This window comes from Camellia sinensis, chromosome 14 (genome assembly GCF_055761805.1).
Source record: "Camellia sinensis isolate YWXY chromosome 14, ASM5576180v1, whole genome shotgun sequence".
Taxonomy (NCBI): Eukaryota; Viridiplantae; Streptophyta; class Magnoliopsida; order Ericales; family Theaceae; genus Camellia; species Camellia sinensis.
In genome coordinates, this window is record NC_138974.1 from 72,332,565 (window position 1) to 72,404,653 (window position 72,089).

At 36.6% G+C, this 72,089-nt stretch overlaps 3 protein-coding genes and 1 pseudogene across 4 annotated transcripts; 1 reads left to right on the forward strand and 3 right to left on the reverse strand.

Moving 5' to 3' along the window:
* Window positions 1-17,158: 17,158 nt before the first annotated feature.
* On the reverse strand, window positions 17,159-20,034 carry LOC145807077 (uncharacterized). Its single transcript, XM_082904998.1, has 2 exons — window positions 18,966-20,034; window positions 17,159-18,318 (listed from the first exon to the last, which is right to left on the reverse strand). The coding sequence occupies exons 1-2, from the start codon at window positions 20,032-20,034 to the stop codon at window positions 17,159-17,161; spliced, it is 2,229 nt and encodes a 742-aa protein (XP_082761124.1).
* Window positions 20,035-20,207: 173 nt separating this feature from the next.
* Window positions 20,208-22,320, reverse strand: LOC145807078 (uncharacterized). The gene is made up of 2 exons (XM_082904999.1): window positions 21,867-22,320; window positions 20,208-21,007 (listed from the first exon to the last, which is right to left on the reverse strand). The coding sequence occupies exons 1-2, from the start codon at window positions 22,318-22,320 to the stop codon at window positions 20,208-20,210; spliced, it is 1,254 nt and encodes a 417-aa protein (XP_082761125.1).
* A 2,397-nt stretch (window positions 22,321-24,717) lies between these two features.
* LOC114321066 (ras-related protein RABF1-like) lies at window positions 24,718-29,226 on the forward strand (annotated as a pseudogene). The gene is made up of 5 exons (XR_014350509.1): window positions 24,718-24,993; window positions 25,127-25,232; window positions 26,333-26,422; window positions 26,541-26,627; window positions 29,028-29,226. The product of XR_014350509.1 is annotated as a ras-related protein RABF1-like (transcript).
* Window positions 29,227-59,281: 30,055 nt separating this feature from the next.
* LOC114279263 (chitinase 2) lies at window positions 59,282-60,611 on the reverse strand. Its single transcript, XM_028221491.2, has one exon. The coding sequence runs from the start codon at window positions 60,323-60,325 to the stop codon at window positions 59,429-59,431; it is 897 nt and encodes a 298-aa protein (XP_028077292.2). The 5' UTR covers window positions 60,326-60,611; the 3' UTR covers window positions 59,282-59,428.
* Window positions 60,612-72,089: the final 11,478 nt, after the last annotated feature.

Consider the following 72,089-nt stretch of genomic DNA (forward strand, 5'->3'; position numbering starts at 1 on the left):
TCTTTATCCAGATAGAGGTCCTCTCCCATTCTAGGATTCTTGTCCCTTATCTGTTCATCTCGGATTCCAGTATCTCCGCAAATAACCTCGGCCTAGCTGAGATTACCTCGGCGTTAAGTCAAGGACACGTGGCACTTTGGCTGGCACTTCAGCGCCACCTTGGCCACGTGTTGCCACTCAAAAAATATTCCCCTATAACTACCCCCTAGGTTCTATTACCTCGGTATCTTGAGGTGATGGAACCTATATCTTCAAACCATATATCATGTCGGCTAAGCTGGCTCTATCATTTATTACTGAGGTTATCACTCATCGGGTTCCATATGATAAACACTTCAGAGTGTTTGCATCAATGCTTTAGAACCAAGAAACAAGTTCTTTTCAAACCTCTCTAGCCGAAATCACCTCCAAAGCCGAGGTCTTTTCCTTATTAAATCAAGAACTCCAAGAGTTTTTTCACGCGTATGAGTTGTCACGCACAACAACCCAACCGTTTTTGCCACGCGTCTCTTCTCCATTGAATCGTACCTAACACGCACCATCAAGTCGCGTCACACTTGCGTGCGCTGCCTGACAGACACGTCGTCCAAGGCACATTCATTGTGGTTTGCCACCCTTTCGTATTTTTGGCAAAATTCCGCTCTCTCTCTCTTTCTTTTCACTTTTGCAAAAACGATTTCTCTAAAAAACCCTCAACTTTCTCTCTCCCTAAACCACCATTGTTGCCTTCTTCAAGTTTTCTGCAACCACTTTTGTTCACTTTTTCCAATGAAACTTTCTACGTTCTACCACTCGTACCACCTGCGTTTAACTCCGGCGTACCTCACACCAGCCTCACATTCTATAGTAAGCCACTGCTTCCCCTCTAATCAATCTGCAGTTTTTTTCAAACTTTTGCTATGTTTGTACACGGCCATTGCAAATCTGTTCATGCTCTTTAAACAGTCATTTGTGTGTTGAATTCCCCCATTCGTCATCTGTTTCATGATTCTGATTTTGTACAATCTGTTGCTTGTATTCCCACACACATACACACATGTTTGTCCATACACTTTGACGTTCTTGATAGCTCGTTGTTGTTTCTTGTTTTTATGCACATTTATATTTTATGCAATGTTCTTGAACCCTTTCTGGTTTTCTTGAGTCTAAATCTCTATTCTTCTCTATTTTCTTGTTGTGTTCTCCACATTCTTGCCTTTAATCCTCATGTTTTAGTAACTCTAGGAAAAATTGAAACAAATTCCCTTTAGATCGTCTAAAACTCTTGCCCCAGCATTCATTTAGGTTTTGCCGAGGTCCTTTTAAACCTTAACAAACAACTTCCTTTTGCAATCCAACACTTTCCCCTTAAGCTGATGTCATGGGTATGTGGAGGTGGAAGGTAGACACCCCAATTAAGTTAGAATATTTCAGGCAGGAGTTCGCCATCCCTGCCGATGTTCACCTCAGGTTGACTGGGGATGAGGACTCTATCATGCCCAAGGACGACTCCATGCCCTTTCCAGTCGTAGCCTTCGTAGAGTGTGGACTTAGGCTCCCTCTCGATATCCTCTTCTGAGAAGTTCTTCACTATTATAAGCTCAATCTAATGCAATTAGCCATTAACTCATACAGAGTCATTAACGGTATCATTGCCTTAGCACGCCGAGAAAATGCTAGGATAACTCTAGCCAACATCCAGTACTACTACACCACGTGTGGTCTTAAGTCAGAAAAATGCTACATTTACTACCTTAAGCCAAGGTCGACGGAATACAAACTCATCGCTGACCTCCCTGATTCCAACAAGGGCGCCGGGGACGATTACTTCATCGTCTCGGGCAACTGGGAATTCCTTCCAGATGATGGCCTTCACCTCTACCCTTTAAGCAGTACATTGTTCAGAGAGAGAGATGGTAAGAGCCAAGTGTTTACTTTTACTTGTTTCTCAAGTCTTTTTTACTTTGACATTTTTGTATGCTCTAACGTCTGTATGTTTTATTTTGCAGTTCTTCCTCAACCTCCAAAGGACTTCCGCAAAAACTTTTATCCTAGTAAGGATTTTAAGAAGCTGTTGAGTCTGCCAGTTGACCAGTGAACAGCCCCTTTGCTGCTCAACTTTATCCCGACGTATAAATCTGTACTTCTCGACATCCCAAGAAAGAGAAAAAACAAGTCTCCTCCATCAGCAACAACTCCTCAAGCCGAATCATCAAGGCCTGACCAAAGATCAACATCTGGTCCTATGGAACAACCATCAACCTCTGCTCCACAACTAATCCCACCTTCTCAATGCCAACACCGACGTCGAGCTCCATTATTCGCACCAGTAGGCAGGACTCGAAGCCAAAGATGTCGAAGTGCCGAGGCGTCCTCATACGATCCAGCCAACCCACCAACAGCTCTACCAGCAATTCGCCTTGGTACTAAAGTTACCATTGTCATCTCCTTCGACGAAATGGGTTGCAAGAAGGCAGTTGCTGATGATCTTCTGGCCGGCATCGCGAACGTTGTTGCCGTCCAATCTCCATCTTCCTAATCTCAACGCAAACCAAAACCAAAGAGGCTGAAGAAAGCTCAACCTAAGGCAACTGTGACTCAAATTGACACTGAGGACACCTTGCCAATTTCAAAACTGGCCAAGGGCGAGAAGGCCTCTTCCGCCGCTGAGAAGAGGTCCGTCGAGGCCGAACCATCTGAATCCACCAAGTCAAAGAGGCCGAGACAGACTTTGCAGCCACTTCGGGTTCTCTCAAATTCGATGCCGCCTGGGCCCCCTTAATTACAATTGAGGACAAGCTAGTCAGAGTTGGTGATAGCGCCGATGACATCGAAGTCAACGCTGCCCTCTCTACTGCCTTGCTCCTTCCCAAAGACCTCGACCGCAATGCCGAGGTCAGCGAATATGAAAATTTCGCTCTGATGTTGTAGCACTTCGTAAAAGTAAGCCCCTAACACTTAATACACTCCATACTCTATTTTTCCATACTTAGAGTTTTATTAACTTTTGTTTTGTCCATTTCTTCTAGGCAATCCAACATGCCCACTCCTTCGCGATACAGGCTTTCGACATCAAGAAGGAATTGGTCAACAAGACCAAGGACGCTGCCAATTTGTTGAAGACTGTCAACAGAGTCGAAGCCAAAATGAAGACGCTTATAGATCAGGCCAAGGCAACCAAACAAGCCCAGGACGAGGCTAAGGAGAAGGCATGCATTGTTGAGGCCATTGCTAAGGTCCTAGAAGCCGAGAAGAAAGAGGCCGAAGCAAAGACCGCCAAGGTCCAAGCCGAACTCATTGCTGGCTTGGCCACAGAGGATGCCGAGATCAAAGCGGCGGACGAGAAAGTGTACGCCGAGGGGGCATCCGATGTCTGCGAGGACTACAAGAAGAAAGTGAAGTAGGCATGCAACTAGGGTTTCACCATTGGTTGGATGGTTGCTTTAAAGGAGTTGGCTGTCCCCGAGGACTCGCCTCTCCCAGAAAATAGTCGCACGTCCTACCATTCCCTCCTTCTCCAAGCCAATCCGAGGACGAAGCTGAGTCCAAGGATCAGGCTGAGGCCTAGAAAATCGAAGAAGCTGCTGAGGCCAAGTCCCCAACTCTGAATGAGCAAGTCTTGGACTTGACTCAGAATGAGGAGGATGAAGTCTCTAAAGGTGCCTCCTCCCAGAAGACAGCCTCCGAGGTGCCAATCACCGAGAAGAGCATCGATCAGACTCTACAAGAGATCAATGCCAAGCTCGAGGCTGAGAAGGTTGCCAAGAAGGGCTCACAGTTGTCTTCGGAGGCTGGGACACAACCAACTGTTGGCACCTAGTAGTCCATTTTGATGCTTTTCTTTATTTCTTGTACCTTGTACTTTTTTCTTACTTTTGAAACAATGTTAGCTTTAATTTAGCCGACGTGCCACCTTTGTTATCCGAACAAGTAATCCCTTTGTAGGTCGAAGTGCCCTTTTTTCCTTTTGAATATAAGTCTTTTTTTTTGACCAAGTGTCTGAATGCTTGTCTTTCCTTTAATATTTTGTATGCTTCCATATTTAGAATTTTTTGCATGTCGTTAAAGTACACCTTAACTGTGCAATCTTTTCGGGGTAAAATACCTCGGATATATCCACTGACTTGTTCACCTTGGCCTTGGCCTAACACTTGAAAACATTTTGTAGAAATATTTTCACAAGTGTTTATCTTGGTACTTTACTTTTAGTTAACAAGACTTTTGTCTTCCATGGTAATCTCGGCAAGTTCGTAGATATTTCTTTCAACATAACCTCGGCTTAATTTCAACTTGTAAATTTTCTTTAAAATTTCAACAAGTGTTAAACCAACTTTCTTTTAACATAACCTTGATTTAACTTCGACATGTAAATTTTCTTTAAAATTTCAACAAGTGTTAAACTGAATTCGTTTCAACATGACCTCAGTTTAACTTCAACTAGTAAATTTTTCTTAAAATTTCAACAAGTGTTAAACCAACTTTAGCATGTAAATTCCAACTTCCAAGCATTATTCTCCAACTCTCTGCCCCCTAATGTGAGCTTAATTTTCACTTATGTTCACATTAAGTATGTACCTACGATCTTGTCGCCGAGATCAAATTCAAACAAAGAATGGCCGAGGTTATCAACCTCAGTCTCTGTTAATCTAACTGATATGTATTTAGTGTCATTCAAAGTTTTCATTTTGTCAACACAACAAATCTTAGTTCAACTTGATTATATACAAGTATAATTCAACTCTGCCATATAATAAGTCTAAGTTATTCATCATGTTTCAATCAAAAACATCGCCAACTTAGTTCAACTCTATTATATGCAAGTATAATTCAACTCTGCCATATAATAAGTCTAAGTTATTCGTCATGTTTCAATCAGAAACATCGCCAACTTAGTTCAACTCTATTATATGCAAGTATAATTCAACTTTGCCATATAATAAGTCTAAGTTATTCATCATGTTTCAATTAGAAACATCACCAAGGGACTGGTCAATTGTTTTACACAAGTTTGAAATCAAGAATGGAGCTAAAATTTTATTAATTACTTCGACTAATAACAAAAGATTTTAAAGAAAGAAACAAAATGAAATCTTAATGATAGAAGAACTTCAGGTTGCAAGTATTCCAAGGTCTTGGCAACTCTTTGCCATCACTGTCTTCAAGCCGATATGCCTTATTGCCCAAGATCGAGATGATTCTATAAGGTCTTTCCCAGTTTGGGCCAAGCTTGCCCTCTCTGGGATCTTTTTTGTTGCCGATGACCTTTCTAAGGACGAGGTCCCCAACTTGAAACTCTCGTGGGTTGACTTTTTTGTTATAAGCCTTGGCAAGCTACTGCTAGTATGCCCCCAGTTGAATTGCTGCCTTCCCCTTTCTTTCTTCTAATAGATCCAAATCTCGGGCTAAAAACGCATCGTTAGTCCTATTCTTCACTTTTTGGGTTCTGACGCCTGGGATGTCGACCTCTAATGGGATTACTGCCTCTGTGCCATAAGCCATAGCAAATGGGGATTCTCCAGTTGATCTTCTCGACGTAGTCCGATATGCCCAAAGTACACTGGGCAACTCGTCCACCCACTTTCCCTTTGCTGCTTCCAGCCTCTTCTTAATCCCATCCAATATAGTTTTGTTGGATGCTTCTATCTGTCCATTGCTTTAAGGGAAGCTTAGAGTGGAATAATAGTTCTTGATCTTGTACTTTGCACATAAGTTCTTGATTAGCTTATTGTCAAATTGCGTACCATTGTCTGCTATTATTGCCCTTGAGATCCCAAACTTGGTGATGATGTTCTTCTATATGAAGTTCTTCACATCAACATCTCAAATTTTTGCAAGGGGTTTAGCTTCCACCCACTTGGTAAAGTAATCTGTTGCCACTAGCAGGTACTTCCTTTATCCAGTTGCCTGAGGCAGCTGTCCAACAAGATCCATGCCCCATTGGGCAAATGGCCAGGGGCTGGATACTGGGTTTAAATCTGCTGCTGGTTGGTGTATCAAAGGTGCAAACCTCTGACACTTCTCACACTTTTTGACATAAGCTTCAACATCTTTCTGCATGTAAGGCCATCAGTACCCTTGATTAATGACCCTATGAGCAAGTGACCTGCCCCCTGTGTGGCTTCCACATACTCCTTCATGTATCTCATACAAGAAGTCTTCAACTTGTGAAGGATGTACACACCTCAAAAGGGATCCAGTAAAAGATCTTCTGTAGAGATGCCCTTCTGCTGTCAGACTGAATCTTGTCGACTTCAGTCTGATCTTGTGTGCTTCTTTATGATCATCTGATAGTTTTTCCTTTTTAAGGAATACTATTATTGTATCCATCCAGCTTGGTCTCATTTCGACACACATTGCTTCATGATCTATGATCAGTGGTTCTGTACTTGGACCTGACAAGTAGTCAACCATTATTGTCCTTGCCTCTCCTGGTTTCATTGCATTAGCCAGGTTGGCCAAGGCATCAACATGGCTGTTGTCATCTCGGCTGACTTGTTGTAGTCGGCAATTTTGGAATAATGCCATTAGTTTGCCCACCTCCTTTACATAGGCCACCATCCTTTTATCTTGGGCTGCTTATTCGCCTGTTGCCTGGTTGATGATAAGTTGGGAGTCACAAAAGACCATTACCTCGTCGGCTTCCATTGCTGCTACCAATTTTAACCTTGCGATCAGGGCTTCATACTCTGCCTCGTTGTTTGAGGCTTTAAATCCCAAATGAATGGATTGTTCAAGCATCTGTCCTTCCGGCGATACTAGCACTACTTCTGCCCCCACTCCTTGTCGGTTTGAACTTCCGTCAATGAACAGGCAGAAAGAATCGCCGACGTAAACACTGCAGGGCCTAAGTTTCTCTTCTTTCCTCTGTTTGGCTATCCCCAACTGGGTTTCTCCTTGTTCACCTGGACATTGTATACCTCGGCTTAACGGAGCCTGATGTATGATGGTGCCTAGTGTGAACTAGGCCACGAAGTCGGCCAAAACTTGGCCTTTGATTGCTATTCTGGGTCTGAATTCCAAGTCATATTGGCCCAGCACCACTGCCCATCTGGCTATCCTGCTTGTTAGATCTTCTTGTTGCCACAGGGACTTCAAAGGATGCACAGCTAACACCACAATTTTGTGGGCTTGAAAGTAATGATTCAACTTCTTGGAGGCCATCACCAAAGCTAGTGTTAGCTTTTCCAAAGGTAGATATCTGGTCTCTGTATCTGTTAGGATTTTACTCACGTAGTAAACTGCCATCTGTTCCCCCTTATCTTCCCTGATTATCACTGCACTTACTGCAGGTTCTAAGACCGCCAAGTATAAGAACAGCTCCTATCCAAGTACTGGATTTGAGAGAACTGGAGCTGTGGTCAAGTATTTCTTTAAGTCGGCCAAGGCGACTTCGCACTCCTCTGTCCATAAGAATTCTGTGGCTTTCTTCACTAAACTGAAGAAAGGTTTGCATTTATCAGAACTTCTGCTTATGAATCTGTTTAGGACTGCAGCCCTTCCAGTTAGCATCTGCACTTGTTTTGTCGACGTTGGGCTCTCTAACTCTAGAATGGCCTTGATTTGATCCGGCCTTGCTTCAATGCCCTTTCTGGTGACCAAGTATCCCAGGAATTTTCCTAACCCAACTCCGAATGCACACTTCGATGCATTAAGTCGGAGCCGAAATGTCCTTAGGATATCAAAGACTGTCTTTAGGTCGGTTAAATGATCTTCAGGTTCCTTGGTCTCCACAACCATGTCATCAATGTAAACCTCCACTGTTTTGCCTATTAGATATCCAAACATTTTAGTCACCAATCTTTGGTAAGTTGCTCCTGCATTTTTTAATCCAAAAGGCATCACTTTGTAGTAGTACAACCCTTTTGGGTGATAAATGCAGTCTTCTTTTCATCTGAGGGGTACATAGCTATTTGATGGTACCCCCTGTAAGTGTCTAAGAAGCTCATCCTTCCATGCCTTGAAGTGGCATCCACCAGTTGGTCAATCTTAGGTAGTGGGAAACTGTCTTTGGGACAAGCTTTATTCAGGCCAGTGAAGTCCACGCAGACCCTCCACTTCTCATTCTTTTTCTTCACAACCATCGTGTTTGATAACCATGTCGGGTAATTTACTTCTCGAATGGCTCTGGCCTCCAGAAGTTTATCCACTTCCTCTTCTACTGTCTCAACATGCATCAAGGTCGGCCTTCTTGCTCCCTGGATGACAGGTTTGGCCAACCTGTCCACATTCAGTATATGACAAGTGACCTTGGGGTCAATGCTAGGCATTTCATACGGTGTCCAAGCAAACACCTCAAGGTTTGCCCTCAAGAATGCTTCTAATTCCCTTTCCTCTTCCTCGGCTAAGCCTGAGCCGAGAAGGAAAAAGTGCTCTTCGTCTCCTTGTTGGACTAAGATCTTCTTCAGGGTTTTCTCACTTTTCTCGGCTGGTTCTTTCCTGACATCCTCAAGGGCCTCCATGTCCTCATCTTCAATCTCTGCTTCTTTTGCTTCTCGTATGTTGCAGGTGGATTTCATTACTGCCATGGAGCAATTCTTTGCCTGCACTTGATCCCTTCTAACCTCCTCAATTCCATGCTCTGTTGAGAATTGCAACAGTTGGTGCAATGTTGAGGGAACAGCCTCTATTGCATGTAGCCATGGTCTTCTCAGGATAGCATTGTAAGGGGAAGGGGTGTCAATTATTGTGAACTCAATTCTTACCTTTTTGGTGCCAGCTTGCACCTCCAAGCTTACTGCTCCTAAGGGCCATGTCAGCGTTCCATTGAACCCGACCATTGGACTATTCCAAATCATATTGGTGAAAGCCAAGCTCCTTATAACACCTGATATACATGATGTCACAAGAGCTGCTCTGGTCGATCAAAATTCTCTTTACTTGGCACTCTCCAATCTGGAGGGATATTACCAAGGCATCGTTGTGTGGATGCTGCACCATCTCCAAGTCATCTTCAGTAAAGGACCCACTGGTCCTTGGCACTTGTCTGCCCTAGGTCTCTTCTGTCGAACTTGATACACATGTTGGAGGTGTTTTACCTTCGGAGTTTCCCCCTGTATCTCGTTCTCATTCACCTTCGAGTGAATCACATTGATCACTCGAGGTCCGCCTGCTTACGGTTGCGGTGCTGGTGGAGGTGGTGCTGCCGATGCCTGAGGTAGTCTCGCTTGCTCTTTCCTTGTCCTGGTTTCATTTACCAGGTCTCTTAAATGACCCTTTCTTACCAGGTCTTCCAGATGTGCCTTTAGGGCTCTGCACCATTGAGTTAGATGCCCATCCTCATTATGGTAGGCACAATGCTTCCCTAGACTTTTTCCCATAAATTCACCAGGAAGCTTCTCTGGTGCTCTATAATAGGGCTGATTCCGGATTCTTTCCAAGACTTTGTAGATCGGAATTCAGAATACGGTTGTGACTGCTTGTATAGCCCTCAGTCATGTCTTTTGCTTATTGTACCCACCATTACCTCGGCCTCACTTCGGTGAGCCATTTCTCTTTTCTTGTTTCGACGCCTTTGTCCCCGGCGTGTCCTCTTCGGCCCTGGCATACTTTTCTATCCTGACCATAAGTTCCTCCATACTTTTTGCCAATGTCTTTGCCAGTGATTTTCGAAGCAGGCAATCATCTTTCAGGCCGTTCTTAAAAGACGCGACCACCACCTCTTGGTTGCACCCTGGTATTCAGTTGAACACCTTATAATACTTTTTGGCATAGGCCCTAAGTCTTTCATCCTCACCAATTCTCAGAGCCATCAGGGAGTCCACCCTTAATGGCTGTAGTTTGTTTGTCACAAACCTGGCCACGAACATCTCGGCTAGGTTTTCCCAGCTTTTCACAGTTCCTTTTGGCAACTTATGAAACCAATCTGATGCAATTTTTTCAAAGGACGAGGGGAACACCTTGCAAAGCAACGGCTCGTTCCCGGTGTATAATGTCATTGAGTTCAGGTACAAGCCGACGTGAAAGTTAGGGTCCGACTTATCGTCGTATATCTGGAATCTCGGTATATTAAACCTCTGCGGGGTTTCAAACTTGTCTAATTCGGTGAGGTTACCTCAGCATCTTGTCGCTTCATCTGGAGGTAATCCTTTAGATCTTCCTTGGTCCGTCCAGGAGCTCAGCTATCCACAGATTTCAGCCTTTTCGGTGAGCTACTCCCAGTGTCGTTATAAGTCCTCTTGGACCTCTCCCTATTAGTTGCATCGAAACAAAGTTCCTTCATTTGAACATGTCGATGTTCTTTTTGATCAGCTTCCTTGGTGCGATGCGTCCTCCGAGAATCTCCCTTCATTGACTCTTCTCGCCCGACCTCCCTAAAAGGCTGGTAAGAGTGTTCCTTGGTCCCGATGTGCTGGGGGACTGTAGGGACTATTTTTTGCTCTCCCTTCTGGGCATTGTTCTTGGCCGCTGGAATCGGCGTGTCTTGTAACAAGAACAATGGCTGCATGACGTTGTTCTGCATCATGAAATTGACGACCGTCTGCAGGTCCGCCAATTTGTTCGCCAGTCCCTTCATCTCGCCGTCCCTCCGTAGGCATCTATCCTTCCATACTTGGAGGTCGTCCTCGTTATAATATCCGCCCCTGTCTGACTTCTTTGGTACGCCGCCCTCCTTGCCGACGCCTTTCTCTCTGGGATTCTGATCCTAAGTTTCTTCGTTGCAGTTATCTCCTCCGCGTTAGGGTCAATGTGCTTACCACTCCCAGTAGGGATGTCGTCCCTAACCTTTTCTTTCTGTCCGTCGTTGGCCATCTCTTCTCATTTCTTTTCCACAGACGGCGCTAAATTGTGTGTGCTATTTTCTGACCACACTGCCAAACAGGTACTCAGCTAGAGAGCACTGACAAAATAGATTGCGCCCGAATGACCTGTAATCGAAAGATGAGACGCCGGCGGTGGTTTTTCCATCCGGGGCACTTCGACAATCAAGTTGGTTATCTCTCAAAGATAGCAAAAGTGCTTAACTCACTATTCAAAATACCAAAAGCGTACCTTAGACCCACGAGGGTGCCTTACTTTTATAGCTAACACTGACCTGATCCCTGTAGAAGCCTAGTTTTAATGGACTTTAGCTCAATACTTATCCTGGACTTTCAAATGGATAGAGATAAACTCCCTAAGAGTTTTATCTTTGTCCAGACCGAGGTCCTCTCCCATTCTAGAACTCTTGTCCCTTATCTGCTCATCTCGGATTCCGGTATCTCCGTAGATAACCTCGGCCTAGCCAAGATTACCTCGGCGTCAAGTCAAGGACATGTGGCACCTTGGCTGGCACTTCAGTGCCACATTGGCCACGTGCTGCCACTCAAAAAATATGCCTCCACAAATACTTCTATGAATTTAAACTTCCGTTGCGTTTCATTAGAACATTTGAGAAGAGATTAAAAAAGAAAAAAGAAAAAAAATATAAAATATAAATAAAATATACTTACATTTTATCTAATTTTATAAACTATTTTTTTTCCTTTCTAAATCCCTTCTCAAATCCCCTAACCAAACGCAGGCTTAAGGTTGTTTTGGAAAGTGTAAAAAAAATTAATTTTCTTACTTATTAAGAAAAGATATTGAAAAAGTGGAGATGTAATGTGACTCAAATAAGTCAATAAGCCAATAAGTTGGCTTTTTTGGCACTTTCCAAAAGTGACCGTATTTATCTTGAATTTATCCCGAATATCCCGAGTGAGTATGTGTGATTGTGATTAAATTTGTGTAATGTATGGCATTTGTATAGAATAAATTTAAATCAGAAAATGATAATTTTAAATAATTTTCAGATAATTAAGTATGAGTTTCTACTATTACTGCTTTCATAAATACCAATGGAGAAATCAGTGTGTTTGGTTTGAGTTTTTTGGATTAAGTTTTTTTGAAAATTGAGTTTTTTGATTTTCGTATTCTTTTGTTTTTAGTGAATATTTTTTAAATTTTAAACATTTTTTTTTACTTTTTAAGATGTACCTTAGTTAGATGTATCAAAAAAGTAAAAATTTTGTGAAAAAATATTTTAAAAAATTAATAAATACATAAAAATATAAAAAATATACTGAATTCTTATATTTTTTTTTATATTTTTGGTATTTAGTGAATTTTTAAAAGATTTTTTTAATATTTTTTTTACTTTTTAGGTATATTTATGTTAGGTGTGTCTAAAAAGTAAAAAAATTACTGAAAATATTAAAAAAATTCAATAAAAATAAAAAAATAAAATTTTTTGAAAAGTATTTCTTAAAAAATAAAAACAAACAAGCTGATTGCCTTTTAGAAAATAATTTGGTAGTTTAGAAACTTCTAAGTTTCTCCCTGAGAACCCTCTCAACATCACCAACATGTGAGCAAGAAAATGACAAAAAAAAAAAGTAAAATGTTTCGTAGCTCGAAACATTTGTCCCAAATGGCTTGATTTCGAAGCAGAGGGGAAGAGAGAAGCAGAGGGAGAGGGAGAGAAAAAGAGAAGCAGAGAGAGAGGGAGAGAAAGAGAGAAGCAGAGGGGAAGAGAGAGAGAGAGAGAAGATGATCGTCGCCCAGCCACCGATCGTCGCCCCGCCCAGCCGCCGATCGTCGCCCAGCCCAGCCCCGCCGCAGCCTCTGACCGCCGTCGCCCCGCCTCCACCTCCTCCTCTCCCGAATATTATGCCCCCTCCAGTTCTCCTCCTCCTCCTCCTCCTCCTCCCTCCCTTCTTCCTCCTCCTCCTCCTCCTTTCTTCCTTCTTCTTCCTGGTCTTCGTTCTTCTTCTGCAAAAAAAAAAAAAAAAAAATCAAGCCATTCAGGCTTCCTATTTTCAAGCTACGTAGCGCGATCAAAAAAAAAAAAAATACTAGGTAAATTCTAACCTAGGGGATTAGGGGGAGAAAGGAAGTAAGACTTGAAATCTAGACCGCTAGAAGCCCACAACTTGGGCTGCCCCTATGTTTCAAGAAAAAGCTATTATGTGCTATTCTATCGCATTACTACTTCTTGTTAAAGTCCACTCTAATTGTTGTTGTCAAGATTGATTATTAGGCCAAGTTTGAGAACTCTAAAAAAAAAAAAAAAATAAATAAAATAAAAATTGAAAAAGTTATTTAAAAAATTAAAAAGTTATCATTATTTATCAAAAGTTAAAAATTATGATTGTATAATTTTTAATTCTAATTTTCCTCTACACACTAATTTATATAATTTTTTAATATACATTTTTTTTATAAAAAGTAAAAAAGTTAACTCAAACATTTATATTTTTTCTCTCAATTTTTTAGTTTAAAAAGACAAAAAGTGTACTTATTTAGAACATCCTAAACAACCCCTTAATTTTGAAATATTATGTGGTCTATAAATGATGTAAAGAAAAATTTTAACATTAGATAATATTATCCTACAGTTATAATGTAATTGGGAGATGAAAATGACTTATTTAGCCTCCGTTTGGGAAGTGGGTTGGCTTTTTGGCTTTTTGATTTTTTTGGCTATTTTAGCCTGGGCTAAAAAGCTTGGTTTGGGAAGGGCTTTTTGGCTTTTTGACTTTTTTGACTTTTTTTGTGAGAGAAGAATGTAATGATTATAGGTTGGATGTGATGTTTTGTTTGTTATGGCTAGAATAGCCTATTTTGTTTTTTGTGACTAAAATAGCCAAAAAAGTCTGAAAAAACCCTTGCCAAACGGAGGCTAATATGTTTATAATTTTTCGCTTGTCAAATAATATAGTATAGTATTTCAAGACTGTTTAATTTTTAATTTTCCGTTGTTGATATGATGCTGCTGCAAACTTTGATGTGTGGCTCCTATCATTGCTATCAAGATGTCTTACAGTAACTTCACTAAAACAGAATCTAATATATATATATATATATATAGAAAGATGTTTTAGAGTTCTAATTTTTAAGTTTTAAAGTCAGTTCTAATAAGTTGATAGTTGATCTCACCTACTGTGATGTAGTTTTGGTCTTAATTTGTTTTTTTTATATTTTTTTTCTTCTTGTCATGTCATTAAAACATCAAAATTAATGTTGTAAATCATTATTGATATATATATTTCCATTAACTAAGATGAAAGGCATTATAGCTAGCTAGCTAGCTAGCTAGCTAGTAGTCCTGGGGCTTTGTAGAATAATGCGCATGTGAGGATATTAAATAGTTTGTTAAATTTTTTATATGGATATGAGATTTATATACATATAAGTTTGTATGAATCTCATATTCATATAAAATTTAATAAATTATTTAAAGTTTATCACTGCAAGAAATTGTATTTTTGGTGATTATTTTTGGCGATGATGTTAATTTTTCATAGGCAAAAATATATTTTTGGCAACACAGTGATCATTTTCGTCGGTAAAAATAGACTTTAAGACGCAATTTACTATTGTCGCTAAAAAAGCATAATATTCACTAGGCGCTAAAATTATTAGTTGGGGCCAAAATTTTAAAAATTTTAGCGACAATAGTTATTTTTTGGCAACACGATAAGCATTGCTATTGGTCAATTTACTTTTGGTGATGAAAAGTTGGCATGGGCAAATAGTTAAATATTTAGCAATGACAAAATTATTTGTCGGCCAAAGTTTTGTTAGTGAAACATGATGGTTTGGTGATTTGCATTTTTATTAGAACTTTTCAAAGAGGTTTGGATTCTTTTAAGTTGGCCATCCAACTTGAAAGAGGCTTGCTGACTGCATTTTCAGGCTAAATTTGGTAATTCAAACTATTTACATTTTAAAACTTATATATGAGTATAATTTTATGTAAAAAATTAAAATGATCAGACATTAATAGCTATATGTTTGAATTACATTTATTTTTAAAAAAATAAATAATAAGTATAATTTCAATAACAACCATTTATTTTTTGTAATGTAAATATGTTCCAAATGTATAGTCACAAATATTTGACCATTTTCATTTTTTTCATGAATATCCTAATCAATAAAAATTAAAAAGTAAATGGTTTGGATCGCCGAGATAGGTTTTAAAATGAGCCCATTAAACTCAAATACTCTCTCAAATTGAGATGACCAAATTAATAGAATCTAAACTCTGTCCAAAATTGAGGTGACACATGTTCGGTTTGATTTTTTAAAACTTGTTTGAGATTTTTTTTTAAAAGAAGTGAAAAAATTAAAAAAATCAAAATTGATTATCAATCTTACATAATTTTAAAAAAGATATGAGTAATTTTTAAACTTTTAAAAATGAAATAAGATAAAAATTAGAAAACAAAAATCAGTCTCACTTTTTTACAATCCCTCCCAAATTCCCCTCTTTTTTTTTTTTTTGTTGGTAAGTAAAGACGCCTCATCTCTCTCCACGATTTTCACTCTCTTACAAATGGAAGTTCTCTCTCTCACGGTTTCTGCCGTTTGCCGTTGTTGTCATTGTGCTACACTTGCTGCTTTATTCTGCTTCGGTTGGTTGTCCTTCTTTGCTCTGTATCCCACCCAAGGAATTTTGATTTGGCTTTGTTTATATTAGTACATTGTTTCTCTACTCAGTTTTGGGTTGGAATTCTAGTATTGACCTAGATTTGTCTCGTTCTAGATTTGATAAGAATTTGTATGTAACTGACCTAGTGCAATCTTATCCTCAAGCATGAGATCACCCATGAAGATGGATTAATGGCTCTGTTTAGGAAATAGATTAACTTGTTGTATATCATAAATTTTTTTTTTAAAAAAATGTAGTAAATTGAAAAAGATGATGACAATGATTTCTAGATGCCCAAAATTGCTATTCTATATTTGAAGAATATAGGGCCGTGGGCGCTGTAAATTGATTTTTTTTTTTTATTTTTTTTTTTAAAAAAGGCTCCAAAATATTTTTAGCTATTATACCAGTCCAAAAAAAAATCAACCTAAATTTAAAAGAACTGGACAAAATTCGATGAAGATTCAAAACTAATAAATGATTGAGGTGTGAAAATTATATAGGGAGATGCACCTCTGAATCTCTGCATAAGATCGGGGTCTTGAATAATAACATCTCTTCTGTGTGAGACTAAAGCAGCAGAGGTGTGAAAATTAGAGCTGTATAGTTTCTGCAGGTGTATGCCACTGTTTCTTTCTGCTGTACTAATGAAGCTTCCTTTCATGGTTGAATAATGATTCTTATTTACCTCAGTGATCTCATTAAAGTAAGAGTAGCTTTTGGTAGAAATCATTTGATCCAGAACGCCCATTTCCTATCATTGTTCTTGTTTTCAATAAGTAGCAGGTGAGTAGTGGTTTGTGAGAACATGGTAGGGAATAGCAGTTGGGCCCTCTTTGTGTTACTATTATGTTGCTTGTTTTTTTTCTTTTCAATCTTTGTTCCTTTAGTTGGTTGCTCACCACCTTGGGGTACTAACATATGATAGGATGAATTTTTTGGTGTTAATTCAGTTGGGATGATCATACTCATTGTGATTTTTTTTGCACTCACCTCTCTTTATTGATGTAATTTGTTCTTGTATCTTGTACTGTGCTGTTTCATCAATAAAGCTTCTATTTTACTGATAAAAAAAAAAAATAAATAAATAAATAAATGATTGATGTAGTGAATTATTTAAACTAATAGATGATTTTTTTTACTTCAAAAAATCGAAAAGCCTATTTATTTGATGAGTTATTTGATATTAATGGATAGTTGTTTCTCAAATTTATGAATTGTATACAGACTACGATTAATTACATCAGTCACAATTATTTCTGAAGAAAAAAAAAATCAAATTTAAAATTAAATAAATCTTGCCAGTTATAAATATTTTATTAAAAAAATTGAATTTAATATTTTATTATTTTAAATAAATCTTACCATTGTTTTATTATTTTATTCAGCGACTAGCCAGTTCTAAATATTTTGATCAACCTTTATTTATTTATTTTGTTTTTATGATTTTGCATGGATTATGAATCTCCTCAATTTCCCCAATTTTATTAGATTTGAATGTGTTCTGGTGTGGGTAGGAAAAGGATACAAGATTTGTATGTTTAATTTGCATGTTTAAGTTTAGAATTTATCATATATTTTTATTTAATTTTATCCTTTATAAATTTATATATTGTATAATGAATTTTAATTTTTCTAAATTTCTTGAATAAAATTAATTTATATAGTGATCTAGTGCTCTTTTTTTTTTTCTTTTTTTTTTTTTTTTCTTCGATTCAAAGGAAATTAGAGAACAAAGAGTAAAGGCATGAAGCCTTGATTACACAGATGATGTTCGTGGGTCATTCAAAAAACAAAAGGTTCTAGGTGAGTCACCCCTAAATTAGCCAAACCATTAGCAGCTTTGTTTCCATCTCTGAGGATGTGTTGGATGATGCATTTGCACCTCTGCAGCAGGAACTTAGAATCCTCAAGGAGGGCCCTATGCTGGAAAGTTGGGCTAGAGTCTTCATGGAGGAGTTTGACCATTTGTACAGAATCAGTCTCAATAACAATGTCTCTCATTCCTTTCTCAAGGATGATAGTGAGGCCCCTATACACTCCCCAAAGTTCTGCTTCCAAACTAGTGGCTTCCTCCAGTCTTCTATGATAGCCATGAACCCAAGCTCCTCTCTCATCCCTGAATAGACCTCCATAACCAGCTGGTCCAGGGTTGCCCTTGGAGCATCCATCAGAGTTGAGTTTAATTGTACCCGCAAAAGGCAAATTCCAATTAGTTTTATGGTGTAAAAACTGGCCTGTAAGGTGATCAGAGTAGAAAGCTTCATAAGTTTCAATGGCCTGTTGCTGAATGTATCGGGTAGCTTCATACATAGTGCAATCTTCATGCCTGAAAATGAAATTGTTTCTATCTTTCCAGATTTTCCACATAGTGTATAAAAATACCATACCCCAAGGGATTTGGTAAATTATTCTCTCCTTGCATTTCAGGTTAGTTTGGAGCCACAGATTCCATGGTTGATGTTCACTGGTCTGAAGCCATCTATGGTCTCTAATGGCTAGCCAAACCTCATTAGCTTTAGGGCAATCCTTGAAAATATGGCATAGGTCTTCTTGAGTTGAATTGCACCTGGGACAACTTTCATCCATTGTTAGGCCTCTAGATTTTCTATGATGGTTGGACAGCAGTCTTTCATGAAAGAGCAGCCAGCAAAAGCCCTTTAGTTTTTGTGGGAGTTTTTGTTTCCAGATCCACTGCCAGTTAACATGCTCACTGTCATGTTCCATGTGTGTTAAGAGATCATAGGCTGCACTCACAGTAAAGTTACCAGTAGGAGCTCCTTTCCAATGAGGGTTATCTGGAACTTCAATAAATTGGGGCAGATGGATTTGGGATATGTCAAGCAGGATGGATTGTGGGATGAGCTCAGGAACTGTATCAATGTTCCAGGACCTATCTTCATTAATAACATCAGCAACTTTCAAATGGGTAGATGTATGATCACCTGGGCATTGGGAAGCAATGGTGGCCTCACCACACCACCAATCATTCCAGAAGGATATATTCTTCCCATTACCAGCCGACCACTTCACACCTTTTTTAAGGATGTCCCTGGTTTTGACAATGCTTCTCTAAGTATGAGAAGCCAATCTGTTACTAGGCCAATCCATCAAAGAAACTTTTTGGAGATACTTGCCTCGGAGGACAACAGACCAGATAGACTCCTTGTCACTTATTAATTTCCAACCAAGCTTAGTTAGAAGGGCTAGATTTTGGTCCTCAGCTCTTTTGATGCCAAGGCCTCCCTCTTGTTTACTTTTGCAAACTTGTCTCCAGTTAACAAGATGGATTCTCCTCTTAGTTACTTGGTCTCCCCAAAGGAAATTTCTGTTGAGTTTGTCAAGTTGATTGCACACACTCTGAGGAAATTTATTAGTTTGCATGGTATAAGAAGGTATGGCTGAGGTTATTGATTGGATAAGGGTAGTCCGACCAGCTAGGGAAAGGGGTATTGGCTTTCCAGGTGGAGAGTTTTTTTTTGAACTTTCTCCAAAATATCATTATACATACCCTTTTGAACTCTACTATGGAGTAGGGGCACTCCTAGATATTTGCCCAAATTTTTTGTAAGGCCGATTCCACAAAACTGACTCAGATCTTTAGCCTTCCTGCTGTCTACATTTGGAGAAATGAACATTTTAGATTTATGTAAACTGAGTTGCTGGCCAGATATGAGGCTGAATTCATTGATGGTATTCATAATGGTCTCACAATTGGGCTCGTCAGCTTGAGCAAAAAGGAGGAGGTCATCCGCGAAGAAAAGATGAGATATAGTTGGGCCCTCTCTAGCTGCTTTAAGACCCTTCCACTGCTTTTTCTCCACTTTGCAACGAATCATATTGGACAAGTATTCCATATAGAGAACGAAAAGGTAGGGGGATAAAGGGTCACCCTGTCTCAAGCCTCGGCCAGGTGTAAATTCATCCATGGTTTCCCCATTCCATAACAAAGAAAATCTAACGAAAGAAACACAAGACATAATAATAAGGTCAATCCAGTGATGATTCAAATTAAATTCATAAAGGGTATCATGGAGGAAGTCCCAAGAAATCTTATCATAGGCTTTTCCAAGGTCTAATTTAAGGATAAGGCCACCCAGTTTACCTTTTTGATGGTGTAGGGTATGGATTATCTCTTGGGTTATAATGATGTTATCATGAGTAGTGCGACCAGGAAGAAAACTGCTTTGGCTAGGACTGATAAGATTATGAAGAAGGGGTCTAATTCGATTAACAAGGATTTTAGTGATGATTTTGTAAGACACATTACACAGGCTAATGGGGCGAAACTGTTTAATAGTTTCAGGGTTATCAGTCTTAGGAATAAGGGCAATGGGGGTTTTATTGATTTTAGAGGGTATGGTCTTTTCAATGTAACAATTTTTAACAAAGGCACAAACATCCTGACCAATAATATCCCAAAATTTGTGATAAAATAAGGCTTGGAAGCCATCTCTGCCAGGAGCTTTGAAAGCATTAATATGCTTAGTGGCTTCCCAAATCTCATGACTAGTTAAGACCTTAGAGAGCATGTGGTTCTCTTCAGGTGAAATTGTGTGAGGTGCAATATTGTTCCAGTGACTAAGATTGGTAACAGGTGTAGCTTGGAACATATCTATAAAATAGGCTTGAATGTGAGCTTTGACAGCTTGGGCTTCCATTATCCAGGTCCCAGTGTCAGACCGTAGGGATTCAATTTTTAGCCTCTTCCTTTTAGAAATGGTAGACACATGAAAATATTTGGTGTTTTTTTCACCTTGAGTAATCCAATTAACCCTAGATTTTTGAAACCAAAGGACCTCCTCTTGCAAGAGGGTTTTATTATACTGACTAATTAAGTCTTTTTCAAGTAAAAACAGGCTGTGGGAGAAATGGTTAGCAAGAGCTTTTTGAATTCCTTCAATGCGAGAAAAGAGATTTTCCTTTTAAAAATATTACCAAAAATTTTCTTATTCCAATGAAGGGAGTCATCAGCAACATGCAAAAGATTATTACTTAAAGAATGATTATGATTCCACGAGGAAGAAACCACTTCTCTGTACTGGGGGTGTGAAAGCCAAGTTGCCTCAAAACGAAAAGGACGATTACAAGGAGAAAGTTTAGAAATACCTTCTATGTAGACAATGAGAGAAGAATGATTAGAGTAAGTCCGAGGTAGGTTACGGACTGTGCCTTTTGGAAAGAGAGTGTTCCATTCAGCATTGCACAGGGCACGATCCAAGTGTTCCATAGTTATGGAGAGGCCTTTTCTGTTGTTAGTCCAGGTGAATTTGGGCCCTGAGCAACCAAGATCCATGAGACCACAGCGGTTTATTTGGTCTAAGAATCTGTGACTACGATTCTGTTGAGTCGTTTGGGTGAAGCTCCGCCTTTCATGGTGGCTACTGATATCATTAAAATCACCAACAATGAGCCAGGGCTTGGTCATAGAGCTGGCTGTGTCTTCCAAGTCCTGCCATAGGTTATGCCGGAGTCTGATGTTGGGGCTCGCATAAACCACGCCTAACACCCAATCTTCATAGTCTTGCCTTTTGACTGTGGCTTGAATCACTTGGTGGTTTGCTACATGAGCACTAACGGAGACATGTGTAGGATTCCAGAGAAGCCAAATTCCTCCCATACGACCCACAGGATCTACAATTGTAGAAGCAGTATAGCCCAGGTTGTTGAAAAATAGCCCCATAGAACTGAACAAGACTTTGGTTTAAAAAAGGGCTACCACATCTGGTCTATGAGTTTTGGTGATCTCCCTGAAGTTCCTTCTGAAGGTTTTGTTGCCGGCTCCCCGGCAGTTCCATAGCATGATATTCATAGATAGACAGTTGGGGAGGTGAGGTAACGGTTCTGAGGGACTTAGACCACCCATATCACGCACGAATGTCTGGCTTAGAGCCGTTGACCTCAGGGCTGCCATTTGCGTCGCTTGAAGAGGTCGATGAACTGCACTCATCCATCTGGGCTCTAAATTCAGCCTGATTTCATCTATCCACCAGACGATGCTTACTTGGTGAATTGCTTCGCTCGCGGGTTCGAGGTATGAGCCCACTGCACTGTGTGTCAATTCGGACAACTGAACTTCCAGTATCTCCATTTCTTCGTTGGTGATGTTGTGGCTCATGTTTAGAGTCTGGTGGTTTCTTTTTATGTTTAGCGTTTACTGGAGAGAAGGTGGGATTATGATCTTCTAGGGGAGAATGGGGGTGTGGTGTTAAAGGAATGGGAGGACAGGAGGTGGTTGTGGTAGTGGTGGCCAACTCATGCATCGGGCTATCTGACCCAGTGGTAGGTTGTAGCACAGGACTCGGTTCTGTGGTAGTCGAACTCTTCACATGGCTATCCTAGAGGAGTAAGTCAGAGCTAGCGATAGTATGGTGTAAAGCAGAAGGAGTAGACTGATTGGGATAAGTTGCAACCTCAGAGTTGGAGTGTAAGGGATTAACACTGGAAGAGGCTTGGTGGGGGTTTAAGGGCTGAGGTGCTTGGATCTCCTTACCTTTAGTTAACACAGAGGTTCCCTCTTTACTGGGCTTAGTAGTGAAAGGGCTGAATCTATTATTAGGCTTCTTGTGCATTATGGGCCCCAAGTTACGGTTAGTAGTAGTGGGCTTGCAAGTTCTTCGATTAACAATCATCCATGGGCCAAACTGTGCTTCATCACCAGGGTGGTGGACAACTTTTTGGCCCGATGTATTAGCCGTTGGGAGTTGCTCAGAGGGCACTGCTGTGCTGCTGGTGTTGACCCCACCTTGGTGTACCGGAGACGGTAGTGGAATAGGTTTAAGGCAGTATTCTTTACGGTGGCCAATCTTACCACATGCAAAACAAAAGTAATGAAGATGTTCATATTCTATTATATACGAATATTTACCAATAGCAAATCTAGATACAAGAGGCTTTGTAAGATCAACTTCAACACATACCCTGGCATATCGACCTCGGGTAGACATGGCTGTATTTAGATCTACTTTAAGCGGCTTTCCAATCACCTTGGCGATGTGATAGAGGACTTTTTCATTGTAATATTCAATGGGTAGTTGTGGGAATCTAACCCAAAGGGCTGTAGCAACTTATTTAGCTTCCGAAGGCTTAAAATCGTGTTCCCACCTACGAACAGTTAAGTAGTGACCCATGATTATCCATGGCCCTTCAGTATAAACTCTATTGCAGTCAGCTAACATTTTAAATTTCACAAGACAAAAACCAAGCCCCAGATTTATGGCTTCAAAATCTCCTTGTATGCCCCAAATTTTCTTCAATTTGTTGACAAGAAACTTGAACCCCACCGTTTTCCCCAAAAGCCGGACTATGAGGCAATCCTTCCAAGGTTTGCGGATCAATTTCACCAGCCGTGGGGGTAGCTTGATTTTGGAAATTATGGGAGCTAGGTCTTGCGCTTGTTCATCTTCCGATAGGGCCTCGTTATCCTCTTCATCGGTGAGGAATTCATCACCAGTGGACAGCCGATCCAACTCATTGTCAAAGGCCTTTTCATTATGTTTAGTTGCTGTGAGAGCTTGCTTGAAAGATTTCTTCTGAGGTACCTCAGATGGTGTGGGAAGCATTTCCACTTCTTGGGTTGCTTGGATAGCCTCAAATGATGCCACGATCTCCTTCATCAGTTGATCTCCCTCAACAATTGTAGAGCACTTGACCTTTTTGGTGCTGCGCACCAGATGATCCTCCTCCTCGATAGATCGGCCATTGTTACCATTGTTTAGAGAGAGAGTTTCTTGAGAGAGGGTTTCTTGAGACGCCATCTAGAGATTGTATACACTTACTTTGATCTAGTGGATTTTATTTATTTAAATGTAGTGGTTTCTATATATACTTTGAATTAATGTTAGTTTTTCTTAATTTTGATTGTTTAGTAAAATGATATTAATCTACATTGTAAATACACATCCGTGTCCCAATTTTTTTGAAATCGCCGTGTCCTATGTCCGTGTCTGTCTGCATGTCCGTATCCGTACTTCATAGCATGGTAGCATCTTCTTTATTATGGTGCCAGAGCAAGTCCCCATCAAGTCATTTCTTCATAGTTTATGATTTATATTTTCAGATTTCCAATGATGGTGTATTTGTTGGCTTGAGTAATATATAGATGGTTCTTCAATGTTCCAAGTAAAACGAAAAATTTAAAATTGCATTACCAATTTATTCATTTGTATTTTCTTTATAAATAGTATTTTTAATTGATTTCTTTGATTTGCAGCTATGTTTCTTTGTTTTCTATGTCAAATTTTATTCTGTTGCATACTTCTTTGCTTCTCTAAATGTTAATTTTGTGCACTTCTAGATCGCATTAATCATTTGGAAACATTCTTTTCAATTGCAGGAACTTCAGTTATAATTTGTTGGGAGGCTCTCTACCTTTAAGCCTGGGTCTTAATTCTCTAAAAAAGCTGTCATTATAAGAAAAGTGGGTATAAAACATGAAACTTTTTGTGATGGCGTGTATCTCGTCGCAAAAAAGTGATCTTTTGCGACGGCATTTGAAGCCGTCTCAAATAAATGTCTTTTGCGACAGTAGTTTCCCTATCGCTAATAAGCACACAAGAAACAGTGTCTTAAATACAGAAGTATTCGCGACGCACTGTGTACCGTTGCAAAATTTTTTTTTTTTAGACGGGTGAAATTTACCGTCGCAAATAGTGGACATTTGTGACGGGAATTCTCTGTTGCACAAAAAAAAAAAAAACCATTATTAAAACGGCGTCGTTTTAATAAATGGATTTTATCATTTGTGACGGTTTATCTATACCGTCACAAATAGTATTAAAATATTTCATCTCCCTTCTTCAGCCCAAATGGCGCTCGATCAAAACCCCAAAAATATTTTCATCCCCAAAATCCCTAACACCATCCTCCCTCAATTCCCAATCACAAGGATGAGTTTGAGTTCGTGTATCACAATCACAGAGACGAGTTTGAGTTCCCAATCATAAAGACGAGTTCGAGTTCGTGTATCACAATCACAATTGCAATCACAATCACAAGGAGTTCGTGTGATGGGTAGGTTCTTGACGAGCGACGACGGCGAGTGTTCACCAACGATCTCTCTCTTGACGAGTGACAACAGCTAGCGGTGGTGCGGCAACGGCGTATTGCAATCTCTTTCTCTTACACGAGCTCAGTCAGTATGCTCTCTCTCTCTCTGTCTTTCACACACACGCACACACACACACACACACACACACACACACATTGATATATATATATATATATATATTTTTTTTTCTTCCCTTGTATGCTGATAAACTTTCATGTTTATGTTCAATGTTGTTTATATTTGAATTTTGCTTTAATTATTGAAATAAATGTATGTTGATTTGTAGGTCCAAGTATGAACATTGCTTCATCTAAAGACTATGATCATCAGAAATTATTTTTGTTACATTTTAAAATTGTGTAACCGATGTCGATGAAGGTTCAATTGATTGAGATAGAGAGTCACTTGTTGTGCTCTTATCTATGTAACTACCATCCATTTTTTTGAGAGAGAGAAATGGAGGAGAAAATTTGTTTTGAGAGAGATATATGAAGCGGATAGAGGAGAAAATTGCCTTGCAAGATTCTACAACAGTGAAGTTTGAAATATGGGATACTGTTGGCCAAGAGAGGTATTACTGTTGGCTAAAATCAATATATATATTAATTATATTTATTTTGTTACCAATTTCACTTTCCCATAATCATTTTAAGACTCTTTTGAGAGATCATATTAACGTCTAATTCTAGACGTGTCTTGTTCAGGTATGCAGCACTAGCACCACTTTATTACCGTGGTGCTGCAGTTTCAGTTATCGTGTATGATATAACAAATCCTGATTCGCTCAATAAAGCACAATATTAGGTTAAGGTATGATTTGCACATATTGAAAGATGATTTTCTCTATTTCAGTTTTGGTTTATTAGTTGTAGGATATAGTTAGATGCATTCTAATTTTCTTCAATCAGGATTTAATGTGGAAAGGGCTTGTTTAAGACAATATCTTGTTTTGTGAGACTACAGTGGAAACTCAATATTGTTGTTAAAGTAAAGCATTAGATTTGGTATTGTCAAGATTATTATGTAAAATTTGGAGGTATAGGATTTAGAAGCGCAAAACTGATTGAAAATTTTGGATGTTGAAAGTTTGTTGAGAGATAAAAATCAAAAGGATTTGACATATCAGTTTTTTTTTAGCACCAGATGGATCTTAATGAAACATGTTTCATTGATTAACTATGGAAAACTAACAATGACACTATAGAAATGCTAGCTAGTTTTAAGATGAATAAGTGGTTTTCCATTGCTAATGAATTGCGATCTTGGATTGGCTAAAGCTCCGTCTTGAAATAGAGTTTGTGAGAACTGCAAAGTAGTGGTATTTGTGGTCATTTTAATACTTGTCTCCTCCAACCTTGACTCATGTCGAAAATAGTTGTCCAAGAATATAGAGGACATTCTACGTAAATTATTGCAAAAAAATTTAAACAAGGATTGTCTTCTCATCTCCTTACAAGTTGAAAGTCTACTAAAGATAGAAAGAGATTCAATTTCAAGAGTAACACACTAAAAATCTAGCTATTTATGTTTTGAAACGCATGTAAGTAGGCTTTCCTGTCGAATAGTTCGTTTAAAATTGTTTAGAAAAGCTTGAGCATTGTGTATTCATCATTTATATTGTTGGGTCTTCATCTTTACACTCTTGTTCTTTTCTCATCTTTGTTTCCTCCCTCTTGTGAGTTAATGTGCCCTGAGCATCAAAAATTAAGGTTTTTCTTCTTCTTTGCTTTACACTCTTGTTCTCTTTTCATCTTTGTTCTCCTTGCTTCTATGGTTCACAACTTGGACATTTGTGTGACCACCCAAAAATCAAGTTGTATGATCCACAAATGTTTTCTTAATTTTTTATAAATTGCTGACTATGCTATTGTGTGTATTCATTACTACTGATTTATTGTGGCTTGCTACAGGAACTACAAAAACATGGAAGCCCTGATATAGTCATGGCTTTAGTTGGTAACAAAGCCGATCTTCAAGAGCAACGAGAAGTACCAGTTCAAGTGAGTGACAGACTTGAGTACTGGACGTTACTTACATCAGCTTTTACTTTGTATTTACAAATCAAGATTTAGTTTGCTAACTTGACACATTCATTTATTTATATCTTTTCCCCTGAAGGATGGCATTGACTTTGCTGAGAAGAATGGAATGTTTTTTATTGAGACATCTGCAAAGACAGCTGATAATATAAATCAGCTATTTGAGGTATGTTCAGAACACAAAATATTTGATTTTTTGCCGACCAATTAATGAAAGGAAAACCACTGCCTCTCTATGAAAGGCTACCAATATCTATAATTAGAAGGTAAACATACCATTGTTTCAAAATGATTTTCGGCTTGTATTTGACCATGTATATCATTTATTATCATTTATAGTTTTGAAAAAAAATAAAAAATAAAAATAAATATTGATTTGAGCAACATATTTTAGTAAACTTCAAAAATAAAAAAAACTTACAATACTAAATGTTAACATCATTAGTTCTTGTCTTCCTGTGTAACAAACTTTTTTGTTTTAGGAAACTTATGTTATACAATGTGTTGTTATCAGGGCTTCCCCAAATCGTTGGGTTGGCGCTTTGTTGAATTGTCTCGAGTATTTATTTTCATGACTTAACATTCTAGCTGTTTCCTTCTGGCTGCCCCTTTCTCATGCATTTAGTACTATGATAATTTAAATCAATTATATGTATTTTTAAATTAGTAGTTCCTTAAGAAACTTGAATTCGAGGTGTTGACGCCCCAAAATCACCAAACGGAGTTGGTTTAGCACAAAACTTGACACACACGACCGCCTAGGCATGAGAGACTTGTGGGAGAAGACGGGACTCGAATCAGGTTCCCGGTTTGGGAGTTAGAGCCAGATTTCACTCCAGGCAAACTAGTTCCTTAAAAAACTTGAATTCGAGGTGTTGACGCCCCAAAATCACCAAATGACGTTGGTTTAGCACGAAACTTGGCACACACGACTGCCTAGGCATAAGAGACTTGTGGGAGAAGACGGAACTCCAACCGGGTTCCTGGTTTGGGAGTTAGAGCTGAATTTCGGTCTAAGCAAACTAGTTCATTAAGAAATTTGAATTCTAGATGTTGACGCCCCAAAATCTCCAAACGACGTCGGATTAGCACGAAACTTGACACACATGACCGCCTAGGCATGCGAGACTTGTGGAAGAAAACAGGGCTCAAATCAGGTTTCCGATTTGGGAGTTAGAGCCGGATTTCGGTCTAGGCAAATTAGTTCTTTAAGAATTTTGAATTCGAGGTGTTGACACCCCAAAGTCACCAAATGGCGTCAGATTAGCACGAAACTTGGCACACACGACCGCCTAGGCACGAAAGACTTGTGGAAGAAAACGGGACTCGAATCGGGTTCCCGGTTTGGAAGTTAGAGCTAGATTTCACTCTAGGCAAACTAGCTCCTTAAGAAACTTGAATTTGAGGTGTTGACGCCCCAAAATCACCAAACGGCTTCAGTTTAGCACAAAAATTGGCACACACAACCGCCTAGGCACGAGAGACTTGTGGGAAAAGATGAAACTCCAATCGGGTTCCCGATTTGGAAGTTAGAGCCGGATTTCGGTCTAGGCAAATTAGTTCATTAAGAAAGTTGAATTCTAGGTGTTGACGCCCCAAAATCTCCAAACAGCGTCGGATTACCACGAAACTTGACACACACGATCGCCTAGGCACGAGAGACTTGTGGGAGAAGCCGGGGCTTGAATTGGGCTCCTGGTTTGGGAGTTAGAGCCGGATTTCGGTCTAGGCAAATAAGTTTCTTAAGAAATTTGAATTTGAGGTGTTGACGCCCCAAAATCACCAAACGACGTTGGTTTAGCACGAAACTTGGCATACACGACCGCCTAGGCACGAGAGATTTGTGAGAGAAGACGGGACTCAAATCGGGTTCCCGATTTGGGAGTTAGAGCTGGATTTCACTCTAAGCAAACTAGTTCCTTAAGAAACTTAAATTTGAGGTGTTGACACCCAAAATCACCAAATGGCATCGGTTTACCACGAAACTTGGCACACACGACCGCCTAGGCACGAGGGACTTGTGGGAGAAGACGGGACTCCAATCGGGTTCCCGATTTGGAAGTTAGAGTCGGATTTCATTCTAGGCAAACTAGTTCCTTAAGAAACTTGAATTGGAGGTATTGACGCCCCAAAATCACCAAACGGGGTCGGATTAGCACGAAACTTGGCGCACACATGACTGCTTAGGCACGAGAGCCTTGTGGGAGAAGACGGGGCTCGAATCGGGTTCCCGATTTGGAAATTAGAGCTGGATTTCGGTCTAGGCAAACTAGTTCCTTAAGAAATTTGAATTCGAGGTGTTGATGCCCCAAAATCACTAAACGGCATCGGGTTAGCACGAAACTTGGCACACACGACCGCCTAGGCACGAAAGACTTGTGGGAGAAGACGGGACTCCAATCGGGTTCCCGGTTTGGGAGTTAGAGCCGGATTTCTATCTAGCCAAAATTATTTACTTAATTATCTTTGTAATTATATAGTAGTTAATTTTTTTAATATTTTTTTGTAATTAAAATATTAACACATAATTATATTGTCATTAATTATTTTTATTTTTGGTTTTCAGATGTTTCCTGAGTAGCAATTTGTTTCTTGTGGAATGCAGGCATGTGAAGATTGCGACTAACTTTTGTTTTTGTTACCCACGGAAGAATCATGAGGGAAACTTTTGTTTTTGATTTATGTTATTTTGAATTGTGAACAACATTATGTATTTAAATATTATATATGTATTATGCAATATTATGTAGTGAGATAATTTTGCTGATGTGTTGTTATAAATGTAAGAATATTTTTATTATGGATGAATTGCTATTTTTATACTAGAATTTTTATATTATTATATAATTATTGGTTTCTTTTTTAGTTATTTTTCATTTAACACAAGTAATTTTCATATTTTTAATAATTTTATTGCATTTTTATTTATTTTTAGATGACACCACACTGTCTCAAAAAACATTAGAACTAGATTTTTTTTTGCGACGTAAGCAATGTTATCGCAAAAGATATTGGCAAAGTTGAAACACAAACCTTTCGTGACGGTATTCTTTGCCGTCGCAAAAAATCTTTTAGTGGCGGCATGTCGTGCTGTCTCCAATAATCTTTTAGCGACGGCAGGTATCCCGTCGCAAATAACACTTTTAGCAACGGCAACACATTGTCGTCTCAAAAAATCTTAGATTTTTAAATATTAATGCCGACAGCAGAATTCCATCGCAAAAAGACAACTTTGCCGTCACAAAAAAAAGGCGACGGCATTGTGCCGTTGCTAAAACCTTTTAGCAACGCCCTTTGTTGTGACCCCCCACTTGCCATCGCTAAAAGTCAGTTGGCAAAAAAGTTTTTGAGACGGCATTTTGAGTATTTGCAACGGCATTTTGCTGTCGCAAAAAATCGAAATTTTTGTAGTGTGTAAGGTTACAAACATCAGTACATTAGGGTACGTAGCATTGTTCGTTACTCTATATGAAGTCTTCTTATGTCATCTTATAACTTAATCTGTATCATTTCTAATGCCCAAAGGCATTCTAAGATTTACCTTTCATTGACTGATTGATAAATGCATGCTTTAGAATCTTCTCTCTTTTCACATATGTTATTGTGTTTTATGTAAACAATTTTCCTTGTAGTTACTTGGCGTAAAACTATTATGTTTATTTTCTTGGACTTCTCATCTTATTTTTTAAATCAGCTATAGTGTCCATCATATATTTGAATCCCTCCACAAGGAAGGTTGTTTGCATACGTACCCAACAATTTCTATGTGGCTATTCATATTCTACAATGCTTGTGAAAGTGAAACAAAGGGATATACATATGTTTAAGTGAAACAAAATGGAACAAATATGCATGTATCAATCCTTTAGAACACTTCTGCTAGATTGGGCTGAAATAAAATAGAAGAGAGAAAAACGAAGTTTTCATATTTTTAATGCTCCTTTGCTGGCACTGGCACATGTTTCCTCAAGAAAAACAAGTTGGTAGCCTTCATACAATGTAGCTTGTTGCATTTTAACCAATGAATTAGAAATTTTAGCATGCACTTAACTCCAAAAAATCTAGGAAAGCTGGGGCTTGGGACTTCAGTAACCAGCAGCATGAAAATCAAAAATACCCTAAAGGCCAACTGGTCCCTGCTATATGGATTATGTACACCACCACTAATGGCAGACTCTACAGTTCCCTAAGACAACCTATCAGGATAAGTAAAATAAAATAAACATTTTCTGATATTAAACATCTTAGACATAAGATAATAACATAAGAAAATAATAACAGAGTATAGCCATAGTAGATCAGCAAGAGGGCGCAAGATGCAGCCATTCCATGATTCCACTTCTTGTTAAACTCCAACAGTAAGAATAACCAATGTTGATGGTATATCATGGCAATTCCTTCCATGAAGATGTACTAGTTGCAGGTTATAGCGATCTTGATTTAGACCCGACCCATTTATTACCTTTAAATCCAAGAAATCATATTTGTGGTGGTCGTTCTTTTCTCCTCATGTTGGTTTTGGCTTCAAGGATCGATACCACCCTTGTTGGTGTCGACACCGTCTTCTTTTTCCTTGCCTTGTTCTGTTTCAAGGGTCGACACTAGTCTAGGAGGTGTCGACACCTTCTTGTTGCTATGTCCCTGAGTGGCTATTGAAATTTAGGGTTGACACCAACCTTGGTGGTGTCGACAGTTGTTTCTTTTTGTTGGCCTCAAGGGTTGACACCAGTTTGGGAAGGGTCGACCCTTATCTATTACAGAATCTGGAGTTTGCTTGCTGAAATTTAATGTCGACACCTTGGGTCCAAGGGTCGACACCTTGCTTGCTACCTAACACAAGTGTCTCAGCTTTTCTTCTTAAGGGTCGACACCACTGTCGCAGAGGTCAACCCCTGTGACTCTTTTTCTAGATTTTGTTCAGCTTGGACCCTACTTTTTAGGGATTTTTGACTTATTCTTTTATTTGACCTTGGAACTACTATTCCACTAATACCTAGGCCCTGTTTGGTAGAGCTTATTTCCAGCTTATTTCAGCTTTTAGCGTAATTTAAGCTATTTTGATGTGTTTGGTTTAGCTTAACAATACAACTTATAGCTTTTTGTAAGTCAAAAATCAACTTATTCTTTACGTGGGGGAGGAGAAACTTAATGTATAAGTCAAAAATCAGCTTATGTTCACAGCTATAAGCTATAAGCTATAAGCTATTAGGTTATAAATTATAATAACTTTCCCACAGCTTTACCAAACGGGGCCCTAATCACTACAGATAGACCCAAAGTCTTCTTTTCCCATAAGCTGTTTCTCTTTTTTCCTCTCTCACCCGTAACTCTCTCTCTCTCTCAACGTTCACTTTTTCCCACTTAAATCCTTAGATCTACTCACATAGAGGTGTCTTCTCACCATGATCCTTTGAGATGAAGTGTAGATCATGTCAAGAGTTTTCCTTTGATCCAAGTGGTTCGTGATTTCGTTGACGTCGGGTTTTTTTCAAGTTCTTCTCTTTCACCCTTCTAAGCTTGAGGTAGGGATTCTTCACACCTCTTTATGAGTTTTAACTTAGCTATTTATTTTTATAAAACCATCTTGCGAAAGAAATGGACTTTTGAACAAATCTGGGATTTTGGGTTCAAAACTAAAAAGAGGGGTTTTCAAATGGTTTCATGGAAATGATTGTGGGGTTGGAAAATGAGATGTAAAGGTGACAACATGGTTGGTTTTGAAATTTGGAAGTGATTTTGGAAGAGAGGTTTTGCCCTAAATGTTGATTTTGTATAAATAATCATATAGATGTTGGAAATATGGAATTTACTTGTTATTGATTAAGATGGTGGAGTTGGGTATGTATTACCACTCACATCTCAAAATTTGGAAGGTTTATCTTTATGGATATTATTTTATTTATTTAGAGATATCTGTTTTGAGCTATCGGTGGAGCATAATTATGATTGTTGTAGAAATTGCATGAGGACTAGAAGAATGAAAACTATTTCTTATCTATTGCGTCGAGCATTGTCATACATTTTCATATTTGTAATAATTATATTGTTTTAAGAAAATGGTGAATACTTGGTGAGTCTGTGTAGGAGGTGTAGTTACTATGATAAGTTGGCCTATGTGTTCTTGGTGAAAGACCAGAAACCCGCATGGATAGGTGTCGAGTCTTTCGATTAATACCGGTAAAAATGACAAAAGAGTAGTGCTGGTATAGCCTACTAGCAGACACGTACGTAGAGATTCATAGATTTGTATTCACAAACTGGTTTTCCATAAAAAGGAAAGTGTTTCATGAATGCTAAATATGAACCTGGCATGGCATGATTTGAAAGAGATATAAAGTGTTTTGTCATGAGCATTACATGTGCATTTTACCTTTATAATTTTGTTAAGATCCATATGTTGTGTTAGATTATTTCTACTGGGTTTTGGCTCACCCTATATAGAAAAAACATTTCAGGTGCAGATGATATGCCTCCACCAAGGCAATAGCTTGGGAGGTCATGGAGCAGAGCTTCATTTTGTTTAATTTCGTATTTGTTTTGTACAAGCCAAGGGCTTTTATATGTATTGGGATTTAAATCCATTTTTGTCATAGCCAAGTGTTAACTTGGAAAGTTGTAAGCCTTTAGGGCATTCTCTTATTTGTTTACCTTTCATTTTGTTCCTTACCATGTAACACATACTATAGATTTAGGGCTAGGCTTATGAATATATAGTTGCATGTGTTGCTATTTTGTATAAGAAATTTAAATTAACGGAAGTGCTTATTCCTTCATATGTTGTCTTTTAATCACTATTGAGGATGGGTTGTTGTATTTAATTCGGGGCATTACAACTTGGTATCAGAGTGTACCAGGTCTGAATATTTTGGATACGTGGGAAGTGGTTTTTACCACAATAGGTTTATCTCGTTTGATAGAGATATTTGTAGGTATAGTATGCTTATGTGATAACATGGTTATGTGACTATATGGCTATGAAATTTAATTTCTAAGATGTTGATTGGGTCTACGAGTTTCTATTAGTCTTGTTAAAAGAGCATTTGATCATCGCTGCTTCTAATTAGAACTTTGGTAATGCCGCGGGACGATCCTTATCTAGAAAGAAAGTTCGTTTGTGTTTATGTGTTTATGTGCTTATGTGGAATGAATTAAATGTTGTCCATCACATTAGGAGAGTTAGCTTCGGTATATTTGTAAATGTGCTAATCTCTGGTGTTACCTTCATTAGGATGTTAGGATAAGGACGTGGTGGTGGTAGGCGTGGCAGGCACATGAGGTGCCGTTACCGGATGAAATTTCGGTGCGGGAAGAAGGGGTGGTTAGGCCAATGTGGCCGAACCAATTGGCTAGTAGTCCATGAGTGCTTTGGCCCGTGAAATGGCCGGGGCTTTGCGGGAATCTATGGACATTCTCAAAGCTGAGAATCAAGTCCAGGCCCAGGTTATTGAGGCTGGGCTGTCTTTCTTGAAATTGAAGTTCTTTTAATTTAACCCGAAAGAGTTTGTGGAGGATCGAAAGGAGCCACTGAAAGAAGATAAATGGCTTGAGCAGATGGTGAAGACATTCGAGATATTAGGTATCGAGGATGATGGTTTAACGGTGACCTTGGCATCCTTCTAGTTGAAGGGAGATACAAGTCAATGGTGGAAGTATGCGCGTGGGCGTATTAGAGTGACTTGGGAGGCTTTCGTCAACGCCTTCTAGGAAAAGTTCTTACTTCTAACTGCCAGTGAGAAGTTGAGGGATCAGTTTCTAAAGCTCAAGTAGCTTAACATACTGGTGGCCGAGTTTGATGCTTCCTTTACCAGCTTGTTGAGGTTCGCACCAGAACTCGTGGCGACTGAGGAACGCCATTGTATCGAGTTCGAGAAGTGGTTGAGGACTGGGCTCTTGTTCAAAGTAGCTGGGTCAATGATTAGGCACTACAGGCACCTTGTGGAGGCGGCGACACATCTAGAGACCATGGTTCAGGCGGAAGAGGAACGTATGAGGGGTTCCAGGAGAAGTCAAGAGGTTTAGGGGGAGACACGAGGCAGACAGATGGGTTTCACCCCACATCAGTCTTAGGGAGCTCAGTCTAGGTTTACTTTTCCTATATGAAGTTTTGGGTTAGAAAGAGGTGGACATGAAGGGATTACCTATTTCAAGTGTGGCCAACTGGGTCACAAGTCTATATTGTGCTCGAAGAAGGGAGGAGGGCAACAGTCTACACCATCGTTGGCTTGTTTTCAGAGCCAAGGTCAGAGGAGTGGATAGCCACCTACTTGTTATCAGTATGGATAGGCGGGGCATATGCAGAGGTTTTACCCTCAATTGGGCGGCACATCTGGAGCGTTTGGCTAGAGGCAGACACAAAGCCATCAGTCAGCATAGTCAACTCAGGCCTCGAGGGCCAATCAGGGAGCCTCTTTGGCTCAATCAGTGCACCAGACTTATACCCTGAGGGATAAGTAGGTGAAACAGAGACCTACCGGGCATGTGTATGCTATTACCACGCCAGACTTAGTGTGAGCACCTTCAGTAGTGAGAGGTACTTTCCTGTTATGCAATTCTATTGCCAATGTGTTGATTGATATGGGTGCATCCCAGTTTTTTATCTTGTCTGTATTTGCATCGGTATTGGGGTTAGAGTTGGCTCGGTTAGCATCTCCACTCAGTGTAGTGTCACCTATTAGTGGTGAGATTGTCTTGGAGCAGGGGTGTCGGGGCTGTGATATAGAGGTTGTTGGTCGTACTTGAATTGCTTAGAAGAGGAACACGAGGAACACTTGGGAGTCGTACCCTCTAAGGAGGAACATGAGGATCACTTGCGAGTCGTACTTGAATTGCTTAGAGCCCACAAACTGTATGCTAAGTTTGGGAAATGCAAATTCTGTCTTAAAGAGGTTAAGTTTCTAGGTCATTTGGTGTCCGAAGAGGGAGTAACTGTAGACTCTTCCAAGATAGAAGCACTACGAGACTGGGAGCAACCTAAGAATGCCTTTGAGATTCGTAGTTTCTTAGGGTTGGTTGGGTATTACCATTGGTTTGTGAAGGATTTTTCTAGACTAACCTCACATTTGCCTAGATTGATGAGGAAGGGAATCAAGTTTGTGTGGAGTGAAACTTGTGAAAAGTCATTCCAAGAGCTTAAGGTTAGACTTACCACCGCTCCAGTATTGATTATTCCGGAGAGGGGTTTGAGCTATTTATTGTATTGTGATGCGTCACGGAAAGGTTTGAGTTGTGTCTTGATGCAAGAGAGGAAGTTAGTAGCTTATGGCTCACGGCAGTTGAAAACCCATATGAGAAACTATCCTACCTATGACCTAGATCTAGCAGCTGTGATCTTTGCCTTGAAGATTTGGAGACATTACTTGTACGGCGAGAAGTTTGAGGTATTCTCCAATCACAAGAGTTTAAAATATCTATTTTCGCAAAAGGATTTGAATTTGAGGCAAAGAAAGTGGATGGAATTTATGGAGGATTATGATTTTGAGTTTCATTATCATTCTAGGAAGACCAATGTAGTGGCCGATGCCTTGAGTAGGAAGGCCTTTAGCAGTATAACTAGTGTTTCTATACGTGAATGGGAGATGTTAGGTGCTATTGGCGAGTTTGACTTGCATCTTGGTGAGTTCATCGAGTCAGCTGCTTTGTTTAGAGTCATTGCACAACTTATTCTTGTGAACCAAGTCTTAGAGACGCAAAAGGGTGATCTTGAGATAGAAACCCTCTAGGAGAAGATCTCCAATGGGAAGGTAGAGAAGGGCTTGAACATGTATTTTGACTCGAGTGTTAGGTACGATCGCCTTTTCGTGTCAGAGTCTTGTCGAGAGGAAGTACTCCGAGAACTTCACCATTCATGCCTTGCGGTGCATCGAGAGGCACAAAGATATATCGAGATCTTAGCCGCTAGTTTTGGTGGAGAGGTATAAAGAAAGACGTAGCCATGTTTGTATCAAAATATCTTATTTGTCAGCAAATGAAGGCCGAGTATCAGAGACTAGTGGGTTTGTTGTAACTCTTACCTATAGCTGAGTAGAAGTGGAAGCATGTCGCAATGAATTTTGTTGTGGGTCTTCCGAGGACTCAACGGGGTAATGATGCCATTTGGGTGGTAGTTGATCGGTTAACTAAGTTAGCGTACTTTATACCTATATGCACAAATGACTCGGTAGATTATCTTGCCGACCTTTACATTAGAGACATAGTTCGACTTCACGGGGTCCCAGTGACTATTATTTGGGATAGAAACCCACGTTTCATGACTAGGTTGTGGCAGAGCCTATAGAAAGCCTTAGGCACTAAGTTGACCTTTAGCACCGCCTATCATCCTCAGACTGACAGACAGTCAGAGCGTACCATTCAGATCCTAGAAGATATGCTTCGAGGTTATGTCCTTGTCTTTAGGGGGTCGTGGAAGAGGCACTTACCTTTGGTGGAGTTTTCCTACAGCAATAGCTTCCAGTAGAGTATTGTCACCGCACTATTTGAGGCCTTGTATGGTCAATCGTGTAGATCACTTGTATATTGGGCCGAGGTGGGTGATGCACCTATGATAGGTCCTGAGGTAGTTTGGGAAACGACGGAGAAGGTTGCGCTTATTTGTAAGAGGTTAGTTACGGTTCAGAGTCGTCAAAAGAGCTATGCCGACCATAGGAGGAGACTGTTATCCTTTGAGGTAGGAGATCATGTCTTTTTGAAGATATGGCCTAAGCGGGGTTTGATGAGGCTTGGAAAGAGTGGGAAGTTGTCTACTAGATTTTTCAGACCTTTTAAGATCCTAGAGCGAATTAAAGAAGTAGCTTATCGTTTGGCTTATCACCACAACTTTCTGGGGTTTATGACAAGTTCCATATCTGTATGCTTCGGAAGTACGAACCGGATCCATCACATGTGTTGGATTGGACTAAGTTAGAAGTAGATGTGGATGCCTCGGATGAGGAGAGACCGATTAAAATTTTGGATACTCAAGACCAAGTCTTGCGTTGCAAGACAATTCCCTTAGTAAAGGTGTTGTGGAGACATCATAGGGTTGAGAAAGCCACTTGGGAGCGTGAATTGGAAGTCAAAGAGAAATATCGGGACCTATTTGTTAATATTTGAAGTTGTATTGAACATTTGTTATGTGAACGTAATATCAACATTATGCATGTTTGGAAATGTGAATTGTATATTCATTTTGTAGAATTTGCTTATCCTTGTTATGGGAGTGATTGACTGGTGGATGGGTCATGGTGGTGATTTGATTTACTATTATGTTCGTAATTGGTATAAACTTGGTTTGAATGTTGATTTAAATTTCGGGGATGAAATTCCTTAAGGAGGGGAGGTTATAGTGATCTTGATTTAGACCTGACCCATTTATTACCTTTGAATTCAGGAAACCATATTCGTGGAGGTCATTCTTTTCTCCTCATGTTGGTTTTGGCTTCAGGGGTTAGCACTTCCCTTGTTGGTGTCAACATCTTCTTTTTTTTCGTTGCCATGCTATGTTCCAAGGGTCAATACCTGTCTAGGAAGTGCTGACACCTTCTTGCTGCTGTGTCCCTGGGTGGCTACTGAAATTTAGGGTCGACACCAACCTTGGTTGTGTCGACACATGCTTCTTTTTATTGGCCTCAAGGGTCGACACCAGTCTGGAAAGGGTTGACCCATGTCTATTGTAGAATTTAGAGTTTGCTTACTGAAATTTAGTGTTGACACCTTGGGTCCAAGGGTCGACACCTTGCCTGCTGCCTAACACAAGTGTCTCAGCTTTTTTTTTTGAAGGTCGACACCACTATCGTAGGGGTCGACCCCTGTGACTCTTTTTCTAGATTTTGTTCGGCTTGGGCCCTACTTTTTGGAAATTTTTTACTTGTTTTTTCATTCGACCTTGGAACTACTATTCCACTAATACCTAGTCACAATATATAGACCCAAAGTCTTCTTTTCTCATAACTTGTTTATCTTTTTCCCTCTCTCACTCGTAACTCTCTCTCTCAACATTCACTTTTTCCCACTTATCCTTAGATTTACTCACCAAGAGGTGTCTTCTCACCTTGATCCTTTGAGATAAAGTGTAGATCGCGTCAAGAGCTTTTCCTTGATCCGAGTGGTTCGTGATTTCGTTGACGTCGAGTTTTTCCAAGTTCTTCTTTTTCATCCTTCTAAGCTTGAGGTAGGGATTCTTCGCACCTCTTTATGAGTTTCAACTTAGCTATTTGTTTTTATAAAACATCTTGAGAAAGAAATAGACTTTCGAACAAATCTTGGATTTTGGGTTCAAAACTAAAAAGAGGAGTTTTCAAATGGTTTCATGGAAATGATTGTGGGGTTGGGAAATGAGGTGTAGAGGTGACAACATGGTTGTTTTTGAAATTTGGAAGTGATTGTGGAAGAGAAGTTTTTCCCTAAATGTTGCTTTTGTATAAATAATGCTATAGATGTTGAAAATATGGAATTTAATTGTTATTGATTAACATGGTGAAGTTGGGTATGCATTACCACTCCCATCTCAAAATTTAGAAGGTTTATCTTTATGAAAATTATTTTATTTGTTTAGGGATATCTGTTTTGGGCAATCGGTGGAGGATAGCCATGATTGTTGTAGAAATTGCATGAGGACTAGGAAAATGAAAACTATTTCTCATCCGTTGCATCGAGTATTGTCATGCATTTATACATTTGTAATAATTACATTGTTTTAAGAAAATGGTGAATACTTGGTGAATCTGGGTAGGGGGTGTGGTTACTATGATAAGTTGGCTTCTGTGTCCTTGGTAAAAGACCAGAAACTCGCACTGATAGGTATCAAGCCTTCCGGTTAATACCAGTAAAAATGACAAAAGAGTAGTGCTGGTATAGCCTGCTAGCAGACATGTACCTAAAGATTCACAGATTTGTATTCACAAACTGGTTTTCCATAAAAAGGAAAGTGTTTCATGAATGATAATATGAACCTGGCATGGCATGATTTGAAAGAGATATAAAATGTTTTGTCATGAGCATTACATGTGCATTTTACCCTTATAATTTTGTTAAGATTCATATGTTGTGTTGGATTATTTCTACTGGGCTTTGGCTCACCCTATATGGGAAAAACATTTCAGGTGCAGATAATGTGCCTCCGTCAAGGCAATAGCTTGGGAGGTCATGGAGCAAGAGTTTCATTTTGTTTAATTGCGTATTTGTTTTGTACAAGCCAAGGGCTTTTATATATATTAGGATTTAAATCTATTTTTGTTGTAACCAAGTGTTAACTTGTAAAGTTATAAGCCTTTAAGGCATTCTCTTAGTTGTTTACCTTTCATTTTGTTCCTTGCCATGTAACACATGCTATAGATTCAAGGCTAGGCTTATGAATGTATAGTTGAATGTGTTGCTCTTTTGTATAAGAAATTTAAATTAATGGAAGTGCTTATCTCTTCATATGTCGTCTTTTAATCACTATTAAGAATGGGTTGTTGTATTTAATTCGAGGCATTATAGCCACCATCAAGGAAGAGTGCCATTTTGTTGAGACTCAAATGATCCTGCCAAGGGAGCTTTAAGTAAGTATTACCAACACATAGGTAGCACCAACCATTTAGCAACAAATAGGTGAAGGCTAATTCCACTCGACCCACTATGTGACCTTTCATTTCTAATATTATGTAGCATTGAGATATATGGCTCACAACACTCAACCCTCAGAATATCTTCAAGTTCCGTGGACAGCATCTACACAACACAACAAATAGTTAGTAAAACACTCACGTGTACTGCTCTCATTCACTCAACTTTCATATAGAGAAACTCCCATCACTCAGCAGCCCTTCATAACTAGATGTATGGGGCTTCAAAGTGAATTCTGGTAAATTCCATTGCTGAAAAGACCAGGAATCACCTATTGATCTAGGCAAATTGTATACAGATAACGGTCTTATAACATGCAATACATTTCTATAATAATCTAAAACATAACACTTTAGGTTTAAAAATAAGATACAAAACTCTGTGAAGAAAATTGCCAAAAATTTGAATTAGCCACAGAAATATCCAATAATCAGTTCAAACACCTAGTAAGGACCAAAATGACTTATACAAACTCACAGAACAAGCACTAGACTCTTAATTTCAAAATTAAGCTCAAACTTGCATTTTTTGAACTTTTATTTTTTTTGTGGAGGTAAATAGGTTATAATATAAAACAACTCAACTGAACAAGTTTACAAGAGGCATACCCCAGGCCCTAACAAAAACTATACATAACAAGCCCCAACCAAAACAAAACCACCAACTGGACTAGCAAGAGACTAACTAGGTTGGAAACCACATAGATCTGTTCATAACCCCCATCCAAGTTGGAGGGGGGAGATGAACAAACCTTAACAAGACTAGTTAAGCAAGAGCACCAAAATGATAATATAGCAAAATAAACTAGTAGTAACTGGAGCACCCTAAAATAGCCAAGCTAAGCTTCCACAGTTAGCACCAGTAGGAGATGGCCAAACAAAAGCCAAAAATAATTACACTACCCAAAATAACTGCTACACAGCTCGTAGGAGAAGGCCAAACAGAAACCAAAAATAATTACACTGCCTAGTGTTCCACTATTACAAGACACTCCTATATCCTCTTATCACTAGGCCCACACCAAAAAATTTCTTATTAATGCACTAGCACAGATATGATTCTGTAATAAAAAGGTTAGGAACACTTCTTTATGATTATTCACATCTCTCAACCCACAAGCTCACAAATGCCCACCTTCTAACTATATGCTCACACCACACTCAGCCTACAATCCCTAAAGAGAAAGGCCAACAGACAATCTGCATAGCAAAGTGTTAGGAAAAACATGTATAATGACATATAATGACTCATATTCACTTAACCCTGAGTATAGGTAACACTCCACTCTTAACTCACTGCTCTAGACATCGGTTCCAAGCACCATAACCAGGTATACCAATAATCAAATGAGGCCAGGGCCACTTGTAGAAACTGTTAGATACACCTACTAAAACATCAATTAGGATCTGCACAGAGGATAGATGAGGGCAGTCTCCAAGGAGCTAAAAACCATGCATCATTTGGATTCCGTTCCAAATTTTTAAGTGACAGTACTCTAAATCTAACCATATTAAAGATGTTCAAACCAATGATTTCTTTAGGAATTTTTTTCTTTGGTGAAGACTCTATTATTCCTCTCAAGCCAAATGAAGTAAACAGTGCAGGTAAGAACAAGCCTAGAGATAATAGAGCCAAGTGAGTTATCCTTAACAGATTTAGCAATATGAAACACCAAACCAGACCAGTTTAACACGGGTCAAGCCACATTTTAAAATAGGGAAAACCATGTAATAATCATGAAAATGCTTAGGAATTGGTTTGAACACCTTATTAAGGACAAAAGTGACTTATAGAAACTCACGATATAAACACGAAACTTTTGGTTTGAAAGTTAGGCTCAATTTGTAATTAATTCAAAAAAAAAATGAAATACTCATGTTTTTACACTTAAAAATGAAATAAGTTTAGTTAATTCAATTAATTTTAACTATATTTGTATATTATTTTTGAAGTTAATGCTTTGATAAAATACTCATGTTTTTATCCTTTTGTTCATAGGTTGGTGATGGATGTTCGTAGTTCAGTAGTGATATATATGGTCATTAAAGATATGATAATTTGTCGTTTCGCACGTAGGCATTCATTTTATATTTTTTTTGTTTCATTTTATAGGTTATTTTGTTGAATATTTAGATACTTTTTGGAATTATTATGTATGGGATTGTTAGCTATAGTTAGATACATTTTATGATTCTTATATTTAGTATTGTTGGATATTTGAATAAAATTTGGGATATTGAAATGCATCTGATATTAATTTGGTTACATTACTAATTGTTATGATGTTATGTTAAGTTTAGTTTGTATTATTTGTTATATATAGATTTTTTTATATGTTTTATAGACAAATACAGGTTACAGAGAAATTGAATTATCCTCATGTTCCTTGTTGGCTCCTTTCAGATGTTGGTGCTTGTGTTTGATATTGTTTTTATTTTGATTTGCTCTTCCATGTGAGCTGTACATGGGCTTTTTTTGTGATGGCTTGGACGATTATTGTTTTTTGTTTATAACAACATTGGTTGAGTTTCCATTTCTCAGGTGGTTTAAATGCCCTGTTTGGGCTTGTTCTAGACATCCGTATTATTGTATGTGGTTCTTGAACATGTTAGTGTGGTTCTTGAATAGTTTATAAGTGTGTTTCTGGTGCTGGTTTGCTGGTTTACTATTTGAACAAGTGCTCGTGTAAGTTTGTTGTTGTGCTGGTGGAGCTGGTGTGCTTTGTTGATATATGCTGCTAACATGTTGTAGTGCTCCTGTGTCGTGCATTGCTTTGTTGCTGTGCTGTTGGCCTGCTGCAGTGTTGTTGTTGTAGACTCCCTATTTTTGAACGTCCTCAAGACTTGGACGTCACCGCTTGAACACTCGGTGATCATCCTTGTTTGTGTTTGTCTTGAGTTCCCGAAGGTCTTGGCTACGCGCCTTGCCTCAGGATCTCTCGGCTCGACTATTTTGTGTCTGGTTTTACACCAAACACTTGTGCTTTGCCTTTGAGGCACAAGGAATGGCTTGTTGACCATCCCCACACATCACTGGCCATGGCTCGAGGCCACCGGCCAAATGTTTGGCCGACCGGCACTCTTTGTATTCGACCGGCCATCTATTTTGGTCAAATTACATTTTTGGCCGGCTGACCACTGTGCATCTACTTTTGACAGATATTTTATGCCAGCTGTGATAGCTGGCACCCACTTTGCTCTCCTCCATACACGTGTATGGAGGGATCTCCCTCTTGACTAGCTTACTTGAGAAGCTTTGCAAGAGTGAGCTTCTATAAAGAGGAGGCCTCTCCTCTCTCTTCTAGGGTTAGAAAGAAGCTCCAGAGGTCTGGTTCTTTTTAGGATTAGAAGTGTGTCTATTCTATCTCTATACTTTCCTCTCATTATGTATAAGTGTGTGTTTGTTCATAGTTTTGCACATAAACACCTACCATTACACCTTCCCTTAATTACTGAAGCTTTAGAGGGTTGATCTTGGACTTTTTGAGCTGGTTTTGATCCAAGAAGAGGTTTGACCTTGTGATCTTGGAAGTGTTCTTCAAGGGTGAGTGTTCTTGCCTTTTATTCCCCATTTTTGCATAGCTTTTTTGCCTATCTTGCAACTATTTTTAGACTTTGCATATAACTAATAAAAGTCTTGTTTTTACTTGCTTAAAATAGTTGTTTAAGGGTGTTTTGTTGTTTGGGGTTGTTCGACCCCTCTTAGGGCTTGTTTGGCCCCATTTCTGTGCTATTTTGGTGAGTTCTGGGACCACCTTGTTTGGGCCTCCTCACCACTGAAATCTTAAGGGATTTCGGTGGTGAGGATGGTGGTTTAAGGTCCTAAGAAGGAGAGGGCCACCCCCTCTCCTTGTTGTCTTCAAAATGTGCCATTTAAGCCTCATGTGTGAGCACCATTTTTGAACTCATGTTGGTCATGTTTCAGTAGGTATTTGGTAGTATTTTGCCATGCTTTATCTCTGTTTTTACTTGGTTTAAATACACCATGCTTGCCTTGCATACATGTCTTATAATGCCATGAATTGCCTTAACATGCCTTGTGCTTTGAGCCTTATTTCTAGCATGTTTTTGGCCTAGCTTTGTGAAGCTTTTATGCTTGTTTTAGCATGCTAAAGGTCTGTTTTTGGTTATTTGGGTTGTCCATGCTTTGCTTTGTATAGCTACCATGTAATCCCTCTTGTAGGCCTTAGGTATTGACCCCTCTAGCATGCCATCCTTGCATCATTTCAGTGGTTTGGAACCACTTGTCATGTCATTTCAGTCCTCATGATATGCTCATATGCTTGCATTTGATGCCCCTTTCATGCTTTAAAAGGTTGGTGTTTCTTGCTCTATGTTTGTGCCATTGTGTATGCCTCTAGGATTAGATCATTTAGATGCCATCTAAGTGGTTTTTGGGGTTTACTTTTGCATGATTTAGGACTGTTTTAGTTCATTTTGGTCATTTGCTTCATATGTCATATGGCCATGGTTTAAGTCCTTGGGCTTGGTGGCATACCTAGCTTGCATTGTAGATTGGTTTGGCACCTTCTCTAACATGACTTTCAGAGCTTATAATGCATGCCATTTGTCCATGTTTGCATCCTCTTAAGTGTGCTTGAGAGTTGTTTCTATATGCCTAAGTGTTAGTCCTTGTGTGCATGCATGTTTGCATATCATTTTGCCTTCATTCTTGAGCATATTGGCCACTGTTTTGGGCTTAGTATGGAGCTGCCCAAATTAGTTTAAGTCCATAGTTCGCATGTTGTTGCATGCTCACCTTGTGTGTTATTGCATACTTGTGTGTTGTCACATGTTTAGGTTGTCTAACATGTTTACTCCATTTGTTGTGGCATGATTGAATGAAGTCGCATGCTTGCTTGCATGCTTGAACATCCCCATTGTATTTGGCATACTTATTGGTTAGCATGATCGTCACATGCCTTGTATTCTTGTTCGCATTGCTCATGTTGCATACTAGCTCATACGTCTAGGTTGCATTGCATTGACATGCATGCTTAGCCTCTTGAATTGAGTATGATAGAGGTTGAGCTCCTTGCTTGTTTATGTGCATTTCATTTGAAATCAAAGTGCATAACTTGGTTTCTTGGGCCATCACGTATCGAAATGCGCGATTGGTGGTCCGAGAACCAAGAACCATGTCCTTTTGAGTCATAAACATGATAAGGGATGTGTTGGTGCACACATTTGCTTGGAATGCATTGCCATGCCTTGTTTTGCCCTCTGCTGTTGTCAAAACAGGATTCTGCAGAAAGATTTGGCCGGCTGGCCATCTTTAGTGCCGACCGACCAACAATTGGTGGCCGATAGCTTAACCAGTGGCCGGTGATCATTTCCTTTGACTGGTGACCATTTCCCTTGGCTGGTGGTATACCACAGGGTTCATAGAGTGCACCTTGGGAATTTTGCAATGATTAGAGAAGGAAAACAGTGTGGACAAAGGCAACTTGTGCATGGCAGTGGACTTCCGAGTGGAGCCGAGCACGCATTGCATTGGTCCCTCTTCCCGAGACTGTTTACTGTTTTATTAGATTAGTTAATTTGCTTAACTAGTTTAATTGGTCTGTAATATTTAATTAGCTTGTAGGTTAGTTAAATCTGTATTATTCTTTCGGTCCCTCCGAGCAAGGGCAAATTTGTAATAAGTGCGGGTGCGTGTGTGCATGTCTTCCAACCCCCACTTCTTTCTCCCTTTTACTTACCTACTTTGATGGTTAGTACTAGGGCATATTTAATTTAGCATCCTTATGCTATGCATGCATGCATCATTCATTAGTATTGCATGCATCGGGCTCGGCGCATCATACTAACTACATAGTATTTCAAATCTAACTTGAATATGTGCATCAAATGGTTGCATTTCACATGCCATCCTAGGATTAGCCGAGCCTATCCTAATTACATTCTGTATGCATTGCATTAGACACTTAATATGGACTTGGATCATACATTGATTGCTAACGAGTTCTTTGTTTTGGCTTGGAGTACACTGTAAGTATTTTGTGCTTTAGCATCTCGTACGAGTGTGAATGTTAACATGACAGCATGCTTACCATGTGGCTAGATGCTTATGTGATATGAACTGCCTGAATGCCTGTGAGTGAAGGTTGGATTGCTTGAGTCGGAACAACTCATCAAAATCCGTGTTTTAGCCTACTCGCGGTAGCAAATTTCAAAACATTTTCCAAACAAACGGATATGCGATGCTTTGTTCCAAATTAGGTGATCTAGTATATACTTGTTTTGCTGTGTGCATCACATAATAATTCTAGCTAATTAACAGGAATAAGAACACATAACGTTTTCAAAATTGGATATCATGGTTAGTAGAGGCCGATCTTCGGATCGGGCGAGAGGGGGTGCTCATAGCTGACATTCCCCAATCGTACCCAAGTTCCCGAGCCGAGGTAACTTTGGTAATGACGGACACGTGGCCTTAGGCAAACGAGTCAGGGTTTCCTAAATTCCCCCATTAAAAAAATATTTAGGTGGCAACTCTGTATCTGGCAAAGCAGTCCATGTTTGGCACTTCTTTTCTAAAAATCTGTTTTCTCAAAACAATTTGCCGGATTTGGACTCTTTGGTTCAGACTAAGAACCGTGACACAAAAAGGGAGTCCGAACTGTGGTGGCATAAAGCCCGAGGGTGCGTCCACAATTGTGTGCTAGTGTGTTGTTGTCTGTTGCTGTATGTTGTCTGTCTGTTGTATCTTGCAGTCTATTGCTTTCTACTTCTGTATATTGCTGTTTGTTGCAATCTGTTAGTTGTGTTTATTTTGTTAGTTTCCTTGTGGTTTGGTGGGAAATGCCATTTAGTTGTTAGGCTTTGGTGCCTTATTTAGCTTTCGTTTTCTTGTGTTTTGTTGTTGATAGCTCTGTTGTGCCTGAGAAATGCTTCTTGTAAATCTGTAAATCTTATAAAAAATATAAATGATTTTTAATTATATTTGCCGATGCAAATTTGTCATTGCTAAAAAGTAAAGCTTTCTGGACAAACAACTTGTCGGTAAATGCATTACCAAAAGTTTGTTTTTGCCGACTCATATTGTGTTGTTAGAAGTGTATTTTTTGCCAATGCAAATTTCTTGTTGCCAAAAGTAAAAATTTCTCGACAAACAAATCATCAGGAAATGGCAACATTTAGTGACGTAAATGTGTTGCCAAAAGTTTACTTTTGCCAACTTATATTTTGTTGCTAAAAGTATATTTTATGTCAATGCAAATTTGTTTTGGAAAAAGTGCCACACAATCATCATATTTGAATTACTTTTACTGACGCAAGGTGAATTGCCAACGATGGATGAAGGTTTTTATTGACGACTATATGTGTCACTAAAGGCATTGTTTTTACCAACGCAATTGTTAATGTATATTATATTATACTTATCTATTTGTATCTCTATCCCTATCTTATATCTTTATTTCTATCTCCTTGTATCTCTATCTTCTTCTATACTTATCTACGTTTCTTTTTAGCCTATATATACAGACTTCTCTTATTGTATTAATTCAATTTAATATAATACAGATACACAATTTTCCTTTTCTTTCAACCATTTTAACATGGTATCAGAGCATAGGTCTTGAATCTTAGCTCATTTTTTCTCCCGTTTATTGCCCATACATAGTGGGATTATAGTATCTCTCTTCTTTTTCATCAATACACATTCTTTGTTCCACAACACTGTTTCATCACTGCTCCGTCATCATTTTTTGACCAAAATTTTATAAATTTTTTACGACCGTGCTCGGAATTGTTCATTGGTTCTGACGCCACCAGGCCCATCGCCACCAACCTCTGCACGCGTTCTCACGTGCTGCTTTTGTAGTTGGTGTGTCCAGCCTTCCGCCGCCACTCTTCTACGCGCCAACGCGCGCCCTTCCTGTTACTGCGTACGTCGTTTCTGCTACCGTACACTTGCGTGCGTCGTCCGACTACCGTGTGCTCGCGTGCGCGCTCCTGCTGCCATGCATCTACCTACACTGTTCTTGCTATTGTGTACATGCATGCACCGTTTTTACTACTGTGCGCCACGTACGCCTCTGTCACTATCGCGCACCGCGCCCCTCTCCTGCTAACATGTGCCATGCATTCTGACGTCATCCACTTGTTACTGACATTATCTTTAGCTTATTTGTCATCTACAAGTCCATTTTTTGGCTATTTTTGGGCCAACTCAGTTGTTCTCTAGCTATTTTCAATGTTCCAGATTCACTGGGACACTCTGTTTCACCGAGTTCTACTCCGACACTATTGGGGCCTCTTTGTGACTCACCTAGTTCTACTTCGACACTATTAGGCCCTCTTTGTGACTCATACTTTGATCACTTCATGGATCATTCAGATAGTTCTCCTCTCTACAGTGGCTCTTCTGGATCCTCTATTAGTCGATATGACTCTTTGATTCTGTTTGTCTCTGCCGCTGTTGTACACGCCTCCCCTTCCACTCACACTGTTCATGATATTGAAGCTATTGTGCAAACGGTTCTTCCACTTCTGGTACACCTTTTACTGCTATCTCAGTCACCTTAAGTACCTCTTCATGGTATTTTGATTCAGCTTGTTGCAAGCATATGACCTTTGACCCTACATTGTTTTCTTCTATTACATGTCTTAATTTACTTAGCCTTCATACTACTGATGGTTCTGCTGATGGTTCTCAAATGCATGTTAGTCATGTAGGCCATATTTTTACCTCTAATGTCTCTCTTCCTCAAACTTATCTGATCACTAATCGTACACTTAATCTTATCTCTATTGGTCAACTCTATGATCTTGGCCTCATTGTCTTATTTTCTCCAACTGGTTGTGTTATGCAAGATCCGAAGACAGGACAAACCCTTGGGATAGCTTGTAGACATAGGCATCTATACGAGTTCATCCACCTTTGTATTCCCTTCTCCAGTCCTTCCAATGTTGAGACTGCTGCTTCTGCTACTATTAGTTCCCCTTTTGCTTTATGACATTCTCGGTTAAGTCATGTGTCTTTTGGTCATTTACGCTCTCTAGTTTTAAGTGGTCAGTTAGGTGATGTTCCAAATGATAAAGTAGACTATCTATCTTGTTAACTTGCAAAACAGCCTGCCTTGCCATTTACTACTAGTACCTCTATGTCTCATGCATTTTTTGATCTCATACACTTTGATGTTTGGGGGCCTTCACCTAATACCACTATGGGGGAATCTAAATACTTTGTTATATTTGTCGATAATTTCACTTGTTTTACCTGATTATTTCTTATGAAATCTCGAGTTACACCAAATATACTATGATTTTTCTCACATGGTCAAAACTCAGTTTTCCTTCGCAAAATTTTTCATGCTGATAATGCTTAGGAATACAAAGAAACTCATTTTTTGAAATTCCTTTGTCAAAATGGTTTGCTTTCTCATTATTCTTGTCCTTGTACCTCCTAACAAAATGGTTGTGCTGAGTGCAAACATCGCCATATCCTAGACACTGTTCGTGCTCTTTTAATCTCTTCTTCTTGTCCTAAACATTTTTGAGGAGAAGCTGTCTATACTATCAACCGTGTTCCTTCCCCTACCATCAACAATCAAACCCCATATGAGCGTCCATATGGCACACCTCCTGCTTATACTAGTCTTCGTGTGTTTGGATATGCTTGTTTTGTTCTTCTTCAACCACGTGAGTGTACCAAATTAGAACCTCACACCCGTTTGTGTTGCTTCTTGGGGTATGGAATTGAACATAAAGGTTATTGTTGTTGGGATTCTCTTTCTTGTCGTCTTCATGTCTCTCGTCATGTAGTATTTTGGGAACACAAAATGTTCTCCTCTACATCTAAGTTTCATTTGTCCACTTTTCTCATTACGCAATTCTTTACAGATCCCTCTATTCTATTTGATAAGCTTGATATAGACACTATTTTTGACATGATGACTCCGGTCCATCTTGAGGATTCTACTCCGCTTCTTGGTTCTGCTGCTCCACTCCCTGATCTTGAGCCAACTTCTGTACCTGCTCCTGCTCCACCTCCTAGTCCTGTTATTGGCCTCGTTTGGGAAGTGGCTATTTTAGAGGCTTTTTAGCTTTTTGACTATTTTAGTAGGCTATTTTAATTTTTGTGTTTGGGAAGATGAGATTGATTTTTATTTGAGTTATTGTATTGAAAAGTGTGTTGAAATGATGTTTGAGGTTGAAATGACAAATTTGTCCCTAATCTCATTTTTTTCAAAATTAGTGTAAAGGGGCAAAAGTGTCATTCTGTATCGGTGGGACAGCCATCAAGTGACAGGGGCGGGCTGCAGAGCTATTTTCTATAGGCTGCAGAGCTATTTTCTTTTCTTTTTTTTTTTATAGTTATGTCAATGGTTTAGCTACAGTGGTAAGCTAAATGGCTTTTTTTCATCCTGAGGCTATAATAGCCTACTTGAGGACTTCCCAAACACCGCCATTATTTACTCTCCCAATGAGCCTCATACATCCCTTGATTCCACTATATCATCTTCTACACCAGAGGTACCTCTTCATCATTCTACTCAGGTAACACAACCTTCTGTACTTCTTCGTGATTTCATTGTTGGTTCCATTGTTTTTCTTCTCATGAACCTACATCCTATCGAGAGGCTTGGTCTAACCTTATTTAGTAGCAAGCCATGAGTGATGAATTGAAGGTTTTAGATAAAACTCATACCTGGGATGTAGTTGACCTTCCACCTAGCAAGAGTGTTGTTAGTTATAAATGGATTTACAAAATCAAAACTTACTCTGATGGTTCTATTTAGCATTGCAAGGCTCGTCTTGTTTCTCGGGGGTTTACTCAAGAATATGGGATTGATTATGAGGAAACATTTGCTAATGTTGCTCATCTTACTTCAGTTCGCAGCCTACTTGCCGTTGCTGCTGCTCGTCATTGGAGTCTTTGTTAGATGGATGTCAAGAACGCCTTTCTCAATGGGGATCTCACTGAGGAAGTTTATATGCAGCCTCCTCCTGGTTCCTTAGTTCTATCCACCAAGGTCTGTAAACTTCGCCGTGCTTTGTATGGTTTGAAACAAGCTCCCCATGCCTGGGTTGCCAAGTTCAGTTCGACCATTAGTGACTTTGGATTCTCTTCTAGTGCCTATAATTCTGCTTTGTTTATACGCAAGACAAAGCATGGTACTATTTTTCTTCTTCTCAATGTTGATGATATGATCATCACCGGGGATGACACAATGAGTGTCTCTAGTCTCAAATAGTTCCTCAGTCGCCTGTTTGAGATGAAAGATTTAGGTTTGCTTAGTTACTTCCTCGGCTTGGAAATTTCTCATGATCTTTCTGGTTACTGTCTCACCCAGGCCAACTACACCTCTGATCTCTTGGTTCGTGTTGCTCTTATTGATTGCAAGACCGCACTTATCCCAGCTGATCCTCAGCCCTGTCTCACACCTCTTGACGGTCACTTGTTGTCTGATGTTATCTTATATCGTCAGCTAGTTGGCAGTCTTATTTATCTTACAGTTACTTGTCCAGACATTGCCTGTGCTGCTTACATTGTCAGTCAGTTCATGGCTACTCCTTGCTCTTCACACTATGATGCTTTGGTTCGCATTTTGCGCTATCTCAAAGGAGCTATGTTTCATGGTCTTTGCTACTCATCACACTCATCTCTACAGTTACACACATTTTCTGATGCAGATTGGGCAGGAGAACCTACTGATCGCCGTTCTATTATAGGATTCTACTTCTTCTTGGATGACTCTCTCATCGACTAGCGTAGCAAGAAACAAACTCTTGTTGCTCGTTCTAGTACTGAAGTTGAGTATCATGCTCTTGCTGACACTATTTAGGAGCTTGTGTGGCTTCGTTGGCTTCTTTCAGATATGGGGGTTTCTCATTCTACTGCGATTAACCTCTATTGTGATAATCAGAGTGCTATTTAAATCGCTCATAATGATGTCTTCCATGATCGCACAAAGCATATTGAGATTGATTGTCATTTCATACGATAGCATATTACTAGTGGCACTATTCCTCTTATCTTTGTTATCTCTACTGATGACATCTTCACCAAAGTTCATCTTCTTGGTCATTTCAGTAATCTAGTTTCCAAACTCAAGTTAATTGATGCTTACCCATCTTGACTTTGAGGGGGTTTGTTAATGTATATTATAGTATACTTATCTATTTGTATCTCTATGCCTGTTTTGTATCTCTATCTCTATCTACTTGTATCTCTATCGTTTTCTATACTTATCTAGGTTTCTTTTCAACCTATATGTACAAGCTTCTCCTATTGTATTTATTCAATTCAATATAATACAAATACACAATTTTTCCTTTATTTCAACCATTCTAACAGCAATGATAATTTTGTCGGCAAAACTTTTGCCGACTCATTTTTACCTGTTGGTTGCCGATGTAGCTCTATGTGTCGGCGAAACTTTTTGCCGATGAGTTTTTTCCTTTTAGCAACATATCTTGTTGTGTTGCGAAAAATATAATTTCTTATAATGTAATTTTTTATAGTGCATAATATTTTTTAATATGATAATGAATAATGATATGATGCTTTCTTTCTTGTATGGAACATGGAAGAACACAAGGTGGGGGCCTCTTCTAGATGAAAAACTAACCAAAATACCCATAAAGATTATGAGATTGTCTATGAATCTGTGACCCCATCATATTCACTATTTAGTCTTGTAATTTTGTCAAAAGAGACCAGCACAACACAGTTTCTCCACTAGAATGTGTGTATGATTGAGTGACCATGTGGTTAAACTGTGCCATCAGCTTCTTAGATGTAGATGTGAAATGCCAATACAAGCTTTAAATAATAATAATAATAATAATAACAACCATGACACAAATGTTTCAGTGACTCAAATTTCTACAACTGATTAAAAAAATACGGAAAAAGCTTCGAATCCCGGTGGACGTACTGAAGATCGCGTGTGATTGATCTAAAAAAAAATTATTTTTATTATTTTTATATATTTTCTGCTAATCCAATGCTGCCACGTCACTGGGTCGGAAGCACGGCTCAAAAAATACTATGCTTGAAATGCACTGAGATTCCCCTTGTTTTGGAAAAGTCAACGGAAGAGAGTTTCTCGATTGCCGTGATAGTGTGGACAAAACTGCCAAGGCATAATGCTAAAGAGCCCTTTCGGTTTGAAAAGAAACAAAGATAAAAAAATTATTGACCTTGTTTTCATTCTTGAAATGATTTGAAGTGATAGTGTCACATTCTTCTTGGTGCTTGAGATTTACCAACATGCTTGCTAATAAGTTGTGAAAGTCTAAATTATAGAGACGAATAATTTTAGGGGAATTCTATATTATACACCATATTTTAAATGTGTACTAGATGTCAAATTATGATATTATACTTTTTGATTATGATTTATTCTGGTGTAAATTATGATTTATTGTGATTATTATTTTTGTTACGATAAAAAATGTGTTCAATATTTAGTTATAACTCATTATATTTTTTTAGTTATGAATGAAAGCAATTCAATTATGACATTTGTGATAATCAATATCATCCATGTCATAACTTACATATGATACGTATCCTTTTGAAGGTGTGTATTCTAGAATAATCCATAATTTTATTGGTTGCGTTTGGTAGAGTTTTAGAATTATGATTTGAGAATAGAGTTGTATTTTGAGTCTGTGAGTTTTGAAATTATGATCTGAGTGTAAAAAATTTGTTTAGTTATGAGTTTTGAAAAAAATTTTGAATTGAGTGATGTGACATATAATATTTTATTTAAAAATTTACAACTCATAACAAAACACACAACCTAAAATTCTATTCAAAATTCATAAAAAGTTTAAAAAAAATTCTCAAAATATTTTTTATGTAAAATATAAAAATAACAGGTGTCAAAAAAAAACATGAATACTGTTCTAGCCAACTGATTGGACGTCCTGACCAGGTAGACGTGTTTTGAAAAATGGGTGTAAAATCAAATTTTAAAAATTGTAAACAAATAGAGCACTCAAATCATGTTATGGAATCATATTTGAAAAGTTTTATCAAATACAGTTATTTTTATTATAAACACATTCCTTGTGCTCCAAAACAAATATGTGAAATTATTTTAATTATTAGATAGACAGTTGAAGTGGTTTATGAAATTTCAATGAAAAAATCATTTTGTATACTACAAGTTTAGCCATTTAACATAAAATATAGCCATTTTGGGCACCAAGAAAAATTCAGCTAGTTATTGAAATTATTTCTAACATGAATTATAATAAGTGGTTGTTTGTTTTCCTTCTCTCTGTTGTTGTCGTCGTCGTTGTGTTTTTTTTATTTATTTATTATTATTTTTTTTTTTAGAAGAACTTCATTTCATGATGGTCCATCTTGATCATTTGACTCAGCTGCACAATATCCTAACCACCATTTTAATTTGGACTCCCTGTGGAGTTTCCACATCAAATGGTCATTTTCGAACTTACAAGTCTACTCAAATTTGCATTTCACCACATCTTCTAATGGTCATTTCGGAACTTACAAGTCTATTCAAATTTGCATTTCACCACATCTTCTAATTAAGTATATAGTTGGTGCAAAGTTGAAATATAATGATAGAGAAAGATGTGGCAAAAAGCCCTTGAAGATAAGGCACATCAAGCACTATAGTCCTTTTCATGCGTGCATATTCATCTAAAAGTAGACAATAGCCAACTCAATTTTACTAAAAAAAAAAGCTTTATAATTGAAATCAATTGTTCGAAGCGTATAAAAAAAATTATAATATAAGACACAAAGATAAGGCACATCAAGCAGTATAGTCATTTTCATGGGTGCATTTTCATCTAAAAGTAGACAATAGCCAACTCAATTTTACTAAAAAAAAAGCTTTATAATTAAAATCAATTGTTCGAAACGTATAAAAAAAATTATAAAATAAGACAAAATGTGAGACCCACCAGTGTCCTATGTTTCATTTTGGAAATAGTTTTTTCGCAGTGCTGAAAAAAATGTGACAAGGCTCAACCCCAGTTTACTATGTTTTATAGTTGGTTAGGTTTAGAATTATGGGATGATTTGATGTGCTTATGCTTTGCTTGTCAATCTTTCAAAGCAAATATTTTTTTATTTATTTTTCAATAACCAATTATGTACACAGTGTTCCTCAGTGAGCATAAAAATAATACTACAGTTATTGTAAAAAAGAAAAAATTATTGATTAAAGAAAATATTAAAAAATTGATTTTTTTTTTTTTGGTTACTCCCAAAAAAAAAAAAAAAAAAAAGATTTTAGACACGAATGTGAAAATATTCCACAAAGTGGGCCTTAGTTCGAGCATTTGAGAAATAGGATGAATTATTAGCGCACTGCGGGGCCTGGACTCCAGTTGAAAGTTAGGTCCAACATAGAAAGGCTTCTTTTTTTTTTTTGGGCAAATTACATATACCTCTATCGAGGTTTAGCTAAATTACAGATACCTTCTTGAGGTTTCGGAAATTACATCCCGCCCTCTGAGGTTTGTATTTTCATAACAATTTGCCCCCTGAGGTTTATATTTCATAACAAATTACCCCCTAATTTCTTATGCAAATATAGCATTCAGGGAGGAATTTATAATTTCTCAAACCTCAGGGGTATTTGTAATTTAGCCAAACCTTGAGGGGTATATGTAATTTGCCCTTTTTTGGGTAAAAAATTAAAAAATATTCAAAAAAATCAATTCCCAAATTAAAATGTAAAAAAAGTCTAGGAATCTAAAATTTATTCCCGGATTTATACGAAGAATAAAAATGTGTAGCGGAGACTGACAATGTATATTGTAGAATCCATATGTAGAATGAATCTGAATTATATATTAATATTTTTAAGATAATTTTTTGACTAAAATTTTTAAATTTATAATATTACTGAAATGAATTTATTTTGTGGATGGGATGGTTCGCGAATGGCCTCCTTCGTTTGAATTCTAACATGTCATTTCTATCGATAGATAATTATTGAGTATTATGAAAGCATCATGTGGCATTGTTTTAATAATAGTCCAATTTAATTGTGTAACGAAAAATTTTATAGGTAAAGCATTATTACTCATCTTTGTCAATAGTTGAGAGATAAAAAATGATTCATTTTGTATAATTAATTTGAGGTTTTTCATTTACCGGGAGCACCACAACCTATTCCTGAACTATTTAATAATAAATGCAGATTGCCTCCGGTTCACAATGTAGACTAGATAGTCCAATTTGGCCCATTAGGCCCACCATGGGCTCTTTGATGTGGTATTGAGGGAAGGAACTGCATTAGAAGCCCAGGAATCAATTGAGAAGGGCTTGAAGTAAGCACTGCCACTTCCCACTGTCCCCTCTTAGGCCTCGTTTGGTAAGTCATTTTTTTAATTAAAAAGTTAAAAAATCATTAAAAAAATCAAAAAATCAACAACTCATGTCAAAAAGTTAAAGATTCCCTTTTCTCTCTGCTTTTTGCACATTTTTTTGTAAAAAGTCAAAAAATATCCCAAATATACTAATTTTTTTTACATCACATTTTAACTAAAAATTCAAAAAGTTACTAAAAAAATATATTCCCAAACGAGGCCTTAGGTTTTTTTTTTTTTTTTTGATTTTTTGGATCAGCTTGTCCCCTCTTAGGTTTAGTGCTAACTGTGACACTTTGATTGGAGAGACTTGAGAAGAGCTAAGATTGTCTGTGTCCCAAACATACATCGAATTTTCCATAGATGGGAAAGAGAGAAGAGGGGGATGTCTAATCAATGAATAACGCAAGGATGAATTGGAATTCAACATCGGTGTTAATGGGGAGATCTGAGAATTTAACGTTGTTAAACTCCTCTCCAATGTAATCTCATAACAAGAGGCACAAATGCGAGGCCATTTCAAGAACAACAATGCTATATAAACAGAAAAAGCAAACACAATTTATTCTATTTGATGTGATTGAGTCGTAGGCCATGATGCATTATGTAAATATAGACCATGTTTGTTTGGGTGGACATGAGATTGGGATTGGACTAATAGTCCAATAAAATTATTAATCTGATGTTTGGTTAAACAATTGAAATACGAACTAATTATTTTAAACTTGACTATTAGTTAAGATAGGATACATAATCCAACGGATTCGTAGTCCTAGGACTATTAGTCATGGGAATGCTAATCCAGTCCGCCCAAACAAACATGGCCATAATGTTTTCACATTACAATTTTATTGCAGACATGGTGTTCCCATTGCCCTACATATGTCTCTCATCCTTGTAATTATCAATAACTTAACATGGTTTAGTTGTTGTACTGACTTTATTTTATATTGAAACATAATGACACAGAAATCCCCAACCTTCCTTCTGTTTTGTTGTGTTTGTTTGCTTTTAACTACCCAGCTCTTCTTTTAACAATGTGACTGAGTGTTGAGAAAATTAGTGTTCTTTTTCCCCCCAAATTCAACCTGATTGTTTCAAGTTTGAATTAATCCAGTTCTTGATAGTATTAAAAGGCAAGTTGGTCAATAATTTATCGATGGAATGACATTCTTAACTGGCTTGGTTAGGCAGGTGAATGAATGACGCTTTGTCTTTTGACACACCTACTATTCAATACTTTTCTGTGGCTCATTTACACATTAATCCTTACCAAACTATCCATTTAATAGACCTAGTTTGGACTTCTAAACCAGGGCCGGCCTGCGATTTGTGAGGCTTAAGGCGAACTATGAAAATGAAGTCCCTCTAATATATATTTTTTTTAATAAAAAATTTATACATGAAATGATAAGTATCAACAAATTTTTTATTTAAGTTTACTTGCACATTTAATCATTAAAATTATAAACTAAAATTTACTTTCATATATTAAGGTAAGAATAAATCAGTACAATAACTCAAAAATATTAAAAACTGGTTGTTTCATAGGAAACATGCCTATAATCATATTTCAATTCACAAATCACAATCCACTAGCAAAGAAATTATAAAAAAAAATAATTTAATGAAACAAAATTAGGGCAAAAAAATTAGGAAAAAATTATTCAATTAAAACTGATAAAGACCTAGCTAAAAAAATTAGGAAAAATTATTTATTCCACTAAAATCTGATAGATAAAGAAGGTAAAAAAAAATTAGGACAAAATTATTTATTCCACTAAAACTAATAGATAAAGAAAGTAAAAAAAAAATAAAATTAGGACAAATTTATTATTTCACTAACTGATAAAGAAAGAAGGTAGAAAAAAAATTAGGGCAACTTTATTTAATCAAATTTGATAGAGAGAGAGAGAGAGAGGTCTTACTATGAGAGAGAAAGACTGTGTGTGAGTGAGAGAGAGAGAGAGAGTCGCCGACTCGCCGTTGCTCAGTGCTCTCTGCCCTGCTTTATCCTTGGTATGCTTGAAAAATGATTCTTTCATCACTTCGTGAGAGAGAGAGAGAGAGATTGAGAATACTAAGTAGATGTATCATGTATGTATTGTTCTTTTTGGGCCCCAAATACTTTTTTGTATATATTTTAATTTTAATAAATATGGGCCCAATGAAATATTTTGGGACCTTTTAAATTGACCCAAAAAATAAATAAAAAAATTGGACGGATAACACTTTACTAAATTTTGGGAACCTATTTTGGACCAATGGTTTGGGGCATAAGGCACAGGCCTCAATGGCCTTAGGCTAGGCCGGTCTTGTTCTAAACCAAATTAAACTTTGTGTCCCAATCAAGGTGGGTTACATGAATATTTTTTTGGCATTCAGCTCCAAATCCTGAACAAATTATACCTCAATTTTCTGGAAGACTGGAGACTGAAGAGGCTCAAGTTTAGAGAACATGTTGACCAATTACCATTTCTTTTCATATGGAAACTTATGTCGTGTTGGTTCATTAACTCACCTTAAAAAAAAAAAATACCCCGAGCTTTCTATTGTGAGTGTGTCTCGAATTCAATCTGAATTATGCTTATTACCCGTTCACTGGCCGATTAATAGGTCCCCGTCTATTTTAAACAGCTTACAACTTATGAATCCATGTATATACTGGGTTGTTTCAAAGTTTAAAGTTGTGATGATATTTTGAGAGCTTCTGTTCAACATGGTTGTTGAGGGAACAGGCTCACTGTAATAATGAAAGTCCTTTGCCGGTGGATATACACTTATATGCTTGTATGTTTGTTCTATTTTAACTTTTCTCATCTTCACCTCTTGCAACCTAAACCTTGCCCTGCCCACCTCCTGTGATAGGGCTGCCTAAAAACTGACCTCCATGGATAAAAGCTTGTTCATTGAAACAGTGTACAAATTGCAAAAACAGATTTATGTATAAAATAGTAGTAGTATAACAGAGAATTATAGACTTTTGCTTACATCAAACCTATAGAACAAGCAGCATCTCATACATATGTAACTTAATAGACCACACACCACACACATTCAAAAGGTGAAAACACTAATGGTTTGATGCTAACAATGTCTGTGATTTCTTCTCGTACTGAAACCCTTTCGACATAGAATCATCTGCAGACCAAACAAAGATACCATGAAGCTGTTTCTGGCTACTGAGCCTCCCACAAGCAGTGAAGAACCCATTTTCCGGAGACAACCCGCCGCTTCCATCGGTGCTGAAACTAGCCAAGACCTTACCTCCATTGTAATTCGAGCTCTGAGTCTGAAAATAATTCATGAACTGTGAAACAGTGGTCCCCTGATCATAAGCATAGAATTGGAAATTCACATAGTCTATGACATGTCCATAGCTCTTCCACAGAGCCAAGTAATGGCTCTGAACCTGATCATCATCAAACGGAGCAATCGAAGCGAAAGAGATGACACCATTTTGCTTCAGGGTTGTGATAAGCTTTCCAATGCACTGGGCAAAGGTCTCAGGATCGGATTTGAAGTGCTCGTAATCGATGTCGATCCCATCAAGGCCATACTGTTCGATGATATGCGTGAGAGAAGAAACAGCGTTTGAAACCCATGAATCGACTGAGGAAGGGTTGAAGTAAGCAGAGCCACTTCCCACACTGTCGCCTCCTAAGCTCAGTGCCACTTTAACATTTGAATGTTGAGATTTGATGGATGAGACTTGAGATGGGCTGAGATTGTCCGCATCCCAAAAAACGTTGAATTGACCGTTGGTGGGAGACGAGGAAGAGGAGGTGGTGTAGTCGATGGCAAAGGCAAGGATGAAGTGGAATTCGACATTGGAGTTAATGGGTACGTTGGAGAATTTAATGTTGTTGAACTCCGCGCCTATGTATTCGCGGAAGAGGTTGGAGTTGGCGGCTTGGGTTGAGGGGAGGAGGATGAGGAGGAGGGTGATGAGAAGTTTTGAGAGCTCCATTGTTGTTGAAAGAGTAGGTCGTTGTAGTGTGTGAAGATGTGTTTGGTTTGGGCATGTAATGGCATAGGAAAAGAAGCATTTATATAGTAGTTGTAGTATGATTTGAATGAAGATGTGGGCATGTAACTGAGGACATGACAATCAAGGAAAAGGAATGAGTGTTTGTGTGCCGTTGGGGTTGATTTGCCTCTTTGCATTGCCATGTCGAAAGCTGTTTTGTTTTTTCCCTGCTTCAAATTTGATCAATATTTTGTATAAATAAAATTGGAAAATATTACGGAATTCAAAAAATATTATTCAAAAAATTGTCAAAAATAAAGTGCGTGGACTAAATTATATTTATTCTGTTGCTGTTAGCACCATAAATCTGTAATTTTTATTATTATTTATTATTTATATAATTGCAGGACACGTGGCATCCTCTTATTCATTTGGAAGTTAAAAGAAGTTATAGAGATAATGGAGAATATGAAGGACAAAGTGGATGAGTGGGAAGACAAAGTGGATGAGTGGAAGGACACATGGCAAGACAAGAATGAAGATGGAAGAAATGGGTAGTTACTAAGTAGTTATTGCTGTATTTTTTCTTTTATAAATAGCCATTAATGGCTACATTGTAAAGGATCCAGAACTTAAATCAAAGACACTTGATTTCAATATTTCTTGTCATTTTCCTTATCTTAGGAGTAGTTTAACATAGATTTATATTTCGAAGCATTTATTTTCAGCATTTCCATTTCGAAGCATTTTATGCACTTTCTTTTCGAAGCATAGGAGTAGAGGTAAGTAATTATTACTTCGATTGTTCACTCAATCACCCTTCTCCACCCCTCATTCTTCTTTTAATTTTTCTTTTCTCTACACTTTGGCAAATTTGAAGTCCTCTTCGTTGAGGCAAAAGAACCGTCAACACAATCGCTTGATAATTGGCTTGAATTTAATCTGTAAGGATTTTTCAATCCTTGCTGGCACGCTCGCATTTATGATATTTTCCTTCGTAGGAAAAATAAGCCAACATTTTTTGGCACGCTCGGTGGGACTCGAAGTGTAAGAAATGACAAACGATTTGGATTTCGCCATTCGAACTTGTCAATATGAAATATATTGGCGTGAAAGAGAAATTTTGGATCTTCAAGAAGAAATCCATTTTCTTGATGAAATAAACTTTCATCCCTTACAATATTATTTGGTGGAAGAAAAAAGACACCATTTAATTGGAGAAATTCATCAACTTGATATGGAAATTCGCCAATCGAATGATGAGTTATCAACTCTCACTACCAAGTCTTTAACTGAAGCTTTAATGGTCGGAATTGTTGAATTTTTTCAGAATTTTTCCATGGTTAAAAATAGCAAAAGCAAAGAATTGATTTCATCAATGGCTCGGGGGGTTCAAGAGTTCGTTTTAAAAGAGCCAAATTATGAAATTAACACAACGAAAGAGCATGTTCTTGAGCCAAATTTGGCTAAGAATGATGTTCCATGTATGACTCGAGGGATCCAAAAACCAAATTTTAGAGAGTCAAGTCATGAAAATAATATATCTATGGGTGATTTTCATAAGCCATTAATGGCTAACATGGAAAAACAACCCACTTTGTCAAATAATTATGAAAACCTATTCGACAAAAGTTAGGTTTTTAAAACAAACATGGTCAAGAATAATGAACAAGCCACTGTTCATGAATTCAAAATTTTTGACATTTTTCAAAATGTCAAAAAGTATAAATTTTCATGGTCACACTATACCATGACTTTTGGTGTTCAAAATCCTTTTTGGATTTGTGGTTCACATCAAAATATAATTATGATGATGTGGCTAATAAAATTAACAAATTGTTCTTATGAGTTCGAAGCACTAAGAACAAGGGATGACCATTTAAAATGCATGAACTTGGCTAGAAAAAGCCTGTGCATTTAAATAAATGGCTGAGAATGGCTTATCTTTTCAAATTGATGGCCAATTGTTTGTATGTACACAATCAAAGCATCGAAGATACATTCGAAGCATCAAGAGTTGTTTCGAAGGTTGATTACTTCACATTCGAAGCTGTATAAAGTTTTGAAGATACATTCGAAACATCAAGAGTTGTTTCGAAGGTTGATTACTTCACCTTCGAAACTGTATAAAACTTTGAAAACTTTCGAAATGTGTACATCTCTTCAAATATATGTAAAATGACAATTAATTAGTTGTCGAATAATGCCTGTTTTTGGCATCATAAGTTGGCTCGAAGAACAACAGTTTTGGTGTCTTCGAAGAATTAATAATTGGTTCGAAGCACAAAATTAATATTTTCATTAATTATGTGTGAACCAGAACATATAAGTTTTGAATAACCACAATGTTGGCCAAAAACAGCTTCGAAAGCCGTTTTGCCATAAGTTACTTCGAAAGCCGTTTTGCCATAATTTTGTAAGCTTCGAAGCACTCTATCTTTCATCAACAACAGCTTCGAAGAAATAATAATGGTGGTTGTGAACCTTCGAAGCTTTGTCGAGTATTTTTGAGGATGTAATTCGTCTTTTGTCGGTTCCATCGACCTTCGAAGAATGATTTTGGTCCTTTATATCACTTTCGAAGCTTGTTACTAGTAATAATTCGAGTCATCTAGTCATAATTTCATACTCATTCGAAGCACTTTATTGGTGTTGTTACATCATTCGAAGCACTTTGCTGCTTAGGTTAGTCATGTGCTTGGTTCGGCCCTTCAAAAATTCAAATAAACATCATTTTTAAGGGTCGCGGGGGGTAATGTTAGCACCATAAATTTGCAATTTTTATTATTATTTATTATTTATATAATTGCAGGACACGTGGCATCCTCTTATTCATTTGGAAGTTAAAAGAAGTTATAGAGATAATGGAGAATATGAAGGACAAAGTGGATGAGTGGGAAGACAAAGTGGATGAGTGGAAGGACACATGGCAAGACAAGAATGAAGATGGAAGAAATGGGTAGTTACTAAGTAGTTATTGCTGTATTTTTTCTTCTATAAATAGCCATTAATGGCTACATTGTAATGGATCCAGAACTTAAATCAAAGACACTTGATTTCAATATTTCTTGTCATTTTCCTTATCTTAGGAGTAGTTTAACATAGATTTATATTTCGAAGCATTTATTTTCAGCATTTCCATTTCGAAGCATTTTATGCACTTTCTTTTCGAAGCATAGGAGTAGAGGTAAGTAATTATTACTTCGATTGTTCACTCAATCACCCTTCTCCGCCCCTCATTCTTCTTTTAATTTTTCTTTTCTCTACACTTTGGCAAATTTGAAGTCCTCTTCGTTGAGGCAAAAGAACCGTCAACACAATCGCTTGATAATTGGCTTGAATTTAATCTGTAAGGATTTTTCAATCCTTGCTGGCACGCTCGCATTTATGATATTTTCCTTCGTAAGAAAAATAAGCCAACAGTTGCGTTCGAATTTATACTACCTTATTTTTTGGTAAATTTTTGAACTATTTTTTCAAACTTCTTAATTTTTTTCCAAATAAATTTGACATTGGCTCCGATGCAATGGAGTTATTTATAGACATGTTTGAAAATTTATTTTATGAGGGAAAAAAAAAACCATAAAAAGTAATACAGAATGTGTCCAAAAATAAAATGTATAATATGTATTTAAATTTTTTGTGGTGCTAGTTACATGGAATGAATCTGGTCTACTAACATAATTTTTTGATAACCTTTTTGAATTCATTTCTAACAGAAAAATTGATGTTGATGTGGGAGGGGAATCAACCTACAAGTAAGAAGACAACAAAAAAATCCTAATATTTATTTGTATAATGTTGTGTCATGTTGTTCTGCCCACGGACCTGTTTATACAGAGATTAAATGTATGAACATATTTCCTTTTTAATTTTATTATTATTATTATTATTACTATTATTATTTTTAAAATCCTATGAAGCAGAGTTTACTTTGATGGAATTCTCATTATCTGAAGCTAATTAGGCTCGGATATATATATATATATATATTGGTTACAATTAGACTCGGATATTTGGTTTTAAAAAAAGAAGGGTAAATTATAAATACATTTCAAGATTTGTTTAAAATACGAATTGTCTCATGTGATTATGAAAATTACATCATGCCCAAGTTTCTAATCGCATAACAAATAATAAATCACCAAATCAATTAATAATTTTTAATGATTAGAAATATATTTCAATTAATAATTCAAATAATTTTATTGTTGTATAGGAGAATAGTTAGGAAATTTAATTTTTTTCATAAATTATGTTAGATAAAAAATTCTAATAAATGGATATTTGTAATTTTCAAAACTACAAGGTAATTTATATTTAAGTAAACTTCAAGAGATTTATTTGTAATTTATCTATATATATATATATATATATATATAAGGTTGTAAATTTATATAATGCTATATCAAATTGGGGAAACAAATGGGCCAAAATTTGGACAGCCAGTTTACTACAAAAAAAATAGCAATAATACAACAACTCAAAAAATTTATTTAGAAATTACTCAAAAACATCAATATGTAGTTAAAATTCATTTTACACATAAATCAACAATACACATTTTCATTCTTGTCACAAATCTGACACTTTAAATTTGGATCCTAGACTGTTAATCAAAAAATAATTTTGGATTGAACACCAAATGAGTGGTCCTCTCTCATTTTTAGCAGTTTCCCAGGTAGTATAGTATAGTGGACAAATGAGTCATCCTCTCAAAGAATGTTTTTTATTTATTTATTTTTTTGGTTAAGGTACGTACTTGCGTGCACGTCAATTTAAGCAAAAATGTTTTTTCCAAGTTAGCATGATCTGGTGAGACGTACGTGATCACTAATCTAAGTGTTATTAAGGAAAAAAAAAGGCTTCTAATCCATAAGTTTTGTAAGGAGTTTTAATATTTTAATTTCTATGTTTTAATTTTTTGATTTTTTTTTTTATAAAAAAACTCAACATTTATTTAATTCTTCAAAGTCTTTTTAACTTTTTCCATATATACACTCTTTTTAACTTTTTCAAATACTTATTACAGCCTTCCTCACTTCTATCATACTTATTGGACCTTTTCAATTTCTTCACTTCATTCCCACCGACAGCACTTCTTCACTTCCAACTTCTCCCTTACAAACACTAAGCAATACCCTTTCTCACGTATGCAAACTTTCAACTTATGCCTTGCAAACAGTGAGCAATAACCTTTCCCACCTATGTAAATAGTGAGTAATTTCTCCTTTTGTGTTCTTTTTAATTACTGTTTTTTTTTTACAATTTTTTTTATTTTATGCTTTCTCCTTTTGTGATTTGTAAAAAAAAAAAAAAATTATAAAAATATGTTTAGACTACAATGGTTCTTTTTTTTTTTTTTTAATGTGATTGTATTATAATTAATTTAATGGTTCTTTTTATTTATTTATTTATTTATTTTTATTATGGAAAAAATGTGATGTGAATGCAATTTATTCAATGGTTCTTTTTTTAAATATGATTGTATTGTAGTTAGTTCAATGGTTCTTTTTTTTCATTTATTTTTTTTTATTATGAGAAAAATGTGATGTGATTGTAATTTGTTCAATGATTCTTTTTTTAATGTGATTTAATCTTTTTATTTATTGTTTTATTGGTTATTCTTTACAATTATTTTTTTATTAAAAAAAAATATGATTGTAGTTTGATAGCATAAAAATATTTGTGATTTGTATGATTTAATTTTGTAATATGATTGAAATTAGATAAATATAAATACTCACAAAGAGAAAAATGTATTTATAGTTAGTACAATAATTCTTTTTAATTTGATTGTATTGTAATTAGTTTAATATATATATATATATTTTTTTTTTTTTTTGTCATTTATTTTTCAATGTACAGCACTTCTTCACTTCCACATATGCGAACTTCCAACTTCCCCCTTGCAAACAGTGAGCAATAACCTTTCCCATGTATGCAAACAATGGGCAATTTCTCCTTTTGTGTATTGTTTTAATGGTTCTTTTTTACAATTATTTTTTTTATTATGAAAAAAATATGATTGTAGTTAGATAGCATAAAAATATTTCTGATTTGTATGATTGAAGTTATTTCCTTTTGTGATTTGTAAAAAAAATATATATAATTTGATTTTTTAATATGATTGAAGTTAGATATATATAAACACTCACAAAGAGAAAAATGTGATTATAGTTAGTTCAACGGTTCTTTTTTTTAATGTTATTGTAGTTAGTTCAATGTTTTTTTGTTTTTTTTTTTAATGTAATTGTATTGTAATTAGTTTAATGACTCTTTTTTTTCATTTACTTTTTTATTGTGGGAAAAAATTTGATGTGATTGTAATTTGTTCAATGGTTCTTTTTTTTAATGTGATTTAATTTTTTTATTTACTGTTTTCTTTACAATTGTTTTTTTTATTAAGAAAAAAATATGATTACAGTTAGATAACATAAAAATAATTGTGCTTTTTAATTATGACTTGACTTAATTTGTGATTTTATTTTTAACTCACTGTTTTTTTGGAGGAAAAAAAAAGATTGTATTCATTAGGTTTACATAAAGTACCAATTATTGATGATGAATTATTGATGATGATTATATTGTATTTTGAAAAAAAATATATATGTAATTGATCTTTTAAACTCATTGTGTTTTTTGAAAAATAAATTACTGTGTTTTTTAATTATCAATTGACTTAACTCACTATGTTTATTTTTTATTTTTTATTTTTTTATTATTATGACAAAAAATGTGATTGTATTTTTAACTACCAATTGACTTTATTTGTGATTGAGTTTTAATTCATTGTATTTTTAACTACCGATTGTAGTTAGTTCAATGGTTCACATAAAGTACTCATTATTGATGATGATTAAATTGTATTTTGAAACAAAATATTTGTAATTGATTTTTTTAACTCATTGTGTTTTTTTAAAAAAAAAATTGTTGTGTTTTTTAACTATTAGTTGACCTAATTTGTGATTTGATTTTTAACTCATTGTATTTTTTGAAAGAAAAAAAAAGATTGCATTCATTAGGTTCACATAAAGTACCCATTATTGATAATGATTAGATTGCATTTTGAAAAAAAAAAATTGTAATTGATTTTTTTCTCACTGTGTTTTTGAAAAAAAAAAAATTAATCACCTTGCTTGTTTCCACTTTTCAAAAAACACTTTTTAAAAAATTTTATTTTCTTATTTTTCGTATTTTTTTGTTTTTACTGAATTTTTAAAATATTTTTAAGCATTTTTTTTACTTTTTAGACACACCTAACATAAATACACCTAAAAAGTAAAAAAATTGTAAAAAATCTTTTAAAAATTCACTAAGTAGCAAAAATACAAAAAAAAATTATATAAGAATTCAGTACATTTTTTTATATTTTTATGTATTTATTATTTTTTAAAATATTTTTTCACAAATTTTTTACTTTTAGATACATTTAAGTAAGGTACATCTAAAAAAGTAAAAAAAAATGTTTAAAATTTAAAAATATTCACTAAAAACAAAAAAACACGAAAATCAAAAAAGTCAATTTTTAAAAAAGTTAATTCAGAAAACTCAAACAAAACACACTAAATTGTGTTTTTTAACTATCAATTGACTTAATTTGTATTTTGAACTATCAATTAACTGTCAATTTTCCCCATTATTGATGATGATTAGATTGTATTTTTAAAAAATATATATTTGTAATTTATCTTTTTAGTTCACTGTGTTTTTTGAAAAATAAATTATTGTGTTTTTTAATTATCAATTGACTTAATTTGTGATCATATCTGTATTTTTTGAAACAGAAATGGATTGTGTTCATTACTATTGATAATGATTAGATTGTATTTTGTCTTTGAAAAAAAAAAATTGTAATTACATTTTTTTAACTCACTGTGTTTTTTGAAAAAATAAATGATTGTGTTTTTTAACTATCAATTGACTTAATTTGTGATTGAATTTTTAATTCACTGTGTTTTTTGAAAATAAAAAAATTATTGTACTTTTTAACTATTAATTGGCTTCATTGCTTTTTTTTTAAAATTTAAATTTATTTTTATTTTTATTTTTATTTTTATTTTTATGAGCAAAAATGTGATTGCATTTTTTTACATTCCGTTTTGATCACACACAAATTTTTTTAACTAATTTTGTTTTTTTACACTCTATTTCGATCACATGATGAGAAAAAAAAATTGTGTGCATTGTGACAATTTTTGTGTTTTTACAGAATGGAACGTGATACAGTTACTGCTAAAATCAATCGATTATCTCGAAAAAAAAATTACTCATTTCACGCCAGACTGATCATAATGATCACATATTCAAAGATAAATTGAAATAACTTCAAAAAGAAGCACATCGATTAAGAGTATGTATTCTACGTGTCAAACAATTGCATTATAGAACAAATGTTCGAAATGTCACAAGTAAGCTCTGAAGTTTTATCATTTTCATATATATTAATTGAAACATTAGTTTTTGTACTAAATATATATATATATATATATATATTGCTGCAATTTAAAATACAAGAGTTGTTATGCCTTCCACATCAGAGAGTGTTCACTTCCACCAAAATGTTTCAAGAGTCATCACATTGACAAACAATACTAATGTTTTAAATTGTGAGAACTCCAAGTAATAATATTTTCTAATTATGATTCTATTTATATTATAACTTGCAAATATTAATATCTGGTACTTTCATAATGAATGCTAATAGTTATATTGTTTATATTTTTTTTATGAAAATTATATGATGCAATAGTCATGCCTCCCATAACTGAGGAAGAAGGTAAGAAATATTATTTATATTAATTTTACAATTATGATTTATTTGACAATATTCTTATAACTTTAAAAAAGTAATGATTTTATACTAATTATTTTATTCATGTAAATTCAAATAAAGGAATTGTTATGTTCCCAATATCTAAGGGTGTTCAGATACATGAGAATGCTTCAGAGGTCACAAGGATGGTAAATAATAATATTGTCCTATAACAAGGTAAACACTAACATATATATAGATTTTGTAATTACGATTTTTAAAATTATAATTCATGATACTTGTATTGTTTATTTTTTCTTCTAATTAGATGACGAGATTGTCATGTCTCAAAATTTAGAGGGCATTCAGTTGCATAGGGATTTATTACAACTATAATAGTGACCAACAATGTTGTCACAGAAGAAAAAGGTAATAATTATTATTTGTATTAATTTTAGAATTATGATTTATTTGACAATATTATCATAACTTCAAATAATAAATGATTTGACACTAAATATTTTATTCATGCAAATTCAAATAAAGAAATTATTGTGTTCCTGATATCTGAGGGAATTCACATACATGATGATGTTTAGAAAGTTACAAGAGTGGTGAATAATAATATTATCTTACCAGAAGGTAAACCCTAATACATATATATAGATGTTAATATTTTTAATTATAATTTTTAAAATTATAATTGCCAATAATTTTTAAATTAAATATTTATTTTTAAGTTAATCATTTCTCAATTAAATTTTAGATGATGGAATAGTCTTGCCCCTCATATCTGAGGACATTCAATTGCATGGAGATGTCTCAGAAGTCACAATGACAACAACTATTAATATTCTTCCACAACAAGGTAAGAATAAACTATTATGTTATTCGTGACTCATAATTTATACTTATCTCATTACTATTCTCATTGTATTATTTCACATAAATTTATTTTGGGATATTTAATTATTTTTCAATGATTTTTTATGATGACATAGTCATAAATCCCACAACCGAGGGCGTTCAATTGCATGGAGATGTGTCACAACCCCCAATGACAACAAATAATAATATTATTCCACAACAAGGTAAGAATTATTTTGTAATAATTTTGTTTAAAAAAATAATGCCAACTCTTGCAACTTAAATATACATTGTCTCAAAAGTATGTATATATATTTATGTTAGGTATGCCTTTCATAACTTTTCACAAAATTTCATAACTAAAAACCCAAAATGTCATAACTTTTTCACTACAAAAATCATAACTTTTTTTTTTTTATAACAAAATCCCAAAGCGTCATAATAAAAATCACAAAATGTCATAATATTATTCCTAACTTTAGGGTGCACATCATAAATTCGCTATTTATAACTTTATTACAAAATGTTATAACACACATCACAAACAATCATAACGTTCGTCATAAAAAATCATAACTTTTTACAATGTGCATCATTTGAAAGGGTGCACATTGTAAATTTCTTCTACATATAATACTAATTATTTAGTATATGGCACATGTAATTATGTTACATATGTTATATTTGTCAGATGTTGCAATCGTTGTACGTCGTAGAAAACGACACGTAATAAGTAAATGGAAATTCAGTAAAAGAACATCTACATGTGCTTGATGTCATGCCATCATGTGGTTAGATGAGAGAACAAATGATAGTTCTAAAACCAATCCCAAATTCAGATTATGTTGTCAAGCTGGGGAGGTCCTTTTACCTTTATTGCCACACGCTCCTGACTTCTTAGATGCACAATTGAGGAATGCAAGTTTTATGGAAAATATTAGAATGCATAATTCAATGTTGTCTTTCACATCAATAGGTGGAAAAGTAGATCACTCAGTTTCAGATGGAAGAAGTCCATATGCATTTCGGATTAGAGAGGAAAATTATCATAGAATAGGGTCACTATTACCAATTCCTGGTCAGAAATGTAAGTTTGCCCAACTGTATATATATGATACAGAGCAAGAATTGAAAAATTGTCTTGATGTGATGGGCCAAACCAATACAAATGTGTCGGGTATTAATTTGTCAATATTGGAAGGTTTACAAGAAATGTTAAATGCAGCTAATCCTTATGTGAAAATATTTTGAAGTACTTTTGTTGCGAGATTGTAATGTATTGAATCTACATGTGCGTATTTTAAACTCCAGAGGTGAACGATAATATATCACGCCAGCTGCAAATGAAGTTGCGGCGATAATCATTGATGATGATACTAGAACGGAAACACATCGTGACATCATTGTTAAAAAAAATGATGGTATATTAAGAAGAATCAGTGAAATACATCAATTATATGTACCATTACAATACCCATTACTGTTTCCATATGGTATAGATGGATGGAGGTGCGACATCTCTTTTAATACATCCTCAAGCAGATCTCGAAACAATGCGTCAATTAGGGAATTTTATGCATTTAGACTCCAACATAGAGAATTTGAAGGCAAAACACTCTTGAGAGGAGGGCGTTTATTTCATTAAGTTGTCGTTGATTATTATGCTGCTATTGAGAAAACTAGATTGAATTACATCAAGACCCATCAAGCTGAGTTGCGCGTAGATCTATATCAAGGAATAGAAGATGTTGTAGTTGTTAGAGATGTAGATGCGTTAGCAATAGGGAGAAGATTTGCGTTGCCTTCATCATTCCCTGAGAGGCCACGTAATATGATCCAACGTTATCAAGATGTTATGGAAATTTGCAGAACTATTGGAGCTCTTGATTTGTTTATCACGTCCACATGCAATCCTATATGGCCAGAAATAAAAGTTGATCTTCCAAGACTACCGAATCAACGTGCAGAAGATAGACCTGATATCGTTGCTAGAGTTTTTCAGATTAAGTTTAAATAACTACTAATCGACTTGAAGGAAAATAAAATATTTGGAGAAGTACTTTCAGGTATTATTATTCTAACACCTATGCATTTATGATATAACAAATACTCTTAAATGTCTAATGTATCAATAATTATTTT

Coding starts and splice junctions, on each gene's coding strand:
- LOC145807078 (XM_082904999.1), bottom strand. CDS start 22,320: ATGTCTACCCGAGGTCGATATGCCAGGGTATGTGTTGAAGTTGATCTT. Junction 21,008..21,866: donor AACCTCTGTGTTAACTAAAG/GTAAGGAGATCC, acceptor CTACAATTGTAG/ATCCTGTGGGTCGTATGGGA.
- LOC145807077 (XM_082904998.1), bottom strand. CDS start 20,034: ATGGAAGCCCAAGCTGTCAAAGCTCACATTCAAGCCTATTTTATAGAT. Junction 18,319..18,965: donor CAGGAAGGCTAAAGATCTGA/GTCAGTTTTGTG, acceptor CCCAATGCCCAG/GTGATCATACATCTACCCAT.
- LOC114279263 (XM_028221491.2), bottom strand. CDS start 60,325: ATGGAGCTCTCAAAACTTCTCATCACCCTCCTCCTCATCCTCCTCCCC.